At 32.6% G+C, this 72,089-nt stretch overlaps 5 protein-coding genes and 2 long non-coding RNA genes across 13 annotated transcripts in view; 3 read left to right on the top strand and 4 right to left on the bottom strand.

Moving 5' to 3' along the window:
• The window catches only part of ALDH5F1 (aldehyde dehydrogenase 5F1), a 15,142-nt gene extending 6,504 nt beyond the window's left edge, over positions 1-8,638 (top strand). The window contains exons 14-20 of the mRNA XM_039045529.2: positions 681-713; positions 817-849; positions 3,734-3,834; positions 4,643-4,728; positions 4,844-4,950; positions 7,261-7,338; positions 8,425-8,638. Of these exons, the coding sequence (XP_038901457.1) occupies positions 681-713; positions 817-849; positions 3,734-3,834; positions 4,643-4,728; positions 4,844-4,950; positions 7,261-7,338; positions 8,425-8,463 (477 nt within the window). The 3' untranslated portion in view covers positions 8,464-8,638. The remainder of the gene's footprint in view (positions 1-680; positions 714-816; positions 850-3,733; positions 3,835-4,642; positions 4,729-4,843; positions 4,951-7,260; positions 7,339-8,424) is intronic.
• A 6,820-nt stretch (positions 8,639-15,458) lies between these two features.
• APL (Homeodomain-like superfamily protein) lies at positions 15,459-18,669 on the top strand. The gene is made up of 6 exons (XM_039044450.2): positions 15,459-15,845; positions 15,937-16,013; positions 16,189-16,255; positions 16,384-16,450; positions 16,737-16,782; positions 17,819-18,669. The coding sequence occupies exons 1-6, from the start codon at positions 15,674-15,676 to the stop codon at positions 18,482-18,484; spliced, it is 1,095 nt and encodes a 364-aa protein (XP_038900378.1). The 5' UTR covers positions 15,459-15,673; the 3' UTR covers positions 18,485-18,669.
• Positions 18,670-24,798: 6,129 nt separating this feature from the next.
• On the top strand, positions 24,799-25,659 carry LOC120088030 (uncharacterized). Its single transcript, XR_016524047.1, has 3 exons — positions 24,799-24,942; positions 25,109-25,261; positions 25,377-25,659. It is a non-coding gene; the product is annotated as an uncharacterized LOC120088030 (long non-coding RNA).
• Positions 25,660-30,041: 4,382 nt separating this feature from the next.
• Positions 30,042-35,058, bottom strand: NAC020 (NAC domain containing protein 20). Its single transcript, XM_039046601.2, has 4 exons — positions 34,815-35,058; positions 34,451-34,740; positions 33,327-33,701; positions 30,042-30,619 (listed from the first exon to the last, which is right to left on the bottom strand). Exons 1-4 carry the CDS (start codon positions 34,969-34,971, stop codon positions 30,350-30,352), a joined length of 1,092 nt encoding a protein of 363 aa, XP_038902529.1. The 5' UTR covers positions 34,972-35,058; the 3' UTR covers positions 30,042-30,349.
• A 6,059-nt stretch (positions 35,059-41,117) lies between these two features.
• Positions 41,118-53,865, bottom strand: LOC120088220 (ferrochelatase 2). Of its 2 annotated transcripts, XM_039045362.2 has the most exons (11): positions 53,368-53,865; positions 53,122-53,258; positions 50,912-51,227; positions 50,081-50,224; positions 48,675-48,776; positions 47,361-47,464; positions 47,151-47,277; positions 46,859-47,011; positions 44,843-44,943; positions 44,040-44,241; positions 41,118-41,713 (listed from the first exon to the last, which is right to left on the bottom strand). In XM_039045362.2, exons 2-11 carry the CDS (start codon positions 53,217-53,219, stop codon positions 41,486-41,488), a joined length of 1,575 nt encoding a protein of 524 aa, XP_038901290.1. In that variant the 5' UTR covers positions 53,220-53,258; positions 53,368-53,865; the 3' UTR covers positions 41,118-41,485. The 2 variants fall into 2 exon arrangements, with proteins under 2 accessions (XP_038901290.1, XP_038901291.1); XM_039045363.2 differs by lacking the exons at positions 53,122-53,258; positions 53,368-53,865 and adding an exon at positions 52,666-52,841.
• A 1,239-nt stretch (positions 53,866-55,104) lies between these two features.
• Positions 55,105-59,358, bottom strand: LOC120088221 (uncharacterized). 6 transcript variants are annotated; one of them, XR_016524093.1, is made up of 8 exons: positions 58,862-59,339; positions 58,683-58,741; positions 58,290-58,360; positions 58,133-58,203; positions 57,990-58,048; positions 57,853-57,907; positions 55,459-55,518; positions 55,105-55,276 (listed from the first exon to the last, which is right to left on the bottom strand). It is a non-coding gene; the product is annotated as an uncharacterized LOC120088221 (long non-coding RNA). The 6 variants fall into 6 exon arrangements; XR_016524089.1 differs by having other exon boundaries at positions 58,145-58,203; XR_016524090.1 differs by lacking the exons at positions 55,105-55,276; positions 55,459-55,518 and adding an exon at positions 56,452-56,590 and having other exon boundaries at positions 58,145-58,203.
• A 4,625-nt stretch (positions 59,359-63,983) lies between these two features.
• On the bottom strand, positions 63,984-65,084 carry LOC150033152 (uncharacterized). Its single transcript, XM_090306298.1, has 4 exons — positions 64,995-65,084; positions 64,797-64,934; positions 64,570-64,693; positions 63,984-64,306 (listed from the first exon to the last, which is right to left on the bottom strand). Exons 1-4 carry the CDS (start codon positions 65,082-65,084, stop codon positions 63,984-63,986), a joined length of 675 nt encoding a protein of 224 aa, XP_090162424.1.
• Between the last annotated feature and the right edge of the window lie 7,005 nt (positions 65,085-72,089).

Here is a 72,089-nt window from a genome sequence, read left to right as displayed (position 1 = left end):
TATGCCTTTAATCCATTATTCAGTTGTGATTGATAGTCTTTTCTTTATAAAATTATCTTCCAAGGTAATTTAATTTTATTGAGTGCCAATGTTATGTTTGCTCTCCTTTAATCTTCCACATTTTATTATCCCTTCCGACTGTGCATAATCTTTCATATCAAATGTCATGTCATCAACCTTCCGAATATTAAACCAAGATCAATGGATACAAGCAACTAAGGTTCTTTTTTGGAAAAGTTAGTTAAAAAAAACCGGGATTTTGTAGTTATTTGTTAATGTTTTTTTTATTGGACATATGAATATTAGCCTTTGGAGTTAGTTTGCTTTGTTGCTTATTTTCGGATTTCCTATCTGAATATTAATGCCCTCCCTTTTACATTAGTTTGAATTGGATAGTTTGTTTGTTTGTTTATTTGGTTTTTTTTTTTTTTTTTAATTTTTTTTTTTTATTGGCCATCAGTTTGGGAATATGTCTCCTCTTTTCTTCTGTTCTCTGAATTTGCTCTTAAATGATATCGTATGTTTTTTTTTTTTTTTTAATCTGAAAAATAGAATGACGGTTGTTCTAACAAGGACATTATGTTATAGTTACTTTACAATAAACTTATCATTAGTTGAACTTGAGGTTTCTTTAGAACACTTCTAAGATCCGTAATTTAATTCTCACTTCATTTGTTCAGGGTCCTTTAATTAATGAAGCTGCCGTGCAGAAGGTTTGTTTTGTTTCCATCAAGTTTCCATAAAATCTGCAGTCTTGCGTCATTTAATTTGAGCAGTTTCCGTATTTATTGATGCATGTGGGCTTTTCTGTGATAGGTTGAGAAATTTCTTCAAGATGCCACCACAAAGGTTTGTTTCTGACCTAGTATTTTAGAATTATTAAGTACTCTCATGGCAATGATTCAAAGAGGCTATGGCTTATTACTTAAATGGTGTTTGGTCTTGCTATCACCAGTCAGTTCCAAAAGTTAAATAATAATAATTTCTGGAATTTTAAATCATGCAATGTACGTGGATGTCTAGCTTTCCTGAAGGAAGTATGCTTATTGATTTGTGATTTGCTAATTGCATTTACAGAGGACTTTATATATAAATATATATATATATATATATATATATATATCAAAGTTTGAATGTGGAATAAACTTTTTTTAGACAAGTTTACCCTTGAGTATATTGATAATGCCTACTTTAACCTTAAAAGTAAAATCCACACACTAATTAAAAATCATATGGAAGATGTAAAAAGGAGTTACACACACAAATTAGTTCATTTCTCTCTCTTCTCTATCTCACGCTGGAGTGATCTTTTTCATTTTTTTTCTTTTTTTAAGGAATAGGGCTTTTAGTTTTTGAAGAAAAAAGTTAATTAAAACCCTCCCACTACTTAAGTCCACTCAAAAGACATTAAAACTCACACACTCATGTTATTAGTTTTAGAAAAAAGATTTTCTCACAATAAAGTTAGTTATGACTGACAATATTTAAGATCCAAAAGTGTAATATACAATAGGCTTCAATTTATTTTCTTAAATAGAAATTTTAAAAAATGGTATAATTTTAATAAGCTTTAAGTATTAGATCTATTATACTCAAGAAAAAGAAAAAAAAAGAAAAAACTAACAAATGGATCAAAATAAATCCAACTAAAAAAAGCGTTAGCTATGAAAAATTTAAAAAAATTGCGTATTATGATACATAAATATTTTGTTATTTTTAAAACTATGAACGATAATATTTAATACGTACTCATTTTTTTAAAATATAATTTAATATTTGATAAATAAAATTGAAATAGACGTGCAAGGCACGTGGTAAAAGCTAGTGTGTGTGTGTAATATATATATACACTCACCCATCAACTTAAGCTTTTGGGTCAACTGGTGATGTAACGTGATATTAGAGTAGGTGATCCAGGAGGTCCTGCGTTCAATCCGCAACACTGTTATTTCCTCTCAATCAATATTGATTTCTGCTTGTTGAGTCTTTTACATATTTCAAATCCACAATTGAGAGGGAATGTTAGATGATATAATATTAAATTTACCTTCACCCATCATCTTAAGCTTTTGGATCAATCGGTAATTTAACAATAATTATTATTTTTAATGTAATTCGTGGGCTTTGGTTCTTCTTTTTTAGGGATCTTTGGTCTTAGGATTAATAGAGCAAATGTTTTGTGTTTGGCATTGGTTGTGATCATGAGAACTTGAGAAGTTGGGTGGTGAGTTCATATATCTCGGTTTTTAGTTTCCCCATTGTTATCTTGGTTGTATGAGATAGTTAAAGAGTTGTCTTATTGTTTCCCTGCTATTTATCCATTCACAGACATTTTACCATTTGTTACTATGGATACTGGTTTTGTCAGATGAGTTTTGCAAGTTATGGGCCTAATGCCTTAGTGCATCTCTTTGTATCTGAAAAGGTTGTTGTATGGTAAAATTTCTGATTGAGTTTGTTTTTAAACTTCCGGCTGCATTATCATGCTAAGGGCATGAAGTTGAGGTCATTTTTCATAGTCAATTGCTGCCAATCTGGCAGGGAAAATGTATCGTAATTCTAATCAATTGGATAAAAGATTCTTTTTATAGGGGAGGCAGATCCATGTTGATTTTGTCGCTGCTTTATTTAACTAGCTTTAATCAACAGTACCTAGGTTCATTACTTGTAGGATTGACAGATGGACTGGAAACTTTCTTTTGAAAACTATTGCATGCATTTTTTTAGCATTATGAAGGCTGGTGACTGCTGGAATAGAGTTTCATTTACCATCTCTTGTAATGGCAAACGAGTTTATGAATATTTGTCACCTGTTTCATTCATTGAAGAGGTGGCCTTCTCATTTGAGGCTTTCTTTTCTTGTTGATGCTTTGTTATAATAATTTTTAGCCTTGAACCAATCCTCTTTTTTGATGTTTCTTAAGCCCTATATAATAATTGTTTGATTTTTGGTTATTTGCTTTTGGACATTAAGCTTACAAACACTACTCCCACCAATGGGTTTCTTTGTTATTTATATACCTTTTAGTAACGTTCTCAAAATCTAAGCCAAGTTTTGAAATCTAAAAAAAAAAATAGTTTTAAAAAATTTGTTATTGTTTTTGGAATTTGGCTAAGGATTTAAATGCTTCATTTGGAAAGATGAAAACTATTATAAGAAAGTTGTGAGAAAAGAACCATAATTTTCGAGAAACCTAAATCTAAAAACTAAATAGTTATCAGACTTAGTTATTGATAAAAAATTCTATATTTACCTTCAACTTTTCATTCTTATCTACGATACCTTGAATAACTGACATGCTAAATATTGAGATACATATGCTTATGAAGGGTAGAAGGGTCCTTGGAAGATATTGAAGTGTTGCTAGAGTTAATCTCGTTTAGGCTTTTGTCACCTTGAATTTTTGTTGTCAATTTGGTTTTATTAGGTTACATTGGTGTCTTCCTGTAAGGTTCTGTTTGTAGTCCTTTTGTTGGATTTTTATTAATAATATTATTTTTTTTAAAAAAAATCTTTTAATGTCTTTGTACATCCATACAATGGAAGCTTGGCTTCTCATTAAAAAAAAATAAAAATGGAAAGCTTTCCAAAATTTAGGGGGTGTTTAAGTTTACCCATTTATTTCCAATTTATGCCACCAATAAATCTATTTCCAATTTATGCCACCAATAAATCATTTGAAGTTCACTCAGTTCTCTTTCCCTCTCTCTCCTTCCTACTTTTCTTTTGAAGGGAGCCAAAGTTCTTCTTGGTGGTAAAAGACACAGACTTGGGATGACATTTTTTGAGCCAACAGTTCTTGCTGACGTAAATAGTGACATGCTTGTATCCAGGTATCAATGTTGCGTTACCTCTCCTTAATAATCTTCAGAACTTGGTTTAATTAATTATTGACATGCACGTGGATGCCTTGTATTTCGAGGTTTTTAATGTCGTTCATATTTTGGAGCAATTTTTGTTGCAATGACAATATTCTCTCTTTGTTATAAGATCTTAAATTAGAAATTTCTTTGATCCTAGAGACTTCTCTTGATTGTCTTCTTTGGATCATCTTGACTGGAATTGTATTAGGATGGAATGAGGAATACCATTAGGGTATTAAAGGTATATTAATAATTGATTAGAGAAGTGGTTATGGTAATTTGTTATGAGTGAGTTAGGGGAAAAGGGTGAAGGTAGACATTGGTTTAGTTGGTTTAGGCTTGAGTGATCTCAAGAGAGGGGGTCGAATTACCTCAATTGCATAGTTTATCATGTAGTTTTATTGTCTTTTATAATTTTGTATATTTGGTTCTATCACATCTCAACCAACCTAGAGACTAACATCTTGGAATGATATTTATTTGTTGCTATCTGAGGGTGGGTCAAAGAAATCCCTTTCATTAGAAAAGAGAAAGGAAGCAAAAGAGGGAAAAGTACAAAGTACCCGGTCAATAACTTGTTAACAATTTTTTAATCAGTTTGACTTGGATATGGAAAGATTCCTTTTGTCACTTAATGCATGTAATGTTCTTGTGACATATGCAAGATTTCTAAAAAGCATGACACCTATACTTGGTTAGGCACTGGGCTCTCCTTCGATCCGATGCCCAATTGTGCTTCATGGCTTTATATCTTTGAACTGGCTCTATTTTACATCAGGGAGGAAGTATTTGGTCCCGTGGCACCCTTGCTGCCATTCAAAACAGAGGAGGAAGCAATTGCTCTCGCTAATGACACCAATGCAGGTTCTGCCCTAGCCATGATATTCTACCTCATTTATCACCATTGATAAATTGTTTTTCTTAGTATTTTTTAGGCGATTAATTCACTAAATTTTAATTAATCTCTGATGTCTTATAGGATTAGCTGCTTACATATTCACAAACAATATTCAACGTTCATGGAGAGTGACTGAAGCTCTTGAATATGGAATGGTTGGTGTTAATGAAGGTCTAATTTCTACAGAGGTAAGGCATCCTGCCATCTTTTAATTCTGATATAATTGAAGATTATGGTGAAGTGAATCTACACCAAAGCTTTGTTCTAATATTTCTCTTGTTTATTTTCATTCAAAGCCTCAACGGTCCCAAGAAGTAGCCGTTAATATATGCCATAAACTTTTACTTCTTCATAACTATTCGTTTTTCAAATATCTCCTCATAATGGTCTGCTTAGCTTGGAATAACCTAAATATGATAAGCAGTCCTTCATTAGTGATTAGCAAACTTTATATTTGTTGGAGAATGATAACTTGCTATCCATCTTTCAAAAGAATATGGAAGTTGGAGCCCGCCTGGTCACTAGAATGTCTCCTTCCCAGTTCCTGAGGAGAAAGGTGGTATGGAATTTGGTAGTCATTGCCAAAAGAATTTGATTTTGTTCTCTAAATGGCTATGGCACTTTCCTTTTGAGTTGGAGCTCCTTGTGATATATAGTGGGTGGTCCAAAGTAAATATGGCCTTTCTTTTTCTTGGTGTGGGTGGATTTTGAGCCACCTAGGTTTCGGGATTGGTAGACGTTCATGGAAGATTATTTTGAGTTTAATTAACCTTATGGATAATACGTCCCGTTTTATTGTAGGTGATGGTCCCTCCCTTGAATTTTGGAAAGAACGGGGATGGGTTTCTCTTACTTCCACCTCCTTCCTAAGTACGCTCTTTGCTGTTTGTGACAGTAAGGGGCATTAGTTGGCAGTTAGATGCAAATTTTCTTCTCAATAGTGGATTATCCACCTGAAGAGCAGCGAAAGCTTAACAACTTGGACAGTAGACACACACACTATTAATCGATCTCACTCTTGTTGTATCAGCTTTGTGCAAGAGGGGATGAATGCCGTGGTAATTAAAAAATGAATATATGAAATACTTGTGATTTTGTAGTTTTTCTCTAGTTCCCCTAAAATTTTAGGATTGAAAGATTATATATAAACAGTTACCATGTGAAGTTTTGTCCTTAAGAAATTTGGCTTGTTCCCCTCGATGCTTGGCTGAGGAAATTGGATGGTGGTTCTAGGGACGCACTGTCAACTTACATGTCCAAGGTATTTTGGAGTCCTATTATCCAAAGGAGGTTAAAATTTTTTCTTGTGGAGCTTCGCTTTTGGTGGTCTAGTACTCAGTTTAAGGTTCAAATAAGATTTCCTTATATAGATATCTTTTTTATAAGAAACTATTTCATTGCTGGGATGAAATACCCAAAAGACTACAAAAAGGATTTCATAGGAAATACAACAGAAAATACTAGTAATGTTTCCAATTTACAATAAGGAAAGAAAAACTACGACTTGTAATGGCCTGTAAATCTTTACACCAAAAGAATGCATTAAAAATAGATGAATCTAAGACATCCTCAGAGGATTCGGGTTTCCTTCGTTATATTTTAATTATAGCTTTTGTTTATGTTGTTCTCATGATTGGCAAGGCATTTTTGGTAACATATGCTTTAAGCATGTTTGATCAGAACCTTATCTTCCTCACTTCTATTCAATATTTCTCATTTACCATGTTTATGAGGCCACTCTCTTAAAGTGAGTGGCTTTTACATGCACTCCTGTCGGTTAGTAAGAACTAAGAACTAAGAAAGGAGAATATTTCAAAACAAGCGAAGGGTGGAGATACAATACATTAGAACACTGTTTCTGTATCCTCATCTTGGTCGTACTTGCACAGTTTCTTCTGTAAATGAAGTTTCTATGGTTCTACCACGTGGAGGGAATTTTTCTTACTCCTCCAGATTTTTATGTTATGCCTTGTAAATTTCATTTATCAGTGAAATAGTTTCATATCTAAAAACTTCTCCTACTTCTTACCAACCCAAAAAAGAAAAAGAAAATCTTAAAGAACTTCTCTAATAAACAAATGTGAAAATTCTATGGGGACGTCTAGTTGTGTACTGCCTAAATTTCGTTCAGTTGATATTATATTTGCCTACTATGCCTTTTATACTCAAAAGTTTGAATGTTATTGGTGAACATTAATTTTCTTGTAAAACACGAGCATAGTGCGATTCAGGCATGTATCCTCAACTAAGAGCTTTGAATTCCTCCTAACCCCTTATGTTGGGCTCAAACATTATTTCACTCTTAGGGGACGATAAATTCTTGATATAATTTGTTTTACTTTCTAGACTGGTCGTCGTCCAATTCTTCTAATATAACACAAAATTGAGCATGGGCGGCCCTTGGGAACTATATTTGCAGCACAATCTTCAATTTTCACCATAGTCCCTAGTAAATGAAAAATGGCTTTTCACATCCCCTGATATCTTTCTTATTGCAGGTGGCTCCATTTGGTGGCGTTAAACAGTCGGGCCTTGGAAGGGAAGGGTCAAAATATGGGATGGACGAATATCTTGAGGTATTACTCAACCCTTTTGATGCACTTTAGAAGGCCAATTCTTTACCAAGTTTCAACTTTCTTGCACAATGTTTTTGTACCATCTCCAAGCTTCTTTGGGTCGTTTAGTTTGTTTAACTCCTTTAATGTCTTTTTAAGAACTTAAAAACACATTTCTTTTTGGGCGAACCAAAATATTTACAAATATAATAAAATGTCACTATCTATTAGTGATAGACACTGATAGACTACTATCATCTATCACTGATAGGTAGTGATATTTTGCTATATTTGAAAATATTTTCAGTAATTTTATCATTTAAAAGGATTTTTTTCGACTTAAAAACTAATTATTTAGAAAAACTATAGGAAGTAGCATTAAAAAAAATTAATCTTTCCACCCATAGAACTCTTTCTAGCCAATTACTTTTAATGGATCATAATCTTTCCACCAATAGAACTCTTTCTATCCAATTGCTTTCAATGGCTCATACCAATGCATCTTGACCATGATTGATACTGAGACCAAAACAAAAATGTAGCTTCTTCTAAGAAAGTATTCAAATGATCGTTTTTTTTTCTCGGTGGAATCTTGGCTAGAACGAATGTCATGACTTTTATTTTGTACATATTCCTAAATATTATGTTTGTAATTTTTCCAAATACTATGAAGGTATTTTTTTTTTCCCATTTTCCTTATTTCAATCTCCATTTTAATCTAATCAAATGACGAAAATTTTCAAATTTCTTATTTCAATATCCATTCAAATCTGATCTAATCCGATTGAAGAAATAAAAAAGGCTTGAATGAATACTGAAATAGGATTTAGGGAAAGATTACGTAAAAGTAATAGTTCAGTCTTCATCCTGTGAAGTCCTAAAAAATTGTTGGTTTAGATCCTTCATTAAAGGAAGTTAAATTTTTATTTTGGTCTCAGTATTGATCTGACCGAGATGTATTGGGATAAACCATTAGAATAATCGACAGAGTGTTATTTGTTAAAGATGATAATTTTTTATACGATTTCTGACTATTTATCAATTGTTTAAGTACTTAGAAAGTCGTTTTAAACGTTAGTTTTAAATGTATCAATCAAACCTTTGCAGCTGAAATATGTTTGCTTGGGGAATATGGACCGCCCCTGATGAGCAAGGAACCTATCTGTCAGGGAATAATGGGCTTGGGCTTCTTCTTGGGCCCAGTGACCAAAATAAAAACATGGAGGCCCATAAGTCAAAATTCGTTTCCGTTTTTTCCCCTTCATTGTAAAAGAATAATAATGCAAGCTCGTTTGAGGAAATAAATAATATTTTGATGTTATTGAGTGTTTCCTCCTCACTTTTCATTTTATTACTTTGAACATTGACCAAGTTTACCAAGCAACCTTAAAATACAGAAAGTTAAGTGGAAAAAATGAACCATCACTTGGACCAACTCAATTTAAGAAATATTCTCGAAACTAGATCTCTCGACGAGCTTTTTGCAATACGCTCGAAGAAGATAGATTCTCGAGTTTCATTGCTGGTCCGTTACCCCGACCTTGAACTCAACAGTAGTTTCTTAACACTTAAGTAATGAGAAAAATGGGGTTGGGGGAAGCTGTTGAATAGCTTGATGGATAAAGGTATTATTTAGTTAAGACTTGAGACTTTGAAATGTCTTGGACAAGTAAATTGTATACTCTACTGAGGGTAATTAGGACCTAAAAATATTCTTAGAACAAAGATTTTGATGATTAATAAGGCCGTACATGACAAATCTAGAGAAGCTGGATAAAAAGCTATAGGTCTTAAAGGTTCAAATTCGAAGGAATATATTCATTTTAAAAGAGTATGAGAATAATTCTCCTGAAAAAGATGCTTAAAATTCAAGCAAAAATGTTCTCCACACTAAACGAACCCACTTTTTTTTTTTTTTTCCCCTCTTTTTCTTCTAGGGAGGTTTATGGTATTTTGAAGAATTTAATAGGCTAAAAGGTGAAAGCCTAACTTTGCTTGAATATGTTTCAAAATTTGGATATTTGCATTAGTTTCATTGTATTATTATTATTATTATTAGGGCAAATTGCATATTCCCACTCCTAAAATATGGTGGTAGTTGCAATTATACCTTCAAACTTTCAATCGTAAAAATTGATCTCTCAAACTTACATAATTGTATAAATTATAACAGTTGTATAAGTTTGAGGGCTCAAGTTTTATCATTTGGGGTCTAATTTTAACTCTGATATAAGTTTCAAGGTTCAATTTTTACAATTGAAAGTTTAGCACTGTAATTGTAACTACTACTACCATACTTTATGGGTAATCTTTGCAATTTGCCCTTACTGAACATGAGTTCAATTTGATTGAAAATGCTCCTTTTTATTTCTCTCTCTCTTTTTTTTTTTTCTTTTAAATTTATTATTATCATTATTTTTTAAATATTGAACATGGGTGAAGATGTGCTTGTCAAAAAATAGAGTGATGAACCAAAAGAAGAAACAATTAAAAGAAGAAGAGGGCCAGGGAGTGTTCATTGAAATTTTATTCTTTTAATAACCATTATTTTAAACTGGAGTGAGCTGTATTTTATTAAGGATGGGAATAAAGATTCACATCAATTTAAAAGCATAGAGATAACTCACAGGACTTGAGCTTTTAACGAAAGATAGCAGATTTACGAGGAAAGACCAACATTTTAATTTTGTAAGGAATATTTGGAATAGCACCAAAGATAAATTCATGCAAACAATTTCATTTCACATCATAGGTTAAACAATCCATCAATCCATTTAATGAAATATATTGAATTCATGGCTATATATTTGAATTTAATCACTAAGATTACACCCCAAAAACTATTTTGGTCAAACAATCCTTAACAAGTGGAGAATATTGCATATCATGAAAATTCAAAAAAAAAAAAAAAAAAGGCTTAAATTGATTAAATATGGAGGACACTATAGAGCCCTCAATGCGTTCATACATAAGCATTGGTAAAGGAATATCTTCTTTTGATTGTCAAAGAAGGAAGCATGGATTCCCTATTCTAGTTTATTTCAATGGTTTCTTTCCATTTTTTTTTTGCTCATTAAATTTCATTAACAATCCATTTTAAAGCATTAAGAGAAATAAACGTCAAAGAAACAAACGAAAAGATGTGAAAAATTAACATTCTTTTTACAATTATGGTTGTTTGACCTCGGCTAGCTTCAATTGATTTGTTGCTTTCAATTTTTTTTAAAGTTAAACAACTCTTTTAACTTTTAGGTCCGTGTCTATGTTGGTTTCAGAACTTTTAAAAGTGTCTAATAAGTTCAGAACTTTCGATTCTATATCCAATAATTTTCATGAATTTTCAAAATTGTGTTTAATAAATCTTTGAACCATTAATATATATATATATATATATATATTTAAATAATTTGCAGATCTTTTAGAAATCAAATTGAAAATCTTGGGGTCTTACTGGACATAAAATATATTAAATAAATTAGTTAGTTTAAAAAAAAATCTGGATTTCTCAAGAACCTATTAGACATAAAATTGAAATATCGAAACCTTATTAGACATTTTTAAAGGTTAGAGACTTCTTATACACAAAACGAGAGATTTGAAGACTCATTAGGCACTTTTTAAACTTAAAGGATCAAATATAAAAAAAAAGGAAGATAATTACAATGGGTAATACTTTTAGAGTTAATAATTAAGTATATAACAATATTGTTAAAGAATTGCAAATATAACACATAGACTCTATCGTTGATAGATTCTCATAAGCTATATAGTCTATCACTGCTAAATTTCAAGATCTGGATCTAAATTTTACTATATTTACAATTTTTTTTGTATTGTGTTATATCTGTTGATACTGAATGCCATATTTATAAAACCCTAGACAAGCGTAAAAGCTCAAGTTCTAAACTAGTAATTTAACCACTTTTTTTTTTTTGCCTTGTGTGTGCAAAAAAATGCATGCAAATTGTGAGAAGGACACAATGTCATTATCTTTTAGAACCCCCATTAAAGTGGATGAATTGAAGGGAGATAAAATTTTTGATTCCCAACAAGAAAACTTTAGAACATATAGTAGAAAAAGAAAAGCAAATGAAAGTAGGTCCATGATTATGTGTATGTATGTGCTTGTTGATGGGCCTTCCATGGCTGATAAAAAGCTTAAAGAAATAGACCCCCTTTTAATGTTTTAGAAGCCTCAATGTATATTTTTTTGTTCTCTCATCTCCCACATGAACCAAACTCAAAGTGAAGCTTAAAAGATAAATGGAATTTGTTCTCTCATTCATATATATTTGCACTTTGCTTTTGTTTTTTTGGAGCTTTCAATCTCATCCATCCAAATATGACCCCAAGAATCTGTTCTTTCTTCTTCCTTTCTCAATTTCTACTTCTACAATATTGAATCTTCAAACCCCTTTTGAATTTTAGTTCATAGTATAAACTAATGTAAGTGTTAATGTTAACAAACTTACCCAAATTCCACGAGAAAAAAAAAGTAATTGAATTTAGGTTAGTTTGTAAATTTGGTCCATGTGGTTTGGAGAATATTAGAATTTAGTCCTTATTATTTGACAAAATCTCGTATCTAGTTTGATAAAATCCCCATAAATAGTCTCTATCGACTATTTATGAGGGTTTATCAAATCATAAAGATTAAATTTTAACTTTCTCAAAACCATAGGAACGAAGTTTATAGTTTAACCTTTGTTATGAAATTGACAAATAAAGAAAACAAGAAAATATAAACAGTAAAGATTGACACAAGGATTATTTACTTGGTTCACTAATTATTGTTGAGATAGCGAGACCTCATGTTTGATCATTTGGGAGTGTCAAGTAACATATTTAAAGTATTTCAACAACTTTAAATTTTGTCAACTCAAACTTTTGAGAGGAACAGTAATTTAACATGACACGAGAGATTGTTACTAAAATTCATCGATTTAACCTCAACTGTGACGAAAAGTTAAGACAATGACAATTCGTATTTTTTAGAATATAGTATGTGTGTGTGTATATATATATATATATATGGTTTTGTTTTTGGTTCAAAATGATGATGGGAAAGTGCTTTTGTGAGGGGTGGGACTGGAAAATGGTGATGAGATTATGGGTTTCAACTTTCAGTGATGGTAAATAGTTAACCTAAAAAGTGAGTCGTGGCACGAAAAAACACAAACACCAAAAGCATTAATCATATGGGGAAGTGCTTATTAAAATTATGATATATAAATTATATATATAAAAAAATACTTTACTATATTTGGGATATTGTTTTCTTTTCAATTCATTTAATTGTCTAACTACAATTTATCACGTGATTTTTTTTCTTTTTTCTTTTTAAATATAATTTTAAGTTTATTCTATTGTATAATTGAAGGGGATCCCAAAAAAAAAAAAAAAAACAACGACGAGGAACAAACAAATAGGTGTTTGGAGCACTAAATTGAGTTATGAATTAGTTTGAGTCGTTGGGGGCACGAAGTTGGTTGTTATAGTCCTAGGTTATTATAGTTGGATTATAATAGTTTGTGTTTGAGGTGTAGATTATTTTAGTTGGGTTATAACAGTATGTGTTTGGGGTGTATATTATTTTAGTTTGAGAAGGAAACAATAAACACTGTAGTAAAAAAAAAAGTAAAATAGTAAAAACTGTAACAAATAGTAAATACTATAGTAAATGGATGTTTTAAAATAATGTTGATGACTGTAACTAATTTGGAATTTTGAAATAGTATTTACTGTAGCAAGAGGTGGTTATTATAATTTTAAGATAATCCTTGCTCTAAACACCCCCTTTGGAGTTAATATGTTGGAGTTAGGAAATATGTATTTAGACGATAGAGTTGTAAGATAGAGTTTTCGATAAACGTACATAAAATAGAGAAAGAGGGAAAGATTAAGATTTTTCGATATATGTGTACACTTCAATAGTGTTTACTATTGAAATTGAGTTATTTAACACCAACTTATGAAGTTGGTAGACCAAACACCCCTTTAATATATGTGTGGCGATGAAAGTATTTTGAATCCCGTCATGCACGTTCTTTTTTTCCTTTAACAAATTTGGAGTTAGAGAAGGACACTTGTTGGTAGTACACATAATATTTATTACTTTTATTCATCATTCTTGCATTTTTTTTTCATACTATAGTAGTAGTATAAAATTTTTCCCATAGAAAAATAGATCGTCTATATTGAAAAATGTAATAAATATCTTGTTAAAGAGATTATGTTTAATTTTTTTTCAACTCGATAAATAAGACACATTACATTTTTTTTAATATAGACCTTGAATTATGTATGGATTCACTATTTATTAATTTGGATGTTTAAATATTTGTGATGAAATAAATGAAGCTATGGTGTATCTATATCCAAGTTTTTTTTTTCTTTCCTTTTTTGCTAAGTGATTTATAAAAGGAATGGATAGTTTTATTTGGGGAATGTTAAGTTAGGGATCTAACAAATTCTGAAATTTCTTAGAACCAAAATGAAAAAATAAAAATACAAAAGCTTGAATATCAAGATAGAATATACATTTAGTTTTTTTTTTCTTTTAATTTTTTTAATATAATGTACTATTTTGTACTCACATACTTTGTCTTCGGTTAAATTACATGCTTAGTTTACGAACTTTTATGTTTAATAAATCTTTGACCTTTAGAAAATGTTTTGAATAGTGATTTTAAATTTAAAGATATCTAAACTTTATCTTAAAAAGAATTTCTAATAAATTCTTTACTTCTTAATTTTGTCTATAATTAGATATTTTATAAATTCACAAAGTGAAATGCCAAGAATTCTATTAGACAAAATGTGAAAATTCATAAATTCATTTAACATTGGATGACTAATTTAATTACACACAATAATAATAAAAGTTTAGATTTAACATAAAATTTTGATCATAGTTTCCATTCTTCTTAAAATTTTATATGATGAATAGTTATCTTCAATACAAAATTCACAAAGTTATGATGATGAAACTTTATATTAATTTCTTGTTACATTAAAGTTAACTTCCCATTAAAGTAAACCCCATTTTCTATTGACAAAGACTGTCAATAAAAGCCAAATTTAAACACAATTAAAACTTAATTAAAACTTAAAAGGCATTCTTTACCTCGTTCTAGAAGATTGTTAATTCAAACGTTCACCACATGTAACATTCTAAGAAATAAAATAGAATAAAACATGCCCCATTGACAAAATTTAACATTATAAAAAATCAAAATAAAAATATAGATGAGTCCAAGGTGAGTTTAGTCCGACGGTAATTGATATATACTCTCTCTTTTAAAGTCAGAGATTCAGTCGTTTATCCTTACACTTGTTGTACTCGCGGTATTAAATTTTCATTCATCAATATGTCCACATTTTCATTAGGTTCAATATCGACATGATATGATGAATCAATTTTTTCATTATATCGTAAAAAAATCTAATGGAATATGAAAAATAACAAACAAAATGCAACTAATGTGATTATAATATAGATAATAAACATTTTAATTTGTTTAGAAATAAAAAAAATATTTATTTATTAATTAATTTAAATATGTTTTTGGTTTTTTTGTTATTTTTAGAAATATTTATGAACAATCGACATTTTCATAAAACTAAGATCTCAACTGGTCTATCTCAAGTCCAATAATTATGAGAGAAGTTTCAGATTGGATCACATAAAATTGAGATCTTGATATTTTCATCGATATCAACTTTTTCTTTTGAACAAGACACAAGAGGAAAGAGATCAAAGAGCACTATGACATCTCAACAAGGTTGACACATCCTAAGGATCCTCATCATACTCCCACGCCAAAAGATGATACAATGTTCGATATTTTAATCCTTGCTTGTATTAAAATTACACAATATTAAATTTTCCTTCACCTATGAGCTTAAACTTTTAGGTCAATCGGTGATTTTAAATAGTACCAGAGCAAGTTGTCCAGGAGGTCTTATTAAATTTATCGTCACTTAGGAGTTTAAGCTTTTGGGTTAATAGGTGATTTTGAAAGTCTGTATTAAAACCATAATAATAAAGAAATCGAAATGAAATGAAATTCAAATGAGAGAGAAAGAGAAGATTCCTTTTGCAAAGTAAAGATTGAAAAAAAAAAAAATAATAACAAAGTAATTTTGATAGTCTCTCTTGTTATTTCTCTTGTAAGAAAAAAATAAAAGAAATAAAAGAAATAAAAAGGCACCTTATTCCTGTCTCTCCCTATTTCCTATCTTGCATTTGTTCTTGAATCTCTTCAGAGTATTCCCACAGAGAGAGATCTCTCAGCCTCAGCCTTCTCAGAGAGAATTAGACACCAAAAACCAAAGAGAGAAAAAATTATTCAGAATGTTCCATGCCACCAAGAAACCTTCCTCTATGACTTCTCATGACAGGCCAATGTGTGTCCAAGGCGATTCCGGTCTTGTCCTCACCACCGACCCCAAACCCCGTCTCCGTTGGACCGTCGAGCTCCACGAGCGCTTCGTCGATGCCGTCACTCAACTCGGAGGCCCTGATAGTACACACACTTTTTCTTCTTCTTCTTCTTTCTTCATCCTCTTTCTCGTCCTCTTAGGACTCATATTTTTATCCCATGTTTCTTTAAACAGAAGCCACCCCCAAGACCATCATGAGGGTCATGGGCGTCAAGGGTCTCACTCTCTACCATCTCAAAAGTCACCTCCAGGTTAACTCATCGATTTAAACTTTTGAATTTTAACCCTATTACGTTAATTTCTTGATAATTATTTGTTGGGTTTTGCCCTAATTTAAATACGATTTAAAATATATATTTACATACTATAACTCATCGAATTAAGTTTTTGGATTTAGTGGTAATTTAACATCCTTTTCGAGTTTAGAAATTCAGACTTGGAAAGCAACCCCATAAGGAATTCAATGATCAATCAATAAAAGATGGTATAAGAGGTGAATTTCAAACATAATTCTCTTCTATTTTCCAACCTTTTCAATCATAATCTTAAGGAATTAAAAACATTGCTTTAGAAATTATTATTTTTCTTTGTGATTATGATATTAATTAATTATTCTTGCAGCTTCAGCCTTGGAACTTCAGAGAAACAGTGGATCTTCTTCCAGTTTAATGGACCGTAGTATGAACGAGTATGTCCATTTATTATTTATCATCAAATATTCCAAGTTTTTCTTTTCCTTTTTTCAAAGATTTATGGGGTTTTTTTTTTCTACTTTATTTTTGACTTTATTTTTATTTTTTATTTTTGGTTGGAGAAGGCTGTTGGGGTTTAGAGGGAACACTTTATTTTGTGTGTTTCTTGTATGACAAGTGCTGTCTCATAATTTTAATTTAACACATTTAACAGCTTATTGAAAAAAAAAGGTCTTTTATACAAAATAAATAAATAAAATAATATATATATTTTTCTGCTAGAATGCAAATGATGGAGGTCCAGAGACGACTGCATGAACAAATTGAGGTTAGTACATTATTATTTCTCTTCAAGAATTTAATTCACGATTGTGTAATTTTAGATTAAATTATTGATCGATCCAAAAAAATTTAATAAATATTGATTTTTTTTTCTTTTAAAGTTAGGACAAATTTAAAATTTTGATGTTAGATATATGATTGAATAATCGACTTTTTAAATGGTTAATGGATAGCACGAAACGACTGTTATTAGACCAAAATGATTTTTTTTAAATTTTATTTTTAATTTGGGGTTCTTTGGCCCTCATTCTTAGGGTAAGGTTCAATTTTAATTTTTGATTCATGAGCCAAACACGTGGGCTATTGATGTGGAAAAAGAAAAAAAAATGTAATAATTATATATAGCTGAAGATATGAATTTAGGTTAATATATATAAGAGGTATATATGAACTTAGGTTCATGTTATTGTTAAATAAATCGAGGTTAAAATATTATTTAGGTTTTTGTATATTGAAATTTGTTTAATCTTCGTTCATGTGTTTAATTTCAAATAACTAAATTTATTCTTTGTATTTAAAATAAATATTTAACATAATTTTTAATATTAGTTTATTGTTAATTTTTTTTTTAAAAAATCTTAATGCTCTATAAAAATTGAAAAAAAATATTTTATTTATAGAAATTATTATAATTAATTAATCAATTTTTTTTAAAAAAAATAACTTCAAATACGAGATTAATTTGGATATTTGAAAGTATAGAAATTTAAAAATTAGAATGATATTTTAAGTAGAGAGATGCATTTTTATTTTAACCAATAATCAGTAACACCATTGAAAAGTTTATGGTAAATTTCATCATTTTTTTTTGTTTAAAATTCTTACGTTAGAAACTTCACAACAATATGTTAACATTTTACATGAATAGAAATGTACTCTTAATTCTTAATCTATATCATGCATAGTAATTTCAACGTGTTTTTGGATTGATTTTTTTTTTTCTAAATGTTTTTAAATAATTTAAAAAATATTTTAATAAATGATATTTATATTAAAGGATGAAATTAATTATTAATTTGTAGGTACAAAGACACCTTCAATTAAGAATTGAGGCTCAAGGCAAATACATGCAAAGTATATTAGAGAAAGCTTGCCAAACCCTCGCCGGTGAAAACATGGCCGCCGCCAGCGCCGCCGCTGGACCTTTCAAAACCACTTCCAACAATATGGGAACAACCACCAATCTTGTCTCCGACGCCGCCATCAAAGACTTCATTTCACCTCCCCCACCTCACCACGCCTTCCCTCCTTTTCAAGACATGAACAGCCTATTTAACTCCGAACCGCCACCGCCTCCGCCGCCTCTCATTGACTGCCTCAAGAAGCCCAGCCCCTTCATCTCCGGCGCCGGTAAGACCCCCATTTTCTGGCCGGACGATCTCCGACTCCAAGACTTAGGAACCCCTTCAGCCACCTTAGCACCAGCGCCACCTTCCATCGGCGGCCCACCCGACTTGGACCCCCTACAATTGGAAATGTATGAATCTAAACCACCACCGCCACCGTCACTACTTGCCGTTGGCAACAACACGATGAATGAGAAGAAGTTCGACGTGACGTTAAAGCTCGAGAGGCCGTCACCACCGCGGTCGGGGCATTCCGACGAAAGGGTGAATAATAATGGTATGCCTAGTAATAGCAACCCTACAATGTCACAGCCACAGGGAAGAAATTCTTCATTTGGTTAATTAATTGATGTGTTATATGTGTAATAATTAGTGACTTGAATTTGAATGTAATTAACTAAATATAGATTAGGGGTTAGATCTTAACATAAATGCTTATACTGACTATTGTGTTTGGAAGGAACAAAGAATAATAATAAAAAAAAAAGACAACTAATAAGTGAAGAGTTTAGCTCTCTTGATCTTGAGTTGATATGTTGTATATTTTCCATCCATTTTGTTATGAGAAATTGTATGTTACATACAATGACATAATAATACAAAAAAAATGGGTCCATCTTCCCGACATCAAATTTTAGGTTCTGTTTAGTAGAGAATTTGAAAATAGAAATTTGAAAACAAGGAATTAAATGAAAACAAAGTTGTATTTCGTGTTTTCAAATATGTATTTGGTAGTAGCATTCAAAAATTGTATTCTAATTTAAACAATTGCAAACTGGTTGTAGTTATCCACTAAATATTAGTCAATAATAAATTATTATTAATTTATTTATGAACATGTTTTATGTTGAAAACATTGTATAATAATTGTTTTGTAATATTATATAATTTATAGAAAAAAAATGAAATTCTTGTCCCTATGGTTTGGAATAAGTTAAAATTTAGGTCTTATGGTTTATAATTAGAATTTACCCCTATGGTTTGATAAAAGTTTCATAGTTAATAGTCCTTATAGTAGGGACTATTTGAGTTGATTTAACAAACCATAGAGACTATATATGAAATTAATTTTTAAGTTTTAACTTTATCCAAATCATATGACAATACTTAGAGTTTAACCTAATTTAATATATTATTCATTACATAATGTATATTTAATTTTTTTTAAAAATTAAATTGAGTTTATAACATGAAATATTATATTTTCAAATGTTTATATCCATATTTAATATAATTATGTATTTAAAATTTTAAAATTCAAATTTTGGATACAAAGAAAATATAAAAATGTTGTTTTCAAAATTTACACCATTTAGATCACATAATTAGAAAATAGTTTTTAGAAACAGAATGCGGGTTGTCTATCAAATATATATTCACTAAACTCAGTGAATCTGAAAACATAAAACAAAATCTAGATTGTGAATCAAACAAACCATTAATTTCTTTTTTTTCAAATGTATTCTAGAAGGCTTTTTAAGAACATATCAATAAATTAGTCCCATACATCGAGTTGTTTAATGCCGTAAATAAACGCAAACACAATTATCTGTGGGTAAACTAAATAAGAAGAAGGGGGTTGTTGAACGTAAGAGAGAGATTAGGTTAGATAAAAAAATGAAAACAATTACAATACTACGATTTCATTTCTTGTCCATCATAAAAAAAAAATATTTAAAAATTATGTAAAGTCATTATAAAATGAAATAATATATATTTAATAATGTTGGTGTTCAGATCTCACCTGCATTGGGTTTTGTTGTAGGTTTCTGGTGACTTTGACCTCTAACCTGCTTCTCCCTAATTTGGTCTTGAGATGCTTCAAGCTTATTTGTGTAAGAGATCCTTGTACCAGTGTGGTGTCGAGTCTACTGCACTCCAATGCCTAAGTACAAGATGCATAGGTAGACAGAAAGCTAAAAGAGGAATGAAAAAGCAGAGGCAGGCACTGATATGGCCGAGGAAGGTAATTTTTCTTCTTCCTTTTCTTTTCAATATATTGATTGCTTTCTTCTTCTTTTTTAATACATGTTGTACAGAATGAATGAATGGTATTTGTACATCAAATGGGTATAGAAAACGACAAAGGGGAGGAATTTATTATCAATAATTTTTGTCCTTTAGGTGTGCAAGTGAAAGAGTAGGCAACCGTTGTACTAGAATTGCTTGAGGAGAGAGAGATGCCACGGTGGTTGCCACGTCAGCTCCACATTGGCTGGTTCCACCTGCTGTTGAAGCCAATGTGTCATCCTTGTCATCCCCTCTCAAGCGAAAGGTTAACTATGTTAGGCCGAGCTTGCTTCGAAAATATGAAAAGGTGTGAATTAGAAGAGCTTTGGTGAGGCAATCAGCAAGCTGCTCTATGGAAGGAACATACCGCACATGGAGTTGGTCACTTAGGACAAGATCTCGAATGAAATGCACATCAATTTCGATGTGCTTAGTCCGAGCATGGAAGACAGGATTGGTGGCCAATGCACCTGCACCCATATTATCGCACCAAAGAACAGGGATGCCGGTTGGGGAGAAGCCAATTTCAATGAGAAGGTTGCACACCCATATGATCTCAGTGGCAACATGAGCAAGGGCTCTACACTCTGATTCTGTGCTTGAGCGTGCCACAGTTGCTTGTTTCTTAGAGGACCAAGATATGAGGGTGGAACCAAGGTAAATGCGGTAGGCTGCTGTGGACTTTCGATCATCAAGGCTTGAGGCTCAATCAGCATTAGAATAATGCTGAGATGTTAAGGTGTGGATCAGAATTGATGGTTAGACCAAGTTGAGTTGTTCCAGTTAGGTAGCGAAGAACTCGTTTGATAGCTGACCAATGCACATTAGTGGGGGCTTGGAGAAATTGGCTTAACTTGTTGACAATGAAGGCTATGTATGGTCGGGTATTGGTAAGGTACTGAAGAGCACCAACTGTGCTTCGATAGAGAAAAGGGTCAGGAAGGGGTTTGCCTATATTGAGTGACAATAGAGTCCCAGAAGCAGCAAGGGTTGGACAAGGCTTCACATGTTGAAGGTTTAGCTTGGCTAACAGATCAGTGATGTACTGAGCCTGATGGAGGTGAAGACCAAATGACGTATAATGTATTTGAATACCAAGGAATTTATTGAGTATGTCGAGGTCTTTAAGGGAGAATTGTTTATTGAAGAATGATACAAGATAATCAATGTGAGCCGGATCACTACCTACAAGAATCAGATCATCCACATAGACAAGGAGCATGGTAATTGTCGATGAGGTGCGCATATAGTATAGAGAAGTGTCAAGTGAACTTACTTTGAAGCCGGTTCGACAGAGGAAGCCTTTGAGTTCATCATTCCAAGCTCGATGAGCTTTTTAAGGCCGTAGATAGCTCGATTGTGCTTACAAACATAGTGAGGGTGAGTTGTACTTTCAAAACTAGGAGGTTGAGACATGTAGACAGTCTTCTTTAGTGTTCCATTGAGGAAGGCATTGTTAAAGTCTATTTGACGAAGTGGCCAACGATTTGATACTGCCAGCGTGAGGACAATTCCGATAGTAGAGGCCTTGACAACAGGGTTGAAAGTGTCGAAGTAATCAAATCTAAGGTGCTGGTGAAAGGCCTTGGCAACAAGGCATGCTTTGTACCGCTGAATAGACCCTTGTACATCACGTTTTAAACGGTAAACCCATTTGCATCCAACAACAGTGGTAGCAGAGGTATGTGGGACTAATGTCCAAGTGTTTGTGCGCTGCAGGGCTGCAAGTTCTTCAACCATCGCTGCTCTCCATTGTGGAACTGACAGGGCTTGAGAGACAGTGCACGGTTCAGTTTGAGTAAGGTCAGTGACAAGCTCAGCAGTCCAGGCCTTTGGCTTAAAGACACCAGCCTTCCCTCTAGTGATCATAGGGTGATTGCCTATTAAGGGCTGAGTAGGAGGTGGTAAGTGTTGTAATGGGGACGGTGGGGAAGGATTTGTTGGAGATGAGTCTGTAGGAGGACTAGGAGAATAATGTAAAGACCGAGGTGATAATATTGGGGGAGAGCTTGAATGAGGTAAGCAAGGACTGAAGTGTGGAGTAGTTGAAGTCAACAAAGGATCAGGGTAGTTATGTGAGGTCTGAGATGGACAAGGAGAGTTGGTGATAGGTGAATGATAGGATGAGGGAAAATTTATAGAAGGCTGGGTAAACCAAGTAGTGATTGGGGGAGCTAGGGTGGAAGGGCTTGGGGACTGGTCATTTGCAAAGCCAGTTTGAAAGGGAAAGTCTTCTTCATTGAATATCACATGATGGGAGATGATAACTTTCCCATCATCAGTGAGATAGCGGTAGCCTTTGTGCATTGGTGAGGGACCAAGATACACACATTTTTTGTTGTGGAAGTCAAATTTGTGAGACTGATAGGGTCGGAGATGAGGGTAGTAGGCGCAACAAAAAACTCTGATGGATGACAGGTCCAATTGGCTACCAAGTAGTGCTTCCATTGGGCTGATGTCCTGAAGAATAGAAGAAGGAAAGGCATTAATAAGTAAGACAGTAGTTTGAAAAGTATACCACCATAGATGTAGGGGCTTCCTAGCTTGAGCAAAGAGAGTTAAGCCCGTCTCAACAATGTGCCGGTGTTTATGCTCAGCACGACCATTTTGAGCTGATGTATAGGGACAAGACATTCATATTTGAATTCCCAGCTGATTGCACATGTGAGCAACGGGTTTATATTCACCTCCTCCATCCATTTGTAAAGTCCTAAGGGTTTTATTGAACTGAGTGTGAACAAGAGCTTGAAAGTTCTAGAAAGCAGCAGTAGTATCACTCTTTTGTTTTAGAGGGTAGAGCCAACTGAACCTACTAAAGTCATCCACAAATATTACATAATATCTATATCCATCTGCTAATAATATTGGGGCCGATCCCTAAAGATCAGTATGAACCAAGTCAAACGGTTGCTTAGCACGAGATAGAGAATCAGAGAATGGCAAATTGTGTGACTTCCCAAATTGACAGGCTTCACAAAAAAACTTTTCATTAACAACATTTTTTCAGATTACATCCACTAATCAGTTTAGACAAAATTTTAGGGGATGGATAGCCTAATCGCCTGTGGAAAAGTGACTTGGAGACAGTTGTGCTAGTTGCAAAGGCAGAGTTTGAAGAAGGCTGATTGGACCAAGTTGTCAAGCGAGCACCTAAAGATCCTGATGTAGAGGGTGCATTATTTATCAGCTGGTTGACAGTGTCCAATTGGTAGAGTCCATCTTTAAGCCGGCTGGTCAGAAGTGCCACTCCCGAGTCCTTGTCCTTAACCACACAGAAATCAACATGAAATTCAACCACAATATTATTATCATTGGCTAATTTGGATACACTGACTAGATTTTTGGCAATATCAGGCACATATAGTATGTTTAGTAAGGAGAGGATACCATTCTTAGTATGTAGATTGGAGTGTCCAGACCGAGATATAGTGAGAGAAGTACCATTGCCAACAACAACTTTATCAGTACCTGTGTAGCTGGGAGAGGATTGGAGGAAGGTGGGGCTGCTGGTTACATGAGTTGAAGCGCCGCTATCAACATACCAGTTGGGGTCAGTTACCGTTTCAGGGGAGGCAGCTGTCGAGTGAGCAAGTAAAGCAGACGTAGGCTATTCTTGATGTCTGTTTGATGGAAGCTGTGTGGATTCAGCTCGAGTGTGTGTCTATCGAAGGTTGTTGAACTCCTTATTATACCTGAAGTAGAAAATGTCAGGAGTGTGGCTTATTTTTCCACAAGTTTGGCAAGTAGGCCTGGTTGTAGAGGCACTGCTCCATCGGCCACGCCCTCTGTTTCTTCCTCCTCCACCCCTGTAGTTTGAGGACTAGTTGTTCCCATATGGATTTCGATAGGGATTTGATGAAGTGTTAGGACTATTCTACACGACATTGACTGAGGGTGAACTGAAAAAGATGGACACGTTTGTCATTCCAGTAATACCAGTTTTGATGGCAAGTTGATACTCAAGTCTCTTCTCATAGGACAAAAAATCAGATTGAAGATCAGACCACTGAGTTGTCTCTTTGCTTTGCACTGCTACAACAACCGGATTATACTCTTCATCAAGACCAGCCAACACTTGGGATATGAGATTAGGAGGAGACACTGGTGAACCTGCAAGAGCAAGACCATCAGCATACTTTTTCATTGATATTAGGTACTCACTCATCTTTAAGGCGCCCTTACGAGTTTGTTGGAACATCCTCTTAAGGTAATCAGTTTCAGCCCTTGACTGAACTCCAACAATTCTTTGACAGCTTCCCATAGTTCCCTGGCAGTTTGGTGTCCCATTACCTGTGTGGCAATCTCTTGGTTCATCGAATTATAGAGCCAACCTAGGATTAATTGGTCGACAACTATCCAGGCTTCATAAGCTGGATTGGGTTGTAGTTCAGCCTCTGTTCAGGTTGCAGGGCTTGGATCAACACTCGAGCTTTCACCAGAATGCTCATTCGTTTGTCTGATGATGAATCGACTGGGGTAGGGGTTTTCTTCGGTTAGGAAACCTTCCAATTGATAGCTTCTGAGTATCGGCCAGACTAAATTTTGCCAGAGGAGAAAATTAGACCTATCCATTTTTATGGATGTCACCTGGTTTAGTAATTGGTTTAAGGGTGGACCTGTGATATTTCCATTATTGATGATTCCAGGAATGGCAGGCAATGAGGTAGCTGGTGGGTTTGCCATTTTTAGATCATTTTTAGCTTGTTAAAAGCTGAAGGTCTCTGATACCAAGACAAAAAGCTAAAAGAGGAATGAAGAAGCAGAGGCAGGTACTGATATGGCTGAGGGAGGTAATTTTTCTTCTTCCTTTTCTTTTCAATATATTGATTGCTTTCTTCTTCTTTTTCAATACATATTGTACAGAATGAATGAATGGTATTTGTACATTAAATAAGTATAGAAAACGACAAAGGGGAGGAATCTGTTATCAACAATTTTTGTCCTTTTGGTGTGCAGGTGAAGGAGCAGGTGACCGTTGTACCAGAATTGGTTGGGGAGAGAGAGACGCCACGGTGGCTGCTACGTCAGCTCCACGTTGGCTGGTTCCACCTGCTGTTGAAGCCAATGTGTCATCCTTGTCATGGGTTAATTCAATTAAGTACAAAAGAAGTAAAATCAGATCTCTCCTTTAGAAATTACTTAATTAATCTCCACATTTTGGAGTCAAATAGGATTATTATAAGTTTGTCCTTTGATACATTCCTATGGTTACGTGTGACAACAGGAATATGATGGACGTTTCTAGCACTCGAGGTTGCAAGGTGTCAGTCCAGATCCAGCTTGATTATTTCGTTTATATTCACTAGCTTGATTGGTCAACCCAAACTTTGAGGCATTGCCATTTACTTTTTGGGACATGCGTTTCCTATACCTCCTCTCGATACTATGTGGATTTAGGCCCACTTGTGAGTTTTAGGTCTTACTTTGGACAATCTTAACAAATAACATGTCAAACATTATCATTCAATGACATGTCAAATATTAATATTAGATGATATAATATTAAATTAACTTTCATCAATCAATTTAAATTTTAAATCAATCAATGATTCAACATGGATATCAAAATTATATTTTTCTGTTCAATTAATATTAATTTTCCTATGGTGAATTAACATAAAGAAAAAGAGGTTGAATCGAATATTCTAATACTATATATATATATATATTGAGATAAAACACAAAAAGAGTAAAGGGAAATGAAAAACAAAAACAACGCACTTCAAGGAATACAAAAATCGAGGAAGGTTCTTTGTTTGTAGTTAAGTTAGTGTGTTGTGGTTTGCATTAAAAGTTGCAGACACACATCACAAGATTCTTTTTAGGGAAAAATAAGTTTTTTTTTTTCCCCTTTTTTCTACATTTTGATTTTAGTTTTTATTTCTCGTTAAATTTTAAAACACTACCATTTAATCTAAAATTTTGATATTGATTTTAGTTTAGTTTTAAAAATATTACAATTTTAAATTTTATTTTAATTTAGTTTCTAAATTTTTTATTCACATTTTTAATCTTTATTTTTTCACTATATATTCACTTCATTCAATTAAAAAACTTAAAAATATATATAATTAATTAAGTTTCACTATTTTTTATGTCATTATTAAAATTAGTTCTAAAATTTTACTTAATAATTATTTAAAATTAATTAATAAATATTAACGCCAAAATTGAAAGTGAATATCTAGTAAAAAAATCAAGATTAAAAATATAAATCTTGAAATCTAAGAACCAAATTTGAAATAAAACTCAAAATTTTTAAGGATTAAAACATTTTAAAACTCAAGAGTTAAACTTAAATCAAACTAAAAATTTAAAAAACTAAAATATAACATTTTAAAATTTAGATACCACTGACCCTATTTGTAATATAACATATTGAGTTATAATGATTTTACCTTTCAACTTCTAGAATAATACAAAATTTCAGTGCATTATTCCAAATTGTAATTATTTATGTGCATTTCTATTAGAATCACATAGAAAATATTAAAAATATTTTAAAAAATAAATAAGAAGAAGTATGATTAGATAATAGGGTACAATGAAAAAAAATAGTATTATCTATTATGCATTTAAATATTTTTTAGACTTTATAGAGAAATATATATATCAATTATAGTTGAGTTATAACTCAATTTTCTAGATAAGATAAATTTTATTTTCATGGCTCACGTTAAGTAGGACAAATTGCAAAAACCACTCCTAAAATATGGAGGTAGTTGCAATTACACTCTCAAACTTTTAATAGAAAAAATTAGGCTTCTAAACTTCTATAAATATTAAAACTGGACCTTCAAGCTTACAATAGTTATAGAAATTAGACCCACAAATGAGAAAAATTGAACTCTTAAACTTATTCAAATGTTACAATTTATACAATTATGTAAGTTTGAAGGTTCCCTTCGACCCAATTTTAATATTTATATATAATTTTAAGGGTTCAATTTTTAAAATGGAAAGTTTAAGGGTATAATTGTAATTACAATCATATTTTAAGAGTGATTTTTGCAATTTTTCATGTATATTTCTTTATTCATTACTCTCTCCTCCTTTCAATTCTCATGTTTTTATTCACTTTTTAGTTTTCCACAAAATTTCTCTTTTCCTATGGCATCTAAAAAGCCATTTTCTATGACAAAACATGAGTTCTCACCTTCTCTCTCCCTCTAGAGTCCTAGTGTTGTTGGGCCTTGGGAATGTGTCCAAATTAATGGACCAAAACCCATAGTTTAGAGTTTATTAAGATAATTAATTAATCCTCCAATATATTAATTAATTTTTAAGAATTCTCAATTAGGATGACAAATTAAGACTTCTCAATTAGGATGACACCTCTTTAGCATTTTCGTTATATTTCTAAATACTCCAAATACCTTAATGTAATTATATTATTAAGAACCCTTAAGATATTATTAATTGTTATTTTCAATTGTTAATTAGTTTGCTTCCTTATGTGGCATGTGTAATTGTGTAGCAACTCAAACTTCACCTGGCTGCACAATTTTTTTTCTTTTAATGTTTGATAATTTAATTTGTTCTTGCCTAATATAGCATAAGCTAATTCTTTATGATTCATTATTGGACTTCCCAAAGGTTCTAGAAAACAATTTATATCATCTCATTCCTTTATTGGTGTGAATATACATTAGCATGCACATGCAAGACATAAATACTTTTCACCCGCTCATTTTTATTATGATTGAAAGGATAACGTCAAAGGGAGTTTAGCTTAATGGTAATCGTCACACATTTTCTTTCTTTAAAATCGACAGTTTGATTTATGTTCTAGATTATTTTGGATTAAGAGTCATCGAGCTCAAGAAAGCGGAACGTTGGAGATAAAATCGGAAGAATAATAGTTACCTTTCACAGAGACCCACGGTTTTAACCTCTATGGTCGGCCCGAATTGACATCTCAAAGTTCTTTTCGAATTAGGAATATTAAGAATCACCCCTCTATAAATAAGATATCATAGCTCCACACAAGGTAAATTCTCCTCTTACTTCTAGATTGATCTGATTTTTTGCTAAATACTGACTTAAGTATCAAAGGTTTTATGTGGCATACACCATATTGGTGCTTCTTCTTATTTATTTTGCAAGTAGTCTTCCTTCTCGGAAATTATAAATTTACTGTTGAAGGCATGTGAAGGTCAGGTGAGTCTTTCTATCCAAACTTTGTCATCAACAATTTCAATCCCTACAATTATTGTATACTCAACGAAAAATTATGAAATTATCATTAATGTACAAAACTTTTTGTGAAAATAGATGCCTTTTTTCGAAACCAACATCATAGTGTCGATCTGTTATTGTTTATAAAATCCCAACTGACATCTAAAGCTAAAATTGTTCTAGTGAATGTTGGCTATATGTGGTCGTCATTAATGCCAAAAAAAAGTGTAAGATTTTCATTTAGACCATCTTGCACTGGAGCTTCAACACTTTGGATAAGTATCAAGCTCTTAATCCCTTTCTATATCTTAATCCTAATTGACGTGTTTTATGCAGGAAACATTCTGTCATGGTAGATCAGATGTTCATTGATATTGTAGATACTCTTCGTCGATTTGGTATCGTCACAATGAAATGGTTATTGTTGCCCCTTCCTTAATCATTGAACTCTCTTGTCGATTATCTGATCATACATCTCACCATGAGCACTAAATCTAAAATCCTTTCGATCAATCTCATATAACTGCCTCGTTATGGTGCATATGGTTGGAGAGAAACAAAATAAGCTTTCAAAATATCGAGAAGTCATCTAACCATTTGTAGGTTTGGCAAGGGGATGGGACAAGATCGGGGATGTACTCCCCATCCTCGTTCTTATAGAGATTTTTATCTCCGTCTTCGTCCCATTCCCCGTTTTGAGGAGTCGGGATCGGAGAATTCCATGGAAATTTTTTTTGTCTTTTTTTGTCTTCTTATTTTTTTTTTTATTTAAAATCAATATATTTTTATTTTATATTTATATTGAAATGGACTTTTAGGTAACAAAGTTGATATTATTATTGTTTTATTTATTAAAATTAATAATAAAAAATATTTTAACATTTCTTTATTTTAAAATTTAATAAAAAGTTAAAACTAATTATATTATGAAATGAAATTAAAAAAAGTTAAAAAAAAAAACAAAAACAGCAGTTAGCTACTGTTTTATATATGTGTGTGTAAATATATATATATATATATATTTAAAAATATCCAAGGGGAAATACTCTCTCCATTCCTGCCCCATCCTCGGTTTAGGAACCTGTTTTGGGTCCTCGGTTTGACCCCCCTGGTCAAATTGAGAATTCCCACTCCCGGGGACCCAACTTCGTTTGGAATTTTGCCAATCCTAACCATTTGTAGAATGGGATCATCTAATTTGCCACTATCAGGAGCATAGAATTTGTCAATTTTTTGAAATTATGATGCCTCTACCATAGCACTAAATTGGAAGGCCTTTCTCTAGGCTTTATCAATTGTTCTTTTGTCTTTGAACTCTCCTCTAGCTCTCTGTGGACATATTGACCTTTTATCCTTGATTTTGATGAATGCATCGCTAGTAATTTCGAGGTATGATAAGGATGGTATGGATGTGTCAACCTACTTGCGATATCTTGGAATTTGATCTCTCCTTCCTCCCGTACAATTATTCAAAAAAGAATATAGCAAACTACGATTGAACGATTAAATAGGATGCACAAATATGGATGTAGCCTATACTACACCAAAGCCTTTTTCAAATGAATGATAATAATTATAAACAAGTAAATGTAACGATTAAGACATGAGTAATCCTTTTCAAATTCTCACATCCACAACATTGGAATCCAAAATTAATCAACAAAAAATAATGCAAATGAGAGAGCTAGAGAGAGAGATTAAAAGGTAGAGATTTGAAAATAAATGAAGGTATAATTGCTTCCTTAATTTGGACAAACAAACATCACTCTATTACACATGTAAATGTGCCTAAAAAAAACCCATTACATGGAATCCCCTTATAGTAAGCTTTAATTTAAATATTATGATTGGTCAGCTCTCTCTCAACATGCAAAAATAAAATCTCTCTCTCTCTCTCTGCATAATATTTTGGAGATTGATGATTTTTACTTGGTGTAAAATTGAATTGTTGTCGGTAAATTTATAATGTACAGTAAACGTAAGTAATAATTTTTGGAAATTGAATTTGTGTTTTTTACGTTACTGTAATAAGGAAGAGTGTTGTTGGAGATTATGATTATCATCTTGCATATTGGGAAGACTACACAGAGACAAAATCTCCTCTAAACTTCCATTCATGGAGTCTCGAAACTTATCGAACGACTTCATGTACTCGTCAATGCACTCGGGCTTCATTAACGACTTTGTTTCCCCCATTATATTCAGCTGAGGGAAGTCCTCGAGCTCTAATGGCGGATAGTATGGATGTTGATACTGAAGATTCTCATGGTCGATGAAATTGCTCGGAATCTACAAAATATGCATATGAGAAATATATCTTAGATAAAATTATGTATATGATAATCGGCATGAGTATAATTTAACTGATTAAGATATATATCTTTAACTAACTAAAATGTTAGATATTCGAATTTTTCACTGTATGTAATCAAAATGGTTGGTTGGTTTATTGATATTATTGTTTTTGCTTCAAACTTGCATTTATTTATTACTTATTTTCTTTTTGTTCCATGACAGAGTTTAAAATGTTCATGATATTATGAAACTCTATTTAACTAAGGTCTCGTTTCATAATTATTTAATTTTTTTAATTTTAGTATTTGAAAAATAAATTGATAGAAACACCTATTTCTATCCATGTTTTGTTATCCGCTTTCTATTAATATATTTATAAATAAAAAAAAAAAAAGAATCTTGAAAAATATTTATAAAAAATTCAAAAAAAAATCTTTAAGAATTCAAGTATTTCTTTTTTAGATAGATGAAAATCATAATAGAGAAATCGAGATAAAATAAGTATAAATATAAAAAACTGAAAACTAAAAACAATTATCAGAGAGTAAGATAATTTCATTTGTGGTTTTAATGGTTTTGTGAATTTATAAAAAAGTTTTTCACCAATCTAAGAGGTTTAAAAGTTCTAGTCCAAGTAGTTTGAAAGAACAAACAATTTGGAAATTTAAGATCATAAACATAAACTTAATTATATACTAAATAGTTGGGGTATGATTTTTTCCAACATAGGGGTCTCACACATCCAATCTAACTACCAATTGAGCACACATTTTCTCAAAGGTTAAAAATAAACAAATAAAGAAGTAACTTTTAAATGCTTTTTAGGGTCAATAAGTTATTAGTGTTGTTAATATATTTAATTATATAGTAATATATATTAGAAAAACTTTAGAGGAAAATGAGGGAAGAAAAGATGAGTAGAAGGGTTTGGTCAAAAGAGGGTAATATGGAGGATAGTGAAAAGAGAGACATTTTTGAGTCAATCTAAGAGATAAAAATTAAGATTTGGAGAAGCTTTTGAAAAAGATATTATGTGAGTATAGTCATTTCCATTTACTTCAAACTTTTTTTTTAAAGAAAAAAAAAACTTTAAAGATAAAAAGACAACTCAAAGGGCTTGTGAATGTGGGCCATTCTTTTTTTTTAAACAAAATAATAAAATTAACTAGATCGGTAGATGCACCGAGTCATCTCAACTAGGTTAACACAACCTTAACTCTCTCATCATTCATCGAGTCAGCTCAACTCGGTGAGTCATATTCAAAATTATATATATGCAATGTGCTCTCTCTTAGTGTGCATGAATGTGACCACCATGCATGATTAGTATAACATTTAATATCTTGATTATAGTAATAATTATAATTAGTTTTGATTTTTTTAAAAAAAAAAGGAAAAGAAAAAAGAGTAAATTAGACTACTTTAGACTATGTATAATAACGGCTAAATTCTTATTAAAAAAAATACATAAATAATAACGGCTAAATGATTCAAAATGTTCTAAATGTGATGTTGATTTCGATTTTTTAACCTTTTAACTTTTTAATTTTTTATTCTAATCTCAATCTTAATTTTTTAATTTGTCTTTTAACCCTTGTAGTTTGTTTCGTTTTTAGTTTTACTCTTTTATATTCTAAAAATTTAAATTCTATCAAGATATAGTTTTCTAAAACACAAATAAATAAAAACAAGAGATTCAAAGTAAAATAAGTTAACTCTAAAAACATTTAAAATTGAAATTAATTACATAGATAGGAGTGCATAGTAATATAATTAGCCAGTTGTTATTGTTAATCACAAATGCTTAATGAAGTTCATCAAATAACTGGGAGAGGGAACTTGGTAATGATTGTCTCAGAAAAATTCTTTAAAATAAAACATTTTCACTTTAGATAAGTTTTTGAAATAAAGTTGATTTACTCATGAACTTTCTATTTAAGTTCACTTGAAAAAACTGAATTCTTTTTTGTTTATATATCTCAAATATTGAAAGGAAAATTAAAATTTAGGATTAAAATGTCATTTTGGTCTTTATATTTTGAAGTTTGTTTAATTTTGATCCATATATTTTCAATTGTTTAATTTTAGTACCGTACAATGCTAGTTTATTGTTGATTGGTTTAACAACTTTTTGTTATATATAGGGTTCTTATTATAAATTTTGAAAATATATCACATATTCTATTTTCTTACATGAAAATTATTGTTATTATTAAATCAATTTCGGTAAATTTCATTTTGAGAAACTAAGTTTAAGATTTATTGAAAATATGTGAACTAAAATTTGACAATGGAAAGTATATGAACTAAAACTGAACGAACTTCATAGTATAGAGACCAAAATGAATATTTTAACCTAAAAATTATAAACTCAAAAGGATTAATGAAAAATTAATCTATAAGAATTTTAAAAAATAATGGTTTCATACACCAAAATTCAAATGAATAAAACCCTTCCAAAATATTTTAAAACCCTAACAAACAAGTTACCTTACTTGAACACGATAAAAATGAAAATTATATAAAATAAAATAAAATAAAATAAGGATTGAAGATGATATACGGTTTAAAATGTACGTGTGAAATGTGCATGCATGAAACTATAAATAATACTGAATAATAAATCTTAAAAAGAAAACAATTAACTGTTTAATTTCATAGTATTATATGAACTATATAATTGATAAAAGTTTAGAAGTACCTGCATAAAGTTTGAAGGGCAGTCCATGTGAATTGGATACAGATTATTAGCTGAACTATTGGCTTCATTATCGGAGGCCACTGGCACCGGAAAGTCGTCGGCGACATTCCCTTGTGTGAGATCGGAGGACGAGTTTTCAGAGCTGAAGATTTTAGGGTTACATTCATAAAGGAAGTGATCAAAACTATCACCATCTTCATTGCTTTCTATCCCTCCTCTCGAACTTTCTGGCGCACCACCGTCGTCAACCTGCATATCTTGCTCGTCCGCCATTTGCCACACCGGTGCTTTGTTGTCGACTCCATTTGCCTTTTCCCCGATGGATTTCGGTACTATAGTTGCCTTCTTGAATACACGACATAATGCATAGGAGTCCTGCATCAACGTGAAAATATTAGATTTTTGCATAAGCAATCTTATTTAGGTTTACGTTTAGGGATAAGTTCAGATGTGTTAACTTAGTTAATATATTCAGATGCACCTCCTGATCCCTTTTTATTCTCTAGTATCTTGTTAAAAAAAAGTGATAATTTTGGATAATTTTGAGTGTTGTGTTAATATTTGAACTGACTTATACATGAAGGAAGTGTATAAACATTGAATTTCTATCCTAAATTTAAGCTTAATCATTGTTTAGAGAGATTATTCAAAAAGAGAGGGTTGTTTTTCAACTAATTGGTAGGTTTTTCAATGATGAAAGGTAGAAATTTGAGAGAAACAAGTTTTAACAAAAAGGAAAGGGATATATATAGTTATGTAGGGTAAAGGGTTAAAGCCTAAGAAAAGAAATAGAAATTAAGTACACACATCTATCTAAAGTTATGACCAAAGAGTCTTTCATAAACCCTTCTTGATGTTTGTTCTTTTTCTTTTTGGTTTAGTTCAAGATGGGGGAAAAAAAGAACCAAAAAGGAAAGCACTTAGAGATATTTCTTCTTCCTTTTCTTTAGGGTTCTTTTTTTTTTTTTTTTTTTCCCCTTCTATCTCTTTTTTCCCTTTTTAGGTAGTGTGAGGTTGATTGTTCTTCATTCTTCTTCCTTCCACACACTTTTATTATTTACAATGGAAAAGAAAAAAAAGAAAATCAAACCCTAATCCAAAACTGAAGATGAAAAAGAAAAAACCTTCGTCGAAGGAGATGATGATGTTGCTGTGGCGAGTTGAGAATGGAGAAGACGATATTCATGCATAACCCAATTGGTTCTAACCCCATGAGGAGCTCTTCCTTTGTAATACACCAAAGTCTTCTTCATCCCAACCGCTCGTTTCTGCGACTGAACCACCCGGTCTTTCCCGGTGGCCTTCCAATATCCGCCCTTCGTTGCCCGATTCGTTCTCGACCCATTCGGGTACTTCCGATCCCGAGGGCTATAGAAGTACCACTCCATATCTTTGCTCGGCAAAAACGACTTATCTAAAAAAACTAAAATCATTCAGAAAAAAAAAAAAGAAGCATGAACAAAACGAAGACGAAGAAAGAAACATTACCAGGTAATTCCCAGGGTTCGCACTTATAAAGATCGATCTCGGGAATGATCTCGAGCTCGATGGAGCGGCCATTGATCTTTCTATCCAAATAGTAAGCAACAAGCTCTTCATCTGTTGGGTGAAAGCGAAACCCTGGAGGGAGGGTCATGGGCGCCATTGAAATAATAATAATAATAATAATAGAAGCTCTCAAAATTTGAATTTTTGTTGTAACTCTAAAGAGAGAGAGAGAAAGAAGAAGACATGAAGAGGACTGAATTGTACTAGATTGAACTATATAAGGAAGGAGTTTGTGAGGCCAAAAAATAATAATAATAATAATAATAATAATAATATGGAACTGAAAAGTAAGATTATATTACAGAGTGGAGATTGCTTTTTATTTTATTTATTATTCTTATATATATATATATATAATCTGACAGCTGAAGGGATTATATGGCTTTGTTCTTTGGGTGATTTGATCAGCTAAGTGAAACCACTTTTGTCATGTGATTCTCTTAAGTTTTTGTTTTTATTTAAACCCTTTTTGTCATTTTTAGCAAACAGATTTTATAATTCCCTTTTTAGTCAGTCAAAAAAAAATTATCATGTTATAATTTTGTTCTAAATTAACTTTCACTAAGAATAAAAAAAATATATATTATGTTTCTATAGTTAGTTGGATAATGATTTCGTTTCTAAGATTAGGTTAGTTTACCTATAATATTTGTCAGACAAAAAATAAAACCATTATAAACCCATAATTCTACCACTTAAAGCTTCAATATATTTTTTTTTTCATAACATAATTTGTATTTTCTTTTTTCTAAAAAAAAATTACAAGCTGTGGGTTGAACTCGTGACCTGCAAGAGATCTAACATCATTTGTATTTTCAATGTGCTAAAGAGATTTAAAAATTTAACAAAAGGTAAATTTTAATCTTTTGATCTTTTAACAGTTTAACTTGTATGTTAATTAATACCTAGAAAATAATAATAAGAATAATAATCATAATAATAATAATAAGTGGGTAAGAATTTGAACTCAAAGTATTTTATTCTAATCCTATATTAAATCAAGGTTGGCAATTGAAGGGTATATGTGTAAATTTGTATGATAGAGAGAGAGATGGTCTTTACGGCTTTAAAGGAAGATTCTATGAGTAAAATAGGAAGGGGCATAGTGTGAAAACGAGGCATGCATGCATACATGTATATGTATACATTTTTATAATAATAATAATAATATATAATATATAGATTAAAATATTATTTTACTTTCTGATATTTCGGGACTTGTTCGATTTGTGTTCCGACTCTCAAATGTCTAATTAGTCTATAAATTTTCAATAAGGGCAGTTTGCTAATATAACAATTAGATCAAAGATATTAGCAAATATAGTACAATGCAAAAAAAAAAAAAGTGTAAATATACAAAATTTAAATTCAGCTCTTAAAGTCTAGTTGTGATAAACCTTATCACTAGCTAATAAGAGTCAATCAACAATAGATCCTATCGTTAAAAATTTTTGCTGTATTTTCAATTATTTAAACATGTTGTAAGACACGCCCATTGTAATTACCCTTTCACTAACTCTTAAATTCAGTCCTCAGCTACTACTTCACTGTAATCTTTGAAAACATATTCATATATTATATTTTATTGTAGGAAAATTCTCATTATTATTCAACCAATTTCAATAAAAATTAATTAAAAAGACTAAGACTAGGATTGAATATTTAAAAGTATAGGGATTAAAATTGAATAAATCCCAAAGTACAAGGACTAAAAAGATAATTTAAACTAATATACAATACATTTATATTATATAGCTATAGAGAGAGAGAGAGAGAGGATATATGATTAAGAAGCTTCGTCTGCAGAAAGCTTTTGTCTGCCCACAAACTAACAAAAATAATACAAACGCATCGAAAGCCTCAACTTGGGACCAAAAAACAACTCAAACCGACCAACTCCATTACAAGCAATTCTCCTATTCTGTTCATATTCCAAAATCATTTAAATTTTAATTTTTTAATACTACTCTAATACATACTCTTTACAATACCTACTCTCTTTGGTCACATTATGAATTTTTCTATACAAAAAAGTTCGTTAGACAACCCACGTCATTTTTAGTTTAACAATATGTAAGTATACAGATCTACATCTTTGATCTCAAGGAAAGAAAGTCGGTACCTTAACCATAAGAAAATTTTTAATACTATGGAAGTATCTTACTCTTTCGCTCTCTTAATTCACAATTTGACACATCATTAAGTGATATTTTGTTTTAGATTAAACCACAAATAATATCCATGAACTTTGCCTTTTGTTTCGAGAACACTTCTATTCATTCAAAAGTTACAATATAATAGCTCTTGATATTTCATAAATGTTTCAATGTTGTTCTTGGAGAGGAAATCCCTTCAAATACTCATCCCAAGTGTATTAGTGGTTTGGGACGATGAGACAATGTTCGAGTCCCATTGCCACACCATTCTAAACTCCAATTTTCATCCAACAATCTATTGAATTTCTACTCCAATGATAGTTTTGAAATGTTTATATGAAAGAAGTAATATTATTACTTTTGTGAAAGAATAAGGGTTTTTTTCTTTACACAAAAGGTAAAGTTCATTGGATATTTTTATAATTCAACTGTTATTTTAACTATTTAATAGATATCACATTATTCTTGAATAATACATTATTATGGCAAACAATGAATTGAGGTTATATAGAAATTTTTCTTTGTTTATCTCCATAGTACTAAAAAAATTGTCAACATTTATCTATGTATTGTATGTTGCAAGTAGTACTCATATTACCATAGTATAGAAAATTTCTCACTTACCTAGAATTTAATATCCTATAAGTTTTCTTGACACTCAAATATTGCAGGGTCAAGTAAGTTATCTTGTGAGATTAGTCGAGATGTAAATAAACTCGAACCATCGCAGTTAGAAAAATCATCACGAGAGAGAGAGAGAGTAGCAATATTAAAGACCAACTTTTTTGGATGTACAATAGGGACCCCCAACAATCTACCTGTCACACTCTTACACTGTTTGCTTTTGCTTTCTCCACCATCCATTTTTTTTTCTTCTTTCTTTTCTTTTGCAATCCAAAACCAAAACCCTTCCTACTTCTTCCTATTCCTATGCCCTTGTCCTAGCTTTGTTTTGCTTTGCCCTTTTTCTTTTTCTCTCTGTTTCTGTTTTTTTTTTCCACCCATTATTTAATCCCCCAGCCTCCCACTTTAACTTTCCTTTCCTTCCCTTAAAATATCATTTTCATTTCGACAAAGATCCACTCCCCACTTTAATGATTACTGCGCACAATCTTTGACTGGTTTTTCTCTCTCTATCTCTATCTAAGAAATGATACCCAGAAATGACAGTTTTCATTGCACTGAGTTGAATGAAAGAAGAAGAAGAAGAAATAATATATGGATGATGAGTTGAATATAAGTACAGTTACGCATGCTTTCATATCCATGTTATTGTACCTTTTTGGTGTTGTCATTTTGAATATAACTACCATACAATGACGAAAGAGAAATACTTATTAGGTGTATCTTGAACTGTACCTATCTTTTAACAGCTCATTCGAACTATACAATAAATAAATATTTAAAAGTATTTAAGAGGAGAGAAGTTCGTTACCAGACGAACTATGGTTGGATAACTGAGTGGACAATAAAAGATAGATATAGTCAAAGATATACCTAAATAAAGACAGACCAAAAATAAATAAATAAATAAGCGGGGCTTGTTTTTGGACAAGGATTTTTGAAAATTTTAAATCTTGGAACTCTAATCATATAATATCATGAGACTCACATTTGCAATAAAGGGGTTCTCCTCTTTTTCATAATAGTTATCTATCATGAAAAACATGTTTCAATATCCCTTTTTTATCATTTAAAATTATTTTGTCACTGTTTATGTTCTGTAAAATGATCATGAATTCTTGAAAAGATAGGCTTGTCTACGTAGTATTTCAATGATATATAATTGGGAAATGGACTATGCATATATAAATACAACATTTTTCCAAAAACGTACATATTTTGATGATTGAATGTCAAAGTTCTCATTATAATTCATATAGTTCAAATATCTTCACCCCACTTCTTTTCCAACCTTTGTACAGAAAGAAAACAACAATCACAAGATAAATGTTTAAAAATTGTGAGACTCGGAAGGAGAGGGTAGAGGGCAGAGGCTATTAATTTAACAATAAAAGTGATGCTCCAACTACAGGTAAGATAGAGAAAAAACAGAGTATATTCAACTACAAGTTACTACCTTTAGTTTATATCACTTTATAGTTTTTACACCTCAAAAGCATCATCATCATACACTTACTTCTGCAAAACCAATTATTTGATATATAGAAAGAGAAAGAGAAAGAAGAGAGAGAGAGATTACCAACTTCACTCTTAGCTCTTTTGCCGAAAGACCCTTTTATTCCTTTTTATCTCGGGCCTTGCCTTGGCTTATGTTTTGGTCGAGTGAACCTGAAATGATACTTTAATCTGATGAAGGATGATATCAGCCAAAGTTTAAAAAAGAGATTCCAAACTCATCCATTTCACCAATCGAAGTATTAATATTTACACAGAGGCATCAGAAGAAAAAAAATGTTTTGACTCTTCCTTGAAGTGTGTGTGTTTGTGTATATTATTTGACCAAACTTAGCCTATTAATGGGTGTGAATAAGAAGTATAAAAGGTGGGTTTTTTTGTTGTGTTATTTTAGTGTTATCTCTTCTTTAATTTAAAGCAGGACACTTCACATTCATAAACAGAAACATGTGATGATGTGTGCTGTCCAGTCAAGGAAGTCGAGTTTTTATTCTACAGTTCAAGGTTTTTCAATTGAATATTCACTTAATGTAGCTAAAGATGATTATGTTCCCATCTACTTTTTAACATGTTGAGTGTAACATGCCAGGGTCGATATCATCATCATCATCATCAGTTCTAACATGTAGATAATTATAATGAAATGAGAAGAAAATAGCAGGGCACATAATATCTAAACTCGAGAATACTTACTAATATCATGTGAAATTATCTTGCCTAATCATAAATTAAAACCATAGTTGTACAATCTAAAAGAACAGATCTTGTTCAAGTAAGATCGTAATGGCATGTGAAATTTTAATAGTAAGGTCATAATTATCATAGAGTAAATTTCATTATATGATGCATTTAACAAGATATTGGATATTGATGGAGAAATGTTGTAATGAATAGAGTGTCTAAAGTGATGCAACCTTTCAGACAATCTGAAGTAAAAATAAATAAACAAAGGGAAAGTAAAAGCAAAGCGAGGGGCTAAAGCTTAGGTTGAAGAGGAGTGAGTTGGGGAAGGAGCATGCTCAGATTCTCCATCAGCTGATCCGATTTAATCATTTTAATGTGCCTGGCAACACAAAAGACAAATGTTCTGATTCTTCCTTTATTTTGGCATTGTTTTTTTAACTCATCTCAGATTTTAATTGTAGCTTTCATGTGAGTTCTCCTCACTCTTCATGGGGACAATGTGTGGGGCTTGCTGATTATACCTTTCCCTTTTCTTTTTCTTCTTCTTCTTTCTTTCTTTTTTCTTTTCTTCTTTTCTTCTTTTCTTTTTTCTTTTAATATGATCAGTTTTAGGGATATATTCACATTCTTCATCTTCGTATTTTATGATATCGCTTATTTTCAAAGAGCAAGGCTAATTCTATAATTTCAATCTAAAGAAGCTCATTAGTCTGTGTTTTATGAGAGGTTAGTCAAAAAGTTTCTGTTTCTATCACTATGGAAGACTATTTAGTACAACTATCCCACAACTTCTTGATAAATGGCTGGCCCATCTTCTTACACCTACTAATTCGATGTAAACAGTGTGTTCTTTTCTTCATCTTCTTTTCTGATGCATATTCATTTTAATCATTTGAAACTAACATTTGAAAAAGAGGAGGAAAAAAGTTGGCAGTCCTGGTTGGAAATGGCTAACATACCATTTAGGAGTTTCAAGGTCCTTATCTTAGTCAATGGCCCTCTAATACCCCACCATTTAAATTGTCTTTCCAAGAAAAATCAATGCTAATCAACCAAAAGGGGCACAGTAACATGTCTGGAAAAAAAACATTGTGTTAAATCAAATGCATGGCACACTTACAGAGAGTTTAAATTTTTGGATGACCAGCTGTCGGCATTTTAGTAGAGACATTGCTACCATGTTGGCAAAGTGCTATAACTAAAATATATATATAAGAAACCTGATATACAAACATACAAATGAACCTATACTTGAAATAGTATCGATATTAATACAGTTGATAACTCTATTTAATATGATTGACAAACAGGGGAAGGGAAATATCCCTAACCCCAACCAAATTCCACTGGGTACATGCATTCAAGAACCAGGGTATATACTTTTTCATTATTTTGCTCACAGGGTAGTATACCACCATATACTACGAACTATCAAAATTCCAGTCCAAACTGAGAATGCCAAAGGATAAGAAAAGGACTACACCAGCTTAAGTCCCTGTTAGCACCGAATATACTAGCATCATCTAAAACTTTCTGTGTAGATTGGAAGATGTCAATAGTTGCGTAACATATACCTCACAAAATAAATATACACATCCTACCATTAAGTAGAGGGAGAGAAAGAGAGAGAGATCACTGATGAAATAAGGGGAAAATTCCCCATTGGTGAAGAAACCCCTCTCCAGTTGTGACTTCTAGGACCAGCAAGACAAGTACAGCCAGCATTGCTGCTCTCCCATTCCAGGTTTCAGCACTTTTCGTCCAACCCCATTCCCACACAGTTACAGGTGGCGGTAGCTGTCTACGTTGTGAATCGTATGCTGCTAACAACTCTTCCACGCTACCAAGGGGAACCAAGGGCTGAAAAGGGGAAAAGGAGAGAAGTATTAATAATTAATCATAAAAGAAACAAGCTTCTCACTGCTGATAACTAAAATAAAAGGTTCCAATACAATAAGATTAAAAAAAACAAATATAAACAAGGGATAAGAAACATATTTTCTCTATACTAAATTAGCTTCATACAGAAAAGAAATATGATTAGTACATAGTCTGACAGATATGTCAAACGTAGAATAACAGCCAGTAGTGCATTTCTTTCACCCAAAGATATCCCTTTCCAAATCCATTGATACAGTTCTTTTGTGAAGGGTTTTTATGCTTTAATGAAAATGGAATAAATCTGACAATGAGTTTAGTAACCCACTCGAGTATGAACTACAAATTTCTCAAACTAAATACCAGGAGATGGAATCTGAATCATTCATTAAGGTAGATGGACAATTAACCATGATGCAGTACGTATGTAGTATAATACCAAAAGGGCAGGCTGCAGCAATCTAGTACCAATCCAGACTTTACAATGCATAATGTGAAGGAAAGAGAAAACAAAGCGATGAATTCCACATTTGAAACGACCAACTACAAAAACTTTGACTAAACTAAGAAAATAAAATAAATGATGCAGTCATTGACAGTGAGATTCATGTGGTCCATTGGCATCCTTCCGGTCCAGAATTGAGTTTCAAAGGATCCGGGTGCACCACAAAAGTGCCCACCATCGTTCACACACCTAAACAGCTAAATATGCAGGATTATATCTAGTTGCTCAAGTTAGGACCTTCCAACTAATTGCCTAGATTAGATCTCATCTGTATATACAATTTGTAGTTTATATCTTAAATTTAGTATCCATAAAATATTGGAACATAGAGACCTGGATCGATTTTGTACAATCTTTTAATCGTGTTTCACTTCAATAGCTTCTATAATGCAATAGTGTTGCTTTTCTCCTTTTTTTTTTACAAGAAACATATAATTTCATTGATGATATGAAATTACAAAAGCGCAACAAGTGCGGTGTGGGATTACATAATTTCATTAGTTGCCTTTTTTTAGTTAGTGTCGGTCTCTAGTATATTTATATTTCAATATAGTTACAACACTAACTATATATAAATAAAATTCCATTCTATTATTCTACTTTTTCAATGAAAGTTCATTTTCTTACCAAAAATTAATAATGATACCTAATTGCATTGCATCTAGGAAGCACAGATACTTCTAATTGTGCAGAGAATCGGTATCAAATAAGGATACGATACGGATATGTCCAGATACGTGGCAGATACGTGTCTGATACGTGATTTGAAGTATCTGATTTATTTATTTTTATTTTAAATTTTCAGATACGCGTATCTGCTTCCAAATACGTGAAGGGGATACGTGGGTCAATTTTTTGTTTCAAATTTAAGCTCAACCATTTAAAAAGCCCAACCTACAACCCATTTTATTTTAGTGCATGTTTAGGAGTGATTTTAAAATTATCAAAAATCACTTTTTTCATTTTTAAAATCACTCGAAAACACAATTTTAATTACTCAAAATTAATTTAATTTTCAATTTTACACTTTTAAATGCAATTTTCATATCATCAAAATTAGTTTTGAAAAATTAAACATGTTTCACGGTGATTTTGAAAATGACAAAAGTGATTTCAACCATTTTAAAATTACTTCCAAACATAAAAGTCCACTTAAATTGAGCAATCCAAAACAAAATAAATTAAAAATGTTAAAACATAAAAAATTAAAAAAAAAAAATCCGAAACGTAATTAAATCTTCATTCTTCCATTCTCTCTCACTATTTAAATCATGATTCACACCTTCTTCATCCTCAACTTCATTATTCAATCTTCATCTTCTACTTCTTTCCTACCGTCTACTCTAGTCACTCAACAATCACTCGACGTTACTGGATTTTTTTTAAAGTTTTCACTCTCTTCTTGAATCTATTATAATCTAACTTAAAATATGTATTATAGCAATTAATTAGACATTATATATATATATATATAATACGTATCTTCAACGTATCCGTATCTTAGTTTTTTAGAAATTAACGTATCGCCGTATCGTATCGTATGCGTATCATGTATCCGTATCTGTGTCTGTGCTTTTTAGCATTGCATAGAGTGGTGCATTTTCATTGGCGTACAATTATATATAATTTATAAAATAGTTACAGAACTAACTAATATGATGGTATGTGCATTTAACAATCTAAACTAAGGTCTTGGTTGTAAAAATAATATTCCCTCATTCCATAAATATCAACATGAATTTATCTATTGAGATTTTAGAAATATAGGTTAAGCTTATTTCCATGTAAATGGTGATATAGTACCTGCCGAGCTTCAAGATTTGAGACAGCCATGGCCCCCACATACGGAAGACTCTCAATTACGGCATCAGCCAAATCTGTTATGAAAGTAGGCTCACATCCTAACGCAGGAACACGTCCCCATTTTTCTATCCCAGATTTTAAAGCCAGTTCTTTATATTCCACGTCAATTTCTTCCAAAGTTTCGATGTGCTCACTTACAAAGCTGCCAATGAAGCATTGCATAAAATTTTAATGAATTGAATATGAAATTTATTTTTAAACTAAATAATCTGAATGCAGCCAATATGCAAAAAGTATCATCAAATCATATGTAGGAACTTACTGGTTCTTGATAGATATTGAGTTTTACTCAATCACGTTATGAATAATTATTGAAACACATTGCCAATGATACATGTCAAATAATTACAGTCAAATCATTTTTTTTTATAAGAAACAATTTCGTTGATGTGTGAACTGTGTCAAATTATTAAAACATCATTGCAATTAGATTGTTTATGTAATTCTTGACAGGAAAAAAAAAAAGTTTTGTACAAGATGAGTGGTACAAGATATTCATACCAAATAGAAAGCAAACTAATCCTAATCCTAATTAATAAAAGAAACTAATCCTAATCCTAATAGACCAAGGAAACCAATCCTAATCAAATATAGTCTACTGAATAACATCCAATGATTTTAAGTACTAAATTTGTAAAGAATCAAAGCAAATGTTACTTGAGAATCAAATTTCATTGTTTATTATAATTTCCGTTATAACAAATCATTGGTCACAAAAGTGTTGAATGTTGAAAGACACATACCTAATGGGTACAGCCAACAAGCTTTTAACTCCTTTTTGGCCAAGCTCTATTATTGTCTCATCTGTGTAAGGTTTTAACCACTCCACCGGCCCAACTCTACTCTGTAGAACAAGTCAGAAAACCCACTTAAGATTGTAGTTTGTACACGATAAAAAAAAATAATAATAACCCTACTAGTTGTAGGTTGATGAACTACAAAGCGCAAAATATTTTCCTATCCGCCAGAACTAAAAGCTTCAGCCTTCAGAATGTGATTTTTCCTCTGAGAGGATAAAAACTTTTTACCGAAACTATCAGGAGTAGAAAATTCAAAATGCCATGGCGTCAAATATTCCAAATGTTACAAAATAGTGTTCCATTTCAAGATCATTTTTTTTAAAAAAAGCTACAGTTACAAACTTACAAAAGACATTAAAGAGAATACCAAGTAGAAGGTAAAAATCTAACTAGAACCCACGCTTCACTCCAATCTCAACATATTGAAAACTCTTGATCCCATTCCAAAATTTGACTTGCATTCATCTAGAGAATCTTACGCTTCCCTTTAAGAGTAAAACCACACAGAATCTTGCCCTTCCCTTTAAAACTGTAATATTAATTCTCCAACAAACCTTGACCCATTAGGATAATAATGACGCCTATTATTAGCAGTTTGGATTTTCTCAGCCTGTATCATGGCTCATTGATCAGTCCTCGCCTGCCTTATTTTAGGTAAAAGCAACCTAGCGGAGGGTTAGTATTGTGAGAGGTTCATGCTAAAGGATGAAAATAACTTCAAGGTCAAATATAATTGGCTAAATCTCTCAATATACATACATACATAGGTACATATATATATTATAATTGGCTACGTCGATCGTAAAAGGTCCAATTTCTATTATGAGTATAGCATCTTGAGAACATTGGATCAAGCAAAAAAGTGTTTGCATACTAGTCAAATTCTACTCTTTCACCTTCTTCCTCACTCTCTCTCCCTCCTCTCGTCCCTTTCATTCCTCACTCCTCAGATCTTTCCCTCCTACCATCAGCCATTCTTAATTTTTTTTTTTTTTTTTTTTACAAGAAACATCCGAAAGACTTCACTCCTCCATAAAAAGAAAAGAAAAGAAAAGAAAAAACTTGAAGAGAACCTAAAGGGCCGGGGAACCAGGAGCCCCCTCCCCAAAATAGGGATTACAAGAGGACATTTCAATCTAGGTTGATAGACTGGCGTAATTACAAAAAACAAAATGTGTTGGCTACTCAAATTAGGAACAGTAAACTGTACAAGATCACAAAAATGCTCAAAACAATTAAACTTATCTGAAAATACTCCATTCTTTGTCCCCCTTTCATTTTCCTCAGCTTATCTTCTTTTTTCTTTTCTTTTCTTTTTTAATTTTTATTTTATTTTATTATTATTATTATTTTTTTTACATTTTATGTTCCTCAGCCTATCTCTCCATGTCTCTCCATTTTCCCTCTATATATCTCTCCTTTCTTTTGCACTTCTACATCCTGAGCCAACAAGTTGTGAATACTAGATCTTTTCTGGTGCCAGTATGTTCCATGGAAGGAGAGACAAGACTAGCTAATAAAATAATTGCCGCACCAAGTTGCACACATAATCCTAAAAGATACTATATCTTTTCTATTTTTCCCTTCTCCATCACGAGCCAATAAGTTCTGAAGCATGTATGGTCCATTAAACATGAGATATTAGTTAGCTATGAAAATATTTGCCTCACTAAGTTCAACACATAGTCCAAGAGGGGTAAAGAACAATAAGGCAAAAAATACAAACAATTGAATGTATATATTGAACGTTTTGAAAAGAAAGAAAAAATATGTAATTTAAAAATTGCATTTTAAAATTTTTACAGAAGAGATGGCCATATGCCAAAGATATCCAAAATATTTCAAAGGACCTTCCAGAAGCAATTTACATGATCGACGATAAAGCATTCTGTGATACCAGTCAAAGTACAGCTCACTCGCTCCCCCCAGGTTGATATGAAATGATTGAAAGGCACATACCTGATAAGCAAGGGTGTAGCTATTTGTTATCCTTCTCTTTTCTAATTCTTCCATGATCAAATCCACACATTCCTCCATCTCTGCTTTGTACGGGTCACCAGCTTCTTCCACATATGCAAGGGGGACACCATGTGCACTAAAAAATATCATTACCTGTTATGTACATATTTAAGTTACACTTTAATGCCAAGGCATGAATGGTAACACTTATGAACCAGAAAGTTCAATTGGCATTTGGCTATAATCAACAACATTTTGTGAACAATATATGTTCGAGCATGGAAACATATACCTGCTCTGGAAAGTCAAAACTTTTTAATTCCTTCTCAATCAAATCTGCCATGGCCTTTATATATCCTTCACGCTGGTACCAGGAAGGTATTACCGTATGTTGCATGTTAACAAGATATTCATCCTCCCTAACAAAAAGAAGATTTTATAGTTATTTAAACCAACCCAGGATGTCAGAATATTATATGAACATGCCAGATCTTGTCTTTACCGGAAGATACCCTCCAAGAGCCGTAGGCTTGAACCACTAGTGGATATTGAAAATTGGGGATAAAGAGGAAGAACGACAAGCTTTGATATCCTGTCTTTTTTTATCTACAAGGAAAAAGAAAAGATTTGGAGGATGCATCAATAAACAAATACAATTATTTTGTAAATGTACCAAATTTCGGAGTTTGTAAGCTCCATAAGATGCAGCTGTTCCTCTTATAACAGAATGGAGACTTACAATACAAGGCTAAGAAAGTTGGAATTAAATATGAAGGGGGGGACCAAAAAAAACAAAAATTTCTGACAGCCTACAAAAGAGAACAATGAGAGAGTATGACCGCGACAATTTATGTTGCCTTAATGTGTTTTTTATGTCAAAAAAAGCTAATAATAATATATATATATATACATGTTTTTCATGCAATACCATTTTTTCTTGAAACAAGAGACAAACTTTTAATTGATATAGAGTAAACCCTGAATATATATTCAGGGTTTACTCTATATCAATTATTCAGGGTTTACTCTATATCAATTAAAAGTTTGTCTCTTAGCTAGAAACTTATAGGTTTAGTAAACTATAAGGCCTGTTGGATTTTAGCCCCCCCGCCCCCCGCAAAAAAACTGACTAACTAACTAACTAAATCTTCCCATTTTCTTTCCTTATTTACAAAAATTCTTTAATTCCTTTCCGACCATAATTTTTTACATATATTTTTCCAAACAATTTTCAGCTGCCTCTCCCTCCCAAAAGACTCCATCCTTCCATTTTCTGTAAATTGCTCGTAACCAAACTGGAAAAAACCTATCCAGCATTTAGGAGGTAAAGAGTTATATGGCAGTATTTGTACTAAGATCTCAATGGGACGAAGTGAGGTTTTGCCATTTTGGTTTTTTCCCTTAGTTACTTTACTACACACAAGCATTGAAAAACAAATTCTCCTTGTATAGCTTCTGCCTCTACAAAGAGCTTCCCTCATAATTACAAGGCCCAAAATACCACGCCTAAAAAATTGGTATTGGAGCTAAGGACTTGGGTCTCTAAATTATCATTCAAAATAATGGGTGGGTGTGATGGAGAAAAACCTATTTCCAGTACTAGGAATTCAAGCTGAGTTAACTTAGCCAAAGTATCTGGCGGAACCCGATATTCGAATTTCATGCTTGAATGAGCAACAAAAGCCTGCCTACAGTTTGAACTATTTCTCAAGCTACATGCAGTAACATATTTTGCCACAACTGAAACAGTGGAAACAAGAAGACGTTCAAAAAACACCACCTGATTTCATACATATATAAAAAAAAAAATGTCTACCTGTTCAATTGCTTCTTCAGTGAACGGATGCCAGTAACGCATACCAACATACACTTCAGTTGGAACATCTTTTTTCCATAAGGCCTTCTTCAACTCTTCAGCCTGAACAATGCAGATATACAGATTACAACAAAAATAATTGAACAAGAAGATGCCAAAACCGTGTGAACTTTATTAAATTGCATGTTCTCTATCTCAAAAAAAATAATAAAAATAAAATAAAATAAACCAAAATTGCATGTTCCCACATCACTGAGAGGTTCAATAACCATTAAGCTGAACAAACATTTTTTTACCAACTCTTACTCCTCTAAAACGTTGATAATCAACCAGGTTTCTTAGATTGTATAAACAAAATTCATAAATTTCAAGAAGCACCGTATCTAACTTGAATTCCTATGTGCTCTCACACGGAGAATTCAGAAGGGGAAAAAATGTTACTTTGTCACAGATCTTTTAAGTTTTGGCAAACATGAAGTTGTAAATTATAAAAGGAAACAAAAAAATAAGTGTGCTCTTTCTTTATGATAAGTTTCTGATTAAAAACACTTATGCCGCTCTCTGATGTGGGAAGGAATTATTCTGAAAAGGATGAAATTTTTCTGTGGACAGCAGCTTATGACAGCATCAATGCCATGGATAAAGTTCAAAAGAGGAATTCTTCTCCTCAGATTTCCCCTCATATTTGTGCGGTGTAAAAGAAATAATGTATCACTTTCCCACCAGCCTCTTCACTGTAATTTTGTTGACAGAGTGCGGAACCATTTTAGCAATATCTTTGGACTGCAATGAAGTAAACCTCAGGCTCTACACATATGGTTGTCCGAATGTCTCAATGGTTGGTGTTTGAAAGACAGGGCAAAGATGCTGTGGGTCAATGTCTTTGATGTAAGGAAAATTAAGGAAATAATGTTCAATATTGACTAATGCCATGGTTAATCCTTTTTAGTTTCTTATTTGGATCTTAATTCTTTTTAGTTTTCTTTTAGGATTTTATTCTCTATATATAAGAGTGGAGTCCCCTCTTATGTAGTCTTTCCACTTTGAATTATCTCCTTCCAACTACTAAGGCTACATCACAAATCATACATTAAACACACCTACTGATCCTTTGGTTTCTTGCTTGGTTCTTTGTATTCACCTTTATTATCAAAGTACTCATCTCTTGTACTAATTTTATTGATTAATAAAGGCTGTTTCCTTTTTTTTAAAAAAAAAAAAAAAAATCATGCATTGAACAAGTCATTCTTAGAGGAATACTAAGAATGCAAACAGTATTCTTAGTATTTCTCTAATCTTTTCTCATAATCTCAATTGTCAAAGAACCATTGTTGTGTACATGCTCAGACACACATGAAATATTAAAATAAACAACAGCGACAACAACAACAACAAGAATTTCTTGCCTGTGCATCAGTTATCTTTCGCAAAGGAGAACCACCACCAATTGAGGCATAGCCTTCTCTACTCTTGGGTGATCTTAGAACAGAAATCAAGTGTGCCAACGGTCTTTGGAGGAAACGGAACAATCGTGGCAACCGTATTATATCCTATTAAAGAGAGTAAATTATAGTTAAAATTGTGTATATCCAATTTTCAGAGAAGACCTAGAAGTTATAACAATACAAGACAAAGTAATAATCCATGCAAATTAAGTACACATTTATTCCATTGTATAGCACTTTGCGGAACCGTCAAAATAAAACCTAGTATATGTCGCATTCAAATTCCATGAACTGCTAAACGCATTCAAGAATTTCATTCGTCGAGCAGTTCTTTTTACTTGTCAAAATCCAATGGGCATTGAAGATATTTATTAATTAAAAAAGAAAGATGAAATTTGAAGATTGATAATGATGATATCAAATCTGTTCATTCATGAATACCCATAAATATGCCAAGTCACAATTACAAAATCCGGCCAATCATCGATTACCTGTATTTCAAAATTATTGAATTTCCATTGACATGAAAACCGTATGTCAAACACTCCACTATTGAGATCAAATTATCATCTGAGACTCAAAAAGGACACTTAGGATGCGAAGTTGGAAAAAGTGAAGAAGAACATGTGAGGTAGATCTTCATTGTCAGAAACTTTTAACATAATTGATGAAAGGCAAGTAGATAAAACAAACTTCTTAAAGTTTCACCTCATCTACTAAAGAAGATTAAATAATTCAAACTTCATATTAATAAATACAAAAAGGCGAAATAAATTTGTTAGGGCATGATACCGGGTCAGCAAAGAGGTTAAACAAGAAAGGTTGCACATCATCGAGAGTCTCTGGACCTCCAAGGTTCAGCAACAACACCCCAACCTTTTCGTCTCCGATTAAAGGTGCAGCCGAAGTATTTTGAGTGTTTGAAGCAACCAATGCTCTCAGAGGCAGAAAATACTTGTTGATTGATTGCTTAGAGAATATGGATTGTGAATCAGGCCATTCTGAAGAGTATTTGGAAACTACGTGACTTTTTGTAGGACAAGCATCCATATGAAGCCTGAAGGTGCGATGCATTCTTTTAGAGGAACCCATGACTCTGGAAGTTGGCCTGCGCAGGGGAAAAAATACAAATTCTCACTGCTATACTGAATCAATTCATGTGAAACCATGTAGTGAATAGTTCTTCAATCCTAACAATACACTGATATACAAAGATGATATAAAGCTCTTATAAATGAAAATCTCGCATAACAAATTATAGACTATTTTTCGTTTTATGAGAAATCGAGCTTTTGTTGAGAAAAAATAAATGAATTACAGGCGAATACAAGAAAACAAACCATCAAAAAGGAGCAATGAAAGCTAGACTCCAATCCAACACAATAAGACCTAGCTGACAATTACAAAAGATCATAGCAATCCCTAAAGAGGCATTAAAATCTAGCAACATCGCAAAACTCTTCCCAAAGAAAAAGGCCCCAACTCGGTGCCTCTGAAATTGTACTTGAGGTTTCTTGGCGTACTTTAGCATTCATAGTAGCTATTATTTTTGTCCCCATCCAACAATGGCAATGGCATCACATCTCACACATAGACAATTTCAGTCAACAGCACCAGTAGGGTCAAAGGAAGGAAGATCATAACAACCATCGCAGACCTTAGAGAAGTGCGTGAAATTTCTTCTTTGCACAAACTATTTTAAACTTGATCCCCTTAAGCATAGAGAGAGCGAGAAAGTTCCAGGAAGAAAATTGTGAGAAACAATCTTGAGGCAGAATATGTGGTTTTACCGAGATATCCTGTTGAAGGTTAAGGAAAGACACCACAGGGAAATTTAAGAAGTATAATCAGGAAGAAGACAGTGAATGTGGATGCAACTAAGTTCTAGAACCAGGTGATCTGAACACATAGGTAGCCCGTCCAGCATAGCTTATTCCTGACTACTAACTTGCTAATAATACCAATCAATTGGGAGGCAGATCTTCACTAGTTTTCTTTTGAGGGAGGGAGTTTTTCACCCCTCCGCCTCCAGGTAGTACTCCTTTTGTGATTAATCAATACATTTTCTTTGTTTCTTATCCCAAAAAAAAGAACAAAAAGAAAAAGCTGATAATATCAATTAGTTGTTTGCTCCCCATGGCATAAGAATGCAATATTTAAAACCAGCATATGTTAACCCATGGAAAATGGTTCATGAGTATGTCCCATCATGAATAATTCAAACAGAAAGAGACAATACAGAGTACTTAACTTCATCCAATGATTTTCGACGAACTGAGAAACTAATGTTAAAACAAGACTAACAAGGGGTAATAGAAGACATATTACCCCAGAAGAGGTAGAAACTCTCGGCAAGGATATACATAAGATATATTTCCACCTGGGAGTTTTTCATTCTATTTGCCTTAAGAATTAACTAACTATGGGTACATCAGTTTCCCTAGATCATAACTGAAGTGCAAGGGATGATAAGTTGGGGAAAGGCAACCAAACGCATTTTGGGACATTGCCTGACAATCTCCTTCCCAAGAACCACTCTACACTACCTCTTGGTCGAGCTACTTCACGGCTCTGATGCCACCTGTAACCTGATCATGTAAGCCCATTCTTGCCCATTACAAAGAAGAGGGCAATCTCAGACCTGTGTGAATCAGAAACCCTACTGTTGGGATGTAGCCGGAATTTGACCAGCTCACTTTGGCTTTCAAGCAACACGAGTGGACTGAAATCAAAAACCTTCACTGTCAATAAAACACCATGAATGCTAATTCCAATAACCCCAGATTACATTTGCCAAAAAAATGCATCTGCTAAGTAAATAAGTCCTCAACTCCCTAAGAATCTGAATAACAATGAGGGACAAATAGGATTTCCTACTACGAATAAGCGCTTTTAAAGTACAAAAGAAGACAATCCGTGCAAACAACTTCAGTATTTCACAAAACATTATTTAATGAAATCCCATAAAATAAAAACAGCTACAGCACAAACAGATAGCTTACAATGGGAGCTTGCAGTTCTGAGAAGCGGAGGTGAGACATGGACTACGAAATGCAGAAGACGAAGCCGGAGAAGGTGAAGCCTGAATTGCAGAGTCCATAGCTTAACAACTACCCCAGAAACACTAATCCCCAAAGCTCTTCAAACCCAGAACACAATCAACCAGAAAAAACCCAATAGTTAGGTAGCAGAAAAATAACAATCGAAATAATGGGCAGAACAGAGATAACAGGAAAGAAAATGATTACTTGGGTAATTAACAAATCGATAGAAATGTTGAGAAATTGAAGTGTCAGTCAAATCAAGATGGTGTAGAAGCTTCTTCCCATCAATAGCTTCCTGTTCTGTATAGAATCGTTAATATATGCAGCGTACGATAGGACGAATGGCCGTATGAAGAAGAGAGAGAAGAACTGAGAATGGACCAGCCAACGCCACTTCTAATTCAGCGCTTTATCCAATTGGGTTCCGAAAAAAATTACCACCCATCATTTTTCCCCCATCTTTTTGATAAAATGTTGTGATTGTAAACAAATTTTCTGGGCTAATTTTCCCTGGAAACAAACAGATCGCATATGTTATTTTCAAGGATGTGTCCCACTCATTAAAACCATTCTGCAACAGCGACAATTCTGGATAGAATCGGAGTCCATTGGCTGGGATTTCTTTCCGTTCTCAATTTTTATATTACAATTATTGTTCTATGTTTATTATGCGTGTTTTCAGTTGACTGGTAAAACACCAGTGATTTTTAGTTTTGACGGATAAACCTTCAATATCAATGTGGTAATCAATCCTTTAATTCAAGATTAGAATGATGTAACATCTGAGTTTCGTCTACACTATTCCACAAAATATCTCCTTCTTTCCCCTTTGTTGAGAGTTGAAACATTGTCTTTCTTATGCATAATGCTTAAAACAGAAAATATCCTGATGGAAAATATTTTTTTTTTTTTAATTTCAATGAAAGGAAAAGATTTTCGTGATTAAAACAATTAAAATTGCATGAAGGAGAGATCTGTACATGGGTACGATGTTTGTCGCATAAGCTGATACTTAAGCAAGATGTACAATGTTTGTCACATAGGTTGATACTTAAGTAAGTAGATATAACGTGTAGCAACTAGAGAGTTTGAGTAATATAATAGAATACTCCCTTTAGAATTTTCGAGTTGTTTAAGTTTATCACTTATTGGGCTAGGGCGTCTGAGGGGCATGTCTTGTTTGACATTTTACTAAGGCTGGTCTTAACTAAGGTCGAAACCGAGCACAACAACTTGGGCTAAGCCAAAACCAACCTCTTCTTCTAGGCACATTTGGTCATAAGTTGTTACCTTTGATTCGAATCATGCTATCTTCTCAACCTTGTTGCTCACGTTCTTGCTAGATGTCGTTTATGCCTTTTGGTCCAAAATCACCCATAACAAAAACTTATATTGTTATTATTATTATTTAGTTCAACATTAATACTAGGTGGAGTCCAAATCCTTACTTTTCACTACTACAGAAATTAGATTACTTGACATTGTTCTAATATCAAGTAAAGGGTATACCTGACGCTTATAAAAACGTCGATTATTCTACTACCAAGATAGTGTGATAACTTGACTCCGAAAAAACGTCAAGACAAATGTTTCTCGATACAATTTTCGTGTCAAGAAAGATAATACACTTGACATTGATGGTATGTCAAGTTTATTGATTCTTAACATTAATTACATATCATATATGATAAGTCTTGATGTTTTTTATTTGTCAAGTATATGTATTTTTTTTTTCCAAATTAAATACCCTAATTGATATTCTCATTTTTTGTCTTGTATTCCAACAATACAATTACATCAACTAAATAAACATTATACATTTAAGATCTATCAACTCATTATATTCACTAAAATTTTCATATGTTCAACTATGACCTTTCATATGAACACTCCTCACAAATTACAACAATATTTCTCTTTCACATGTACATACACAAAATAAAATCTCAACTATTGCTTTTATATACAAACTCAACTTTCACCAAACACAAAAGTGACAAATTGTTTAATAAATAACCTCTCAATAAAATACATTATTTAATCTATACATTGAGTTTTGAAGTCTAAAGATTGAGAATTAAAGATCAGACAAGCCATGTTTAAGCAAGTCAACCTACAAAATAGAATAAATGGTAATAACATCAAATTTCAAAGTATAGAAATAAGTGCTAAGATACAACAATGACAAAAAGCCATGCACGAGGAAAAATGTACATGATTGGCTTACTTTATGCAATGGAAAAATATCATATTTGAAACTTAAAAAATATCTACAACTTAAAGTTAGGGACTTACTAAGATTTCATTCATTCTCTTTTAACCATATCCAACCTTAGGAGGAACAATTACCTTTGACTGCAAAACAAAGAAAGGTGGGAGAGATTTGAGAAAATATAATAAAGTGGAAGAAGATTATCAACAAATCAAATATATGCTAAAATTTAAAATAGAAGAATGCAGATACCTTTCCCCCAACTTTCACAATAAAAAATAGAGAATATTGGAAGCCCAATCTTATACTACAACAAATATGACTTATTATAGCTCTTGGACATAGCCTTTTTAAAAATAGGCTATAGAAACTCTTAAAAAAAGAAAAAAAATGTTAAAAATCAAATTTTAGGGGTGCACTCAAAATTTCGTAGTTATCTGCCCAAACACGCAAAATTTTGGAGGTCACGCGTTTCACCACTTCTTCAAACACACAAAACTCATATTTCCTTTTTCTCTATTTCTCTTCTTTCCTTTCTTCGTCTCTCCACACAAAATCCCAATCTTCTTTCTCTCAAATCTAACATTTATTTTCTCAAATTTTCAGCACTTGAAACTCATATCATTTTCATTCCTCTCTTCATCATTCTCAACTTCGCACAATGCTCTAAAATGTGCGCCCGCATTCCACCGTCGACGACTGATTTTCCATCATCTCCGTCGGTTGTAACAACTTTGGTGAATGTGATTTTCCTCTCTTTACTCATCCTTAGATCCATTTTCATTTCCTTTTTTTTATTTGATTTTGGATTTTCCTTTTTACGTTTTCCATTGCCAATTGATTACCATTTGTGTTTGGTTGTTGTTCGATTATAGTTTCTACACTTGAAGGAAATTGAGCTAGCTAAATGGAATGTAATTATGTATTGGGTTTTGTTTCCTCTGATGGTTGATGATTCTGTAACTCTAGTCTAAAAATTTTATGTTATAACTCGATTCTCGATCTATCCAAAACTCAATCCTCGATCCCCACTGTCAATAACTCGTCCACACTGTGAAGAACTCGATCCTCGATCCGGTCCAAAACTCGATACTTGATCCCCATTGTGAAGAACTCAATATGTTCTAGAACTCGATCCTCGATCGAACTCAATCCAAGTCTTGATCCGGTCCTCGATCTGGTCCAGAATTCTCCCATTGTGAAGAACTCGATCTGCTGCAAAACAAAACCCACTCGATGCTCGCCCAATTCAAACAGGAGAGACTTTTAAAGCGAGTAATACATACAAATGCTCAAATTTCAGTTTAAAACATCTTTTAGAACATTTTGAATTATGGCTTTCTTATTCTTTTGATAACAATTTCTTTTTTTCTCTCTTGTTCTACACTATTTCTCTTCTCACCTTCAATTGTTTCTTGTTCTATTATTACCATGAATATTATTTGTAGGTTCGTGGCTATAGACAAGATTGGAATCCTTTTGTCAATGAAACGCAAGTGGAAAAGTATTATTTTAGCATGTTTATCATGCCTATTTTTTGCTTTTTTTTTTTCTTAATGGGTAAACAAGTTACATTTTAGTCTATTATTGATTTTAGAATTGTAAAACATCTCCATATTTTACATATTGTTTGAATTTTTTTTAACATATTTATTCATTGTGACTTTGTTTCTATTTTATTACTATTTTCATATGTTTAGATTTCATGACCATTGCTTGTATTTGACAATTATGTACTTTTTATATAGTTTTGACATTCAATTGTGATTTTGGGAACCAATTTGATGTTAATTCACTTTTTATGTAGGTAGATGAAGATCCAGGATGGAAGCTCAATTCCATGATGCTACAATCCTCAAAACTTGATGAATTTTGTATTTTGTGAGCCTTGTACGGTTGAAAATTACATTTGATGTATTTTTTATATTATTGGATAATTTTTTTAGTTTCTAATGTAAATTGATTACTAAATTTCAATAATGAAAGGAAATCATTGTATTTAATACATAGATTGTGAATTATTCCATATGTTAAAACAAGTGTGTAATGTAAATGGACATAATTTCAATGTTGTTTGTTATAACATAAGATTAAAACTATATATATGATATAATAGCCTTAAAAAAACGTTATTATATGTCAAATAAAACATTAAGAAAATGCTATTATATAATAAAGATAGCATTGAGAGCAAGCTATTCTATGTTAAATATAGCTTTAATGACTAATGCTATTGAATATTTTCATAGCCATGTATACATACTATATCTTCATACTCTATTATACCATCCATTATAGTTGTACAAAAAGGCTATAAAAAGTCTCTGACTTTTAATAACGTGGGTTGTCATGACCTTCAAAAAAGACTATTAAAGTCTTTTATAGCATTTTTTTGTTAGCTATTGTATCAATTATTCTTCAAAAATTCATTCACCAAAATAACCAAAAAAATAACCAATTAACTCTAAAAAGATTACCCAAAGTGTGGCTTGATTCAAATGCCACTTCAAAACTACAACAAAGTAATCCAACCTACGAAAAGTTCAATAATAATGGTTACAACAGATTCTAATAACTATGTAACAATTCCAAAAGAGTTTCAAGACCTTAATACCTATCAAAACGTCCAAACATAGTTAACATTGCTGGATAGTTGCTCCAATCCCTTGAAATCTTTGAATTAAACATCAAAAATTGAAAATAACTCAATTATTAGACAAATACTTCAATGGGTAACAAAGAACTATTAACACTAACCTCCAAACTTACCAAAACCTTGCCAAGATCGCTCTCAAACCTATTGGATAGCAACTCAACTCCTTCCAACACTTCAAAATAAATCTCATCATCAAATATTCAAAAAGTAAATCATTACAGAAGATGCTACATTATAGCCCAAATCACAAATTCATACCAATACATCCAAAACACTTATCCGAAGTGTTTGCTCAAATCGACCCTTCACTCGAGCCTTGACCAACTTGCCTGAAAAGAAAAACAAAAGAGGAACAAGAACACTTGTAAAACTATGCCACAGGAAGAGGATAGAGAAGTGATGAGAAGATATCTTTTCTTTAAGATGGATTTTCATGAATATGATAAATCCTCCTAAAGTGTTTTAGAAAGCATTAGAGCAATGAAATTACGACAATAGAACAAGGGCAACGTGGCGACAGTAGAACTGACCACAAGAAGAGGACTATGGAGGACTAGGCTATGGAGAACTGAACATAGGGGCAGCCCGATTTACAGCATCAACAATCAATATAATCATCCTTGAAAAATACTTATAATTTTAAATATTTACCAAAAACATCGAAAATTGATCCTTAATGTTGCTGGACAACGACTCCAAAGGCTCCAAACCTTCAATCAAAAACTAAAATCACAGTGGATACAACCAAATGAGGGCAAGAGTTGATGGGTAACAAAGATTTTCAAGGAACCCACAAAACTTACACAAAAAAGAAAAAAAAAAATCTTTACCCAAATCTAAGGTATCAGCAAATAAGCGACAACTACTAGACGAGTTAAACACCAGTTTGATGATGGCTCAGTCATCTACAAGTGCGAAATGGCGGGACTGACAGAGTTGGAAAAAAAGAGAAAAAAATTGGCGATCAGCCGTCTGGGCGACGACTGAGCGCAACTGGTGAGAACGACGGTGGATTTGCAGGGCTGATAAACTCTGGTGGCTGATGCGTAGGGCAAGCGACACAAAACGAGCGATTGAGTCTCGATGGTTTGTCGAATGGTGCTGGCGTCTGACGGCTTGAACGACTGTGGGTGGCACGGACTAGAGCGGCGGTGAACCTCGTCGTGCGTGCGGCTGCGATCCAGCGTGAACAGAGGTTGGCTGTACGGCTGTTAGCAGTGGGGAAAGGGAGAGTCAACTGGGCTAGTGGGGTGCTGCGAAGAGAGGGTTTTAGAAGGGGAATTTGCGAAAGAGAGAACGAGGAATGAGGGAAAGTTTTTTTTACTATGGCACATTTAAACCTTTTACTTATTTAAAATAATAAGTTAATTATTTTTTTATATTTTATTTGATAATTTTGGTATGAGAAAAACCAAATTTGAGAGGAAAATGAAAATGGGGAGGGAAGAAAACAAAAAATAAAGATTAAAAAATATTATTTTTTATATTTTGCTTGACACGAAAAATATGTCAAGAAAGAGCTTCTTATACTTGACACGAAAACGTGTTAAGCAAGACCTTATATTACTTGACACGAAAAACGTTTCAAGTAATGGTTCGCGTGAAAAATATCTGAAACATTCTGTCAATCTCCGTTTTTTATCCTTTTACTTGACATTCTCTTTTCTAAAAGGTAATTATTGGACGGTTTTTTCTAAAGAAACGTCAAGTAATTAAACTACAGGTGTCAAATAATGTAGATTTTGTAGTAGTATTTTTAGGATAGTAAATAATGTTATTTTTTTAGTGATATTCCATTAACGAGTATGAATGGTTACTAGATTACTATATTATATTCTCAAATAAAATGATGATGGACAAAATGGCAATCACATCAAGAAATATATTTTCCTTTATATAGTGTAGTTGATTAACAATATTTTAGCATGTTAAATTTTTATCAAATAATTCTTACCCATGGTTTGCAGTCAAACACTTGTCTTAATGGTTTGACTATAAATTAGTAGTTAATTGTTTCTTAAACTTTTAGTTTTCGTGGTATAATAAATTATCCTATTTTAAGTGTTTAGACTAATAAATTTGTAATTGTTGTCGTAATATATCATTTTTTAAATTGTCATATTTTTCAAATTTGGAGTTATGAGTTTTAGTGTCATAATAGACTTACTTCTTCCTATCTATTATGATATATTTATAGGTATAATTTACTCAAATCATCCCTAATAGGATTTTGGAGTTGCATTAAACCTTCTCATTGGGCCCATTTTGGATCTAGGGTGACCCTTTAGGTTGGGAGTTGCATTAAACCTTCTCATCGGGCCCATTTTGGATCTAGGGTGACCCTTTAGGTTGGGTTATGCTCCAAGGCTTAACCTAACCTCCTCTCGTATGCCCTGTTTTAGTCCTATGTTTTTTTTTTCTTTTAAATGTTGTCATTTTCTTGGCTTTTTCTTTATATTCTCCTTTGATGTCGATTATGCACTTCAGTTCAAAATCACCTGTAACAATATCTGTTAGTTATAAAATGTTATTACATATTTATTAAGCTGTTAATTATTTAAAATATCAAATAAGTCATTGACATATTAAACACGGTTGGAATTTCATAAACTCATTGTAGGCCCATTCTAAAGTTGAAATTCAACAATACCTTATAAAATTCAATTATTCTTTTGTTAGTTTTAAAGTTCAGACACCTATTAGACATCATAGATGCAAGGGAACTGAACTCTCATTTTACATTATTTTTTATAGTATGTTTGGCTCACCAACATGAGTTGAGTTGAGTTGGTATTGTTGGGATGTGTGCCCGAAAGCCTCGTGGTTATATGTTATTTAAAATAATGGTTGACTATTTTTTATATGCAATAATCCATTAAGGAAAGATCCAAAGTTATTTTATGTAACTTAAACATGTATGTGGTTGACATACATATAGATCATGTTTAAGTAATAACCTAAATGATTTGTAGTATATGGGTAAGGTTGGGTGTCTTATTTTGGTAACACTATGGATACAAGCCATTTTGTAATTATTACAATAGTTACAAAGTGTTACAAACGATTTGATCTTAATCGTTCATGTGGAAACATGCTAGTGGAGGAATCCTATACAAAGAGTTTGTATAACACTGTTGATTGAAGAGATTAACATTTCATAAGACGACCGTAGGTAATTCGACCTCAATCTTGAATGAGTTATGAACTCCTGTCTATGAGGACAGTTCTTTGATATGTATGGGTGAGAATGACTAGATTCGTCGACTAAATAAGTTTACCATTTTGGGGATTTATCCGAGTAAGAAGTTGGGAAAATAGCTATACAAAATGAAATTCACTCATTCTCATCTTTAAGGTAAGTAGATGAATTGCTCCCTTAAATGCTAACTCCGTATCTTAAATAATGTGGCCCCTTCCTCTCATTGGCCCAATAGGGTTTTATTTATGATAGGACCACAAAAGAGGATTTGTGAGACTTAATGAGCTAAATGTAATTACAGTGGTAAAATGATAATTTGACCAAATTGTAAATACAAGTGATTCTTGAAGCATCGACTTATCGTTGATTGATCATATCCATTGACATATAAAATATCTACAGTACAAAGAGTGCAACTGTGGATCTTTAGTGGAATGATCTGCAGTTAATGAATATTGATTAATTCAATCAAAGAGTTTAAGTAATTGATATCGTATCATTGAAGCTTATGATTTGTAGGTCCGTATGGTCCTCTTGCTAGCTCACTAAAGGCAAAAACAAGAATCAATTAATTTTGGATTAATTTGTATCATTCAAATTAATTAAGGGGATTAATTGTATAAGATACAATTAATATAATGTATATGGATACATTATAATATGAAGTTTGATTCAAAATTATACTTTATTATATGAGAGAGAAATATTTGAATAAGATTCAAATATTATTTATATAAATATGATTCATATTAAAACTATAAGTTAAAATACTATGAATGTTATTCATATTAAACTATGGGGTTGTTCAGGGTACTGAGATGATATAGGATGTCAGGAGTTATGATGTTTGGGGAGTTCTAATATCTGGAAAGTTCTGATGTGTATGTTTGAGGTACAGAGTTATGTTGTCTGAATTCATATGTCTGTGTTTGGGTGTGCAAAGTTGTTATGTCTGAGTTTATATATCTGCATTTGGATGTGCAGAGTTTATATGTTAGTGCTATCTGGTTAGCTTTTTGTACTCTAAATTAATTTGCCTGTATGAACACCATTTTTTTAATCTTATAATTCAATTATTGTATCCATCCTATTTGGAATAAGACATTGATTGCATTTTTTTTTTTATTCTTTCCAATCTCAAGATATGGTATACAGTTCAATTTTGTATTATTCATTCCAAACTTCTCGTTAAAGAAAGCCAAATGATTTTACAAAATAGTGTTAGTTTAGACCGGATATGAAATTCATTAAATTCATTCCCCTCTATAGATTTTATATAATTTGACGGCCTTATACATTGCCATTTTAGAACTTGCTTAAAAAAATTGCATCCAAATCTAAGGACCACATGCCACGGGTCGTTTGTACATGTTGCAAAAAAATCAACAAATATATGATACCTATACAATAAGGGACTAGGGGAAGTTACAAAAAATAACAACAAAGCAACTTGCAAACACCGAGAGCGTTATTAGTTAGTTTTGCCCAACAAACACAAGCAATACCTTCTTCTTAATGGTGGTGGAATGGCTAGAAAACCATATGTTCATTGAATATCATTCACTAACAGATCTATGAGGGTCAACTGATCATCTTCCTTTAAACCCTCTACTTGGTAGATCTGTTCGATGACCCCCTGACGTCTTTTAAGCTCCAATTCATATTTCTCTTTCTACCATTGGACAAGTTTCTCCATTTTACTTTCCTGCACGTCCATTGTCGTGCATACAATGTCAAGAATTTCAGATTTAGAAGGGAGTCTTCTTGTGTTTTGTTCCTCTCGTATCGTTACTTGATCCAGTATGCCTACAAATGGGTGTATCTGAGAAAATATCATCCATGCCATCAATTATCGATATGTTCATGTTAGGTATACTTTCTTGTTGCTCATTAACCTATGATCCCAATCGAATATCCTCCAAATGTTCATCTGTTGTAGATGATTGATCGTACAGGGTTTCACTGCCTTCACCAGTGGCCTTATCTTTTCCAAAGACGATTGAAAGCTCACCATAGTGGTGGAATGGTCTATGTCTCGAACCGTTCGGGTTGGGATGGGACTACAAACAGGAACATATATTATGTTAGAACATAATATTATATTATAAAGAGTTCACTATTGTAAGATAATAATATTTTAATGTGTTTTCTTACCCGAACCCATACATCGAACCTCTTTTTCTACTTCCACACATTTGACTCGTCATTCCAACCAAATCCGTTGCATGCATTACTTAATATCTCAGTGATTGCATAATATTGTTGCTTTAAAAATCTAACCTTGCACTCTATTGTTGATAGCCCGATAGAATAGCTAGGAATCTTTTCGTTAAGTGGAAGTTGTAGCTGTTGTAGATAGCCATGCTTGAATGTTCCATCATCAGCTTGCCAACCCATTTCCACCAATTTCAATAGTGACTCCACTAACCGTGCATCTTCAACCTTTGTCCAAATGTGTTTTTTTATTTTCTCACATCCTGCCATTTAGCTACATACATACATACGTATAACTTAATAAAATAAACTGGGCATAGTTAGATAAACAAACTTTGAAGTACGAATAGTGTAAAACATTCCATTATTCACATGAACCAATTAACACAACCTAAATTAAGATAATTCAATACAGTAGATTGTTTGAACCGAAAGATAACATAATCTAAAAGCAGAAGGAAGTTATTCATAGTAAAGCAAATTGAATAAGAAACTTTGTGCTCATGATGCTTGTTCCCATTCATCGAACATTCGCGTCGCTAACTCATCCCTGAAATTGGTTCATTCGTCGGACATTCAAAAAATTGTATATTTTCATTGTCGAGCTCGTTAGATGCAGAATCTTCATCATCCGTTGTTTCAGACATTGTAGTTTGGCCTATCTCCCTCATCAGGTTGTGCAACAAGCAACATGTCGTTATTGTTCTACATTGGATCTTAACTGGGTAGTAGGACTTCCCACGTATCGCCCAATGACCTTTGAGTACGCCAAATGCTCTTTCTATGCAGCTTCTAGCGGATGAATGTTTCATGTCGAAAAATTTTCTTGGATTAGTTGGTGCATTTCCAGTACCATGCCATTCTGAAAGATGGTATCGCTATCCTTTATATGGTCCAAAAATCCCTTGGCATTGGGATATCCAACATCATAAAGGTAATAAATAACCTAGGCATAGTATACACAAAATTTGTTGGCAAACTATTTGCTCTTGAATCCAGATAGTGTAATCACAAAAGTCTATACCCTTGGGAATCTTTAAACTGTGTGGTTGAGAAATTGCATCCCCAAGTACTCTAGAATCGGTTGTAGACCCTTCCCACCTTGGCAGCACAAAATGAACTTACCAGTTGGAGAACAGACGACAAGCACATTCGTGGCTATCTCATATTTTTTGGTATGATAGAGAGGATAATCGGTTGCACTTACATTGACCTTGATGTTTGTGCCATCCAATGCACTCAGACAGTTCTGTATGGGATCATACATTGACAAAGGGATAAACATTTCGTAGTTTCCTAAAAATCTAGAACCTAATATTTAACTGGGACTAGAATTAAAATTGTTGTAATACCTCAAACCACTTCCATCTACTATCAGTGCAGTTGCTCATGATAGGCTCCGGTTTTTTCAGCAGTAACTCATGAAGTTGTAGTACTGCGGTCAGAACAGACCTAAAATTCCCCGAAACAGTTTCACCAGACCATGCGAACTGTCGTCCAACTACTCAGTTCTTAACATCGTACTCTAAATTGTGGAGGAAAATTGCTACCATCTCTTGGACATCAATGCATTGAGTAGGTGCCAAAAGATCGATCGTCCTAAGCATGTTACAGAGGATGGCGAAAGTCCGTCTATCCATTCGCGTGCTCCCGCGACAACAAACGTCATTCTTATAAATAAGCCGAAAGATTTTAGTTGTCTAATCTGATGTCTAATGTAGGAGGGTTGTTTCTCCATTCTACGATGATCATTTAGTTATAGGGCCAATGTTAGGAATAGTTATCGTTGGGACGTGGTGATGATTGAAAGGATAGTAAAGACTTCTTCATTTTCTATATTTTGGGATAGAAACCTAAAACCCTAGGATACAAAAGGAAAATTAGTTTTTATCAGGGATTGGGCCTCAATTGAAATACATTGCTTATATTAGAATTAGTACTTAAAATTATTTTGATTATTCTTCCTTACTTCCCAACGTCTTATGTTAGAATTATTACCCAAGATTATTTTGATTTTATCCCTTTCTTCCCAACGTCTTTTAAATAATTCTTTATTATTGTTGTTTAAAAAAAATTAGTCAAAATTTAAGATTAGTCGTAAATAGAGACTTAGGAACACGTCTACAGCAACAACCATAAAATAACAATAATTTTAATAACAACAATTTGTTTATACGAGTTACAAACTACGAGAATACAAGAGAGATTTAGGACACCATTCCCAATAGTAACAACCAAACTCAAATTTATAGAACCACACCCTAATAAAAAAGAAATTTTGAAGTCTTTACCCGCCCTCCAAAACCACAAAGTTTCCAAAAATTCTGTAAAAAGTGCCCAAGTGTATTTTAAAAACTACGATGGACCTAATTCCATGACTTTCAGTCTCCTATATTCTATACCCACCCCAAAACTTATAAACAAATCCTAGATGTGCATATTAAGTTTCTAAAAAGTATCTAGGTGACACTTTAACTCTCATAACTATTGGGTTTTATGCCCCAAACCCCGTAGATAGAGAATGTAAATAATTGATTGTCATCAATAAATAGTTATTGATGTTATTTCAATAAGTGTTATCGATCATGTTGAATTCGTTTTATCTTTGTTGGGGTTGATGCCCTAAATCTCGTGGATTTGTTTTGACTTGTTTCTTGTTTCTTGTTTCTTGGTCCAGCTTACGCAAACTCATTGTATAGAACGCCTCCACTTGCATATCTCCACATGAACGATTCAGGATCACATTGTTTGTACTAAATACAAAATGAGTCATATCCAATAATGTTATCAGAATAAGGTACCCAACCTTATTTGTATACTATAGACCGTTTTTGCTATCTACTTAGACTTGGTCCATTATGTCTTTACATAAAGTCCAAGTATTCATGAAATAGCCATGGATCTTAGTTTATTAGATTTAGTGCAATTTACATTTTCAATAATAGTTTTATCGAACAACACCTCAATAACATCTTTATTGCAAATAGAATATGTTTAATTTTGCAAACTGCGAGTTTTATTACATACGACCTAACAAAATCCCACTTGGACTAAAACTTCAGTGGGTTTACATATATACAAATATATACAATTTTGAGTATGAGAGAATTAAATACAATAAACTAGGGCATCAGATGCCCAACAATTCTCCCACTTGTCCTAGATTTATCTATCTCGAAGTCCTATTCCCACTAGGTGAGCCTTGAACACTTTAGCCAGAAGGGCCTTTGTAAACTGATAAGCTAAGTTGTCTTCTGAGGCGATCTTTGTGACGATCACGTCTCCTCAGTGTAAAGTGGTTATTATATAATTATCTATTAATTAATTAAATTAAAATTAAAATTGGTTTTAGTTTATTTTATTTAAATTTTTAATTTAATTAAATGGGGGGAATTATGCATAACTCTCTCCATTTATTTCTCTCCATTAATCGTGGGTTGAAAGGCAGTTATGTTTAATCGTTCTTTTCCCCTGTGAACATAGAAGGTCTGAGTTACTTTATGCTCTCCCAATCAATCTCTCTACATAGAATTCCTCTAAAAATTCTTAATTCCTTATCCAAAATTATCACAAAGCCCACAACTCCTGTGGATTCTCAACCCTTAAAAGAATATTGTGGTTTCCATTCTGGTGGTGTCTAACCAATTGGCTTTTGGAGTGTTGTATTATTGGTTCTCGATTACCAAGGAGAGTTCATGACATTTTGGAGAGGATTCATGAAGAATATGTGACTTCATGGGCATATGTTTGTAAACCCTAATTTCCTCTCTTATCTGTTTAAAGCATGTTTTAAATTTGTGAATGCATAATGTTTCAGTTTTTGTAATTTTACGTTCCTACGAAAAAAGAATCAAAATTGGGATCCGATCACGCTTCCATACAATCTTCACAAAAATTAACTCTAAATCCAATAAACTAACATCCTAGGTTATTTTATAAGTTTTGAACTATATGTAGAGACATACAGGGATCAATGTTCAAGATACAGCCTAAAGGGTCTACAGTATAAGGATAAGGATGGGTACCTTATCCTGGTGGCACTATGGATACGATCCACTTTGTTTTAATATAAACACAATGATCCAATGCGTTCGTGTAGGTGACATGAAAGTAGGAGTATCCTATGCAAAGAGTTTACATCAGTAACCACTAGATGTAACTCCGTTGACTAGTTAGTTTTCTATTTTAATTGGATGGCCTATGCAACTTAGTCTTAATCCTGAGCCTATTATGAACTTCTGTTCACGAGGGATTTTTTTTTTTATTTGTATGGGTAAGAGTGGTCAGTTCGCCGACTCAATATGCCCATCATTTTGGGCACAAGACTAAGTGGAGAGTTGGGAATATAATAATACAAGATGAATTTCACTCCTTCCTGACAATAAGGTAAGTAGATGAGTGTTCCCTTAAGTGGTGTCTCCGAGACTTGAAAAAATGACCCTACCCTCTTACTGGCCCAAGAGGGTTTATGTTTAATGGTTGAACCATAAACAGGTTGTTCATTAAAGGAGCATTGGTACTTAAGGATAAAGAAGTAACTCAGGGGTAAAATGATATTCTTGACCCAGTTAGTGTTATGACACACTCATGAAGGACTAACTTGTTGTTACTAGTCTGTATCCGTGGACACAGAAATATATCAGCAATGAGAAGAATGCAATTCTAGGTCTTCAGTGGAGTGTACCACAGTTAACGAATATTGATTAATGAGGATAATGAGTTTAGCCAATTAATCTTATATCGTTGGAGTTTCTGATCTGTAGGTCCATGAGGTCCCCTTCCTAGCTCGTAAAGGGAATTGAGGTAATTATGTCTTGAATAGAGTTTGAAATGTTCAAATTCACTTGGGAAAATAGTATAATGATACATTATAATATAAAATTTATATTATAATTAAACTTCATAATATAAACTTAATTTTGGATATGATTCAAATTTAATTTATGAGAGAAATATTTGAAAGAGTTCAAATATTAATTTAATATGAATTGGATTCATATTAAAACTATAGGTTAAAATTAATGCATTTTAGATGCACATTAAAACTATAGGTTATGGGATAAATACAATTAAATATGATTCACATGTAGGTTAGGTTTGCAGGTGATGATTCTATACATAGAAGGGTTCTATGAAAAAAATAATTCTCTCATTTCTTCCCAATTAAGAGATTGGTTCTCACAAACCAATACTGAAATTCTCAGAGAATAAGGAGGTTTTCCCAATTGGTGGTGTTCGTGAAATCCATCCCAAAGGAATTGGAGTTTTTTAGTCGAGTCATCAACGAAAATAAGTGTTCTTTCTCATTGAATTCCCATTTTTAATGCATGCTTAACCTAAAAATGTTATAGTAGGTTTAAGTATTTTAAGTCTCTGTGATATTCTGTTTTTTCCCAATGTATTGGTATTTCAATTTCTCAATTGATTTTAAGTTAGGTTTTGATAATTCCGCTGCATTAGGGCTTTTATCCCCACAATTGGTACCAGAGCCAACTCGTATAATTAATTTAGAAATTTTGAAATTTGCACTGGTTTAGTGGGTTGAATTGCATTCTGAATGTGGTTTCCAAATGATTGTTTATAGTAAATTTTGGCCTTAGATTTACATATTTGACTTGATCAATTTGTAAAGGTCCTTGTGTTTTTGGACATTTTATCATGTAATTCAAGCCTTCTGTAAGTCTCTAGAATTAGAGTTGTTTACGATAAAGATCGAGACCAATTTTGGTTAAAAAAAAAAAAAAAAGGAAGAACATTCGACGATCTACCCAAAGTTGCTTTATGATGTCATATGCAACATTGCACTTAGCATTGCAAAGTTACAACATGTGTGATGCAAGGGTTTGTGTTGTACGCAATTCAACTACGATTCATGGTGGTCCAATCCGGTTCGGTTGGTTCAAGGATGTTTGATTTTGTGTTGGGTTGGCCTGGTTCGTGGTTTTAGGGTCTGGTTCAAAGCAGTTTGGGTTGGTTTGGTCCAGTTCTGGAGCGGCAGGAGCTATTTTAGGATAAATTTTGCAAAATTATTGTAATTTATTGCTTTATTTTATCCTAGGGCCAAATTACCGGTTTATTTGCTATTTAAATGCTTTATGGATGTCATTTAGATAAATCTCACCATATGTTAAACATATTCATGCATTTTAATATATTATAAGGGTTAAAATGTATGGTATCAATGTGTGATATATATAATTTTATGAGTTATTTATTATATTTTGATATGTTAAATATATGAAATTTAAAAAGCATGATGCATGACATTACTTAGGTAATATAAAGGGTTATATTTATCAATGTTTTGTATATGCTTGATTGATTTTCATGAATTGTCTAATATAAGTATTATATGAATAAAGTTGAAAATCAATTTTGCATTGAGCATGATACATCCATAGTTTAGTATAATTGTTATATTAAAGTCATGAATGCATGTAATATGGTTTTCTTATGAATTAGAATTTTATTGTTGATTAATTAAACTATAGAAGACATGATTATAGGGCTAATAATTAATTTTGTAATTGTTATAAAATTAATATTTAGTAATCGTCAACCTATAATAAAGATTTCCATGCAAACTTTGGATCTCAAGGAATTGGAATTAAGTTTAAAATGTTTAAAATTAATTTAGATCTTAGATCACATTAATTCTAATAAGATTATAATTAAGTCCTATTATTTTAATATATTTAAAATATAACTGGGTAGGACAAACGAGACTTTAGGTTATAAGAGAACTCTACCGGTGAAGTTCTGTCTAGGTTGGGGGTACTTAAGATGACGGTTTACGATACACCTCATACCTATGAATTGACCCGAAACTTGAGGTGAATTAACTTTTGTCCTGTTAACAGGTAATATCACTAGGTTAATTAAATGGTTTAATTCATCTAGAACATCATAGTAAATACCTTATTATAAGAGTTATAATAGGCATAGACTTAGATAGATTCATTAGTCGGAATTTAACCAAGTATAATAAAACCTTTAAACGATATAACAATTTAGTGGGAGAAAAATGGTTTATGGGATATATTAGTTTTTGGCTCTCACGTCTCTAAGAGTTTACACCATGAGAACTATGTTTGGCTTCTGTCGCCCTGGGTGCAGCCTCCCTTCAGAAAATGTTTGCATGGGTTAATACCAAGGTGAATAAGGAAAATGTACATAGTAAGTGGGAGAAAGATGCATGTCAATGTATCCTACGGTCTTCATCATTAGGTTGTACCGTGAGATTTCTATGATCTTTATGCGTGTCGTTCTGAAGCGACTACACCTTTGGAGAGCCTGATCATAGGATTCAGAACAACACAAACTCCAGTAATGGATAGGGTTTCTTAGGTTAATCTATAATAGTTTGTCTTTCTTTACAGTAGCCTGTTGAAGCGTACCTCTAGAATTCAAAAATGGTAGGGTCAACTTATGGGATGAATCCAGTTAATGATTCCTTGCCTCAAAAATGGTAGCTAAGAACTATAGAAATAAGAATTATTCTAGTATTAGTAATTAGCTGACGTTGTCTCAATTCAGATGAGGGGTAGCTGATCACTCTTCGGTGGCTAGTGTTATAAACCTCTGAAGTATTGTTGCAAAAACTGAATCGATAGTTTAATTAGGATTCTTTGATTGCTTTTTTTTTTTGCTGAATTTATTGGATACTTGTATTTTGTATAATAGGTTAAGGCAAATATAACTTATATGGTCAATTATTTGTTATTCATTTAAGCATGTCTTCCAAATTATATCCTTGCTAAAGAACGAAAACCTAATCAGTGAAAACTATGTGACGTGGAAATCTAACTTGAATATGATTCTAGTTATAAATGATATGCGGTTCGTCTTAATGGAGGAGTGTCCACCAATCCCTGCTCGAAATGCATCCCAAGCAATGAGGGATGCTCATGATTGCTGGAAAAAGGCCAATGACAAGTCCCACGTCTACATATTGGTAAGTTTGCCTTACGTTATTACCAAGAAACACGAGGCCATGATCACTGCACGTCAGATCATGGAGTCCCTCAAAGAGATGTTTGGACAACCGTCCTCTCATATCCGACACGAGGCCCTCAAGTACGTTTATAATGCGTGAGAGAAGGAAGGTCAAGAGAGAACATGTTTTTTTACCTGATGGTTCACTTCAATGTTACGGAAATGGATGGCATTGTCATCGACGAGCAAAGTTAGATGTCCTTTATCCTGGAATCTTTTTCAAAAGTTTTCTCTAATTCTATAGCAATGCGGTTATGAATAAAATAAAGTATACCATAATGTTGATTTTATTTTATTTAGGAACGGATTACTTTATTTATTTATATTAAGAAAGGATGGGGTTGTACATGAATTCATGTGTTTGACATGGCTTATGCGTTTGCACCTATGCGTCTGAGGTCATGCGTCGGAATGAAGATGCGTTAAACTAATATGCAATGACCACACGTTCCTATCACAAGTTTTCTTGCGCTCGCGCCAAGTATAACGCAAAAGCAAGTTTCTCGGGTAATCCGAGTCGAACACAGGAACTTGTCACTCAATAATTATTGTGAAGTAATGCGTTTGAGGCGATGAAAAGAAAAATAAAAAGAAGTTTAATGGATGTACACACTATTCCTGCTCCTAATTAAACAGATTGAGCAATAGAA

The sequence above is a fragment of the Benincasa hispida genome, chromosome 10 (assembly GCF_027475165.1).
Source record: "Benincasa hispida cultivar pf3 chromosome 10, pf3_genome.v1.1, whole genome shotgun sequence".
In the NCBI taxonomy this organism is placed as follows: domain Eukaryota; kingdom Viridiplantae; phylum Streptophyta; class Magnoliopsida; order Cucurbitales; family Cucurbitaceae; genus Benincasa; species Benincasa hispida.
The sequence above is the reverse complement of the archived record's forward strand: the minus strand, read 5'-3'. Positions and strand labels throughout refer to the sequence as shown.

Coding starts and splice junctions, on each gene's coding strand:
- LOC120088220 (XM_039045362.2), bottom strand. CDS start 53,219: ATGGACTCTGCAATTCAGGCTTCACCTTCTCCGGCTTCGTCTTCTGCA. Junction 48,777..50,080: donor GAAAGATAACTGATGCACAG/GCAAGAAATTCT, acceptor TGCATTGTTCAG/GCTGAAGAGTTGAAGAAGGC. Junction 47,465..48,674: donor CTGAAGAAGCAATTGAACAG/GTAGACATTTTT, acceptor TTTTCCTTGTAG/ATAAAAAAAGACAGGATATC.
- APL (XM_039044450.2), top strand. CDS start 15,674: ATGTTCCATGCCACCAAGAAACCTTCCTCTATGACTTCTCATGACAGG. Junction 15,846..15,936: donor TCAACTCGGAGGCCCTGATA/GTACACACACTT, acceptor TTCTTTAAACAG/AAGCCACCCCCAAGACCATC. Junction 16,256..16,383: donor AATAAAAGATGGTATAAGAG/GTGAATTTCAAA, acceptor TTATTCTTGCAG/CTTCAGCCTTGGAACTTCAG.
- NAC020 (XM_039046601.2), bottom strand. CDS start 34,971: ATGGCGCCCATGACCCTCCCTCCAGGGTTTCGCTTTCACCCAACAGAT. Junction 34,741..34,814: donor CGAACCCTGGGAATTACCTG/GTAATGTTTCTT, acceptor TAGTTTTTTTAG/ATAAGTCGTTTTTGCCGAGC. Junction 30,620..33,326: donor GCCCTTCAAACTTTATGCAG/GTACTTCTAAAC, acceptor CATATTTTGTAG/ATTCCGAGCAATTTCATCGA.
- LOC150033152 (XM_090306298.1), bottom strand. CDS start 65,084: ATGGATAGACGGACTTTCGCCATCCTCTGTAACATGCTTAGGACGATC. Junction 64,694..64,796: donor GTAGATGGAAGTGGTTTGAG/GTATTACAACAA, acceptor GATCCCATACAG/AACTGTCTGAGTGCATTGGA. Junction 64,307..64,569: donor TGTCGTCTGTTCTCCAACTG/GTAAGTTCATTT, acceptor ACCATCTTTCAG/AATGGCATGGTACTGGAAAT.